At 45.8% G+C, this 68922-nt stretch overlaps 4 protein-coding genes and 1 long non-coding RNA gene across 11 annotated transcripts; 2 read left to right on the top strand and 3 right to left on the bottom strand.

Annotated features, from left to right (window-relative positions):
* Positions 1 to 8: 8 nt before the first annotated feature.
* Positions 9 to 26622, bottom strand: LOC138177343 (A-kinase anchor protein 13-like). Of its 3 annotated transcripts, XM_069108502.1 has the most exons (6): positions 24505 to 24913; positions 22048 to 22162; positions 20067 to 20181; positions 19383 to 19422; positions 17986 to 18097; positions 9 to 1477 (listed from the first exon to the last, which is right to left on the bottom strand). In XM_069108502.1, exons 1-6 carry the CDS (start codon positions 24759 to 24761, stop codon positions 1313 to 1315), a joined length of 804 nt encoding a protein of 267 aa, XP_068964603.1. In that variant the 5' UTR covers positions 24762 to 24913; the 3' UTR covers positions 9 to 1312. The 3 variants fall into 3 exon arrangements, 2 of the variants coding, with proteins under 2 accessions (XP_068964603.1, XP_068964602.1); XM_069108501.1 differs by lacking the exon at positions 9 to 1477 and having other exon boundaries at positions 17532 to 18097; positions 24505 to 26622; XR_011172476.1 differs by lacking the exons at positions 9 to 1477; positions 19383 to 19422; positions 20067 to 20181; positions 22048 to 22162; positions 24505 to 24913 and adding an exon at positions 18286 to 18894.
* On the top strand, positions 11189 to 18058 carry LOC138177344 (uncharacterized). Of its 4 annotated transcripts, XR_011172479.1 has the most exons (5): positions 11189 to 11680; positions 15591 to 15641; positions 15749 to 15855; positions 16602 to 16690; positions 17232 to 17431. It is a non-coding gene; the product is annotated as an uncharacterized lncRNA (long non-coding RNA). The 4 variants fall into 4 exon arrangements; XR_011172480.1 differs by lacking the exons at positions 15591 to 15641; positions 15749 to 15855 and adding an exon at positions 17919 to 18058 and having other exon boundaries at positions 11531 to 11680; positions 16605 to 16690; positions 17232 to 17388; XR_011172478.1 differs by lacking the exons at positions 15591 to 15641; positions 15749 to 15855.
* A 7660-nt stretch (positions 26623 to 34282) lies between the features above and the next one.
* SSR2 (signal sequence receptor subunit 2) lies at positions 34283 to 42836 on the bottom strand. Of its 2 annotated transcripts, none has more exons than XM_069108504.1 (6): positions 42679 to 42836; positions 41063 to 41217; positions 39019 to 39117; positions 38145 to 38253; positions 36005 to 36082; positions 34283 to 34828 (listed from the first exon to the last, which is right to left on the bottom strand). In XM_069108504.1, the coding sequence occupies exons 2-6, from the start codon at positions 41215 to 41217 to the stop codon at positions 34718 to 34720; spliced, it is 552 nt and encodes a 183-aa protein (XP_068964605.1). In that variant the 5' UTR covers positions 42679 to 42836; the 3' UTR covers positions 34283 to 34717. The 2 variants fall into 2 exon arrangements, with proteins under 2 accessions (XP_068964605.1, XP_068964606.1); XM_069108505.1 differs by lacking the exon at positions 42679 to 42836 and adding an exon at positions 42480 to 42635.
* Positions 42837 to 50171: 7335 nt separating this feature from the next.
* UBQLN4 (ubiquilin 4) lies at positions 50172 to 63243 on the bottom strand. Its single transcript, XM_069108506.1, has 11 exons — positions 63072 to 63243; positions 62001 to 62152; positions 58131 to 58384; positions 57056 to 57318; positions 55851 to 56009; positions 55134 to 55356; positions 54130 to 54269; positions 53876 to 53959; positions 53275 to 53390; positions 52507 to 52690; positions 50172 to 52096 (listed from the first exon to the last, which is right to left on the bottom strand). Exons 1-11 carry the CDS (start codon positions 63207 to 63209, stop codon positions 51944 to 51946), a joined length of 1866 nt encoding a protein of 621 aa, XP_068964607.1. The 5' UTR covers positions 63210 to 63243; the 3' UTR covers positions 50172 to 51943.
* A 1567-nt stretch (positions 63244 to 64810) lies between these two features.
* LAMTOR2 (late endosomal/lysosomal adaptor, MAPK and MTOR activator 2) lies at positions 64811 to 67557 on the top strand. The gene is made up of 4 exons (XM_069108509.1): positions 64811 to 65008; positions 65584 to 65746; positions 66942 to 67031; positions 67360 to 67557. The coding sequence occupies exons 1-4, from the start codon at positions 64941 to 64943 to the stop codon at positions 67414 to 67416; spliced, it is 378 nt and encodes a 125-aa protein (XP_068964610.1). The 5' UTR covers positions 64811 to 64940; the 3' UTR covers positions 67417 to 67557.
* The last annotated feature ends 1365 nt before the right edge of the window (positions 67558 to 68922 follow it).

The raw sequence follows: 68922 nt of genomic DNA on the forward strand, positions 1-68922 counted from the left end.
TTGACCAGCCCTCTCCTCCACCATACACTCCGCCTCCTCCAGCTTCCCCTTCCCCACCCCAACCCACTGCATCAACACCGGAAACTCTGCTAACTCCTTCAGACAATACCCAGAACCCTGTTCACTTCCACAAATACAAGTCAAACAGGGTGGGTCCAAGGGGGCAGGGGAAAATTGGTGCTGAGGGAGTTTCATCCCCTCCAGAAAGTCTTATTCCAACCCCCACCCCTTGGTGTCTCTGGATCGAACCTCCGCATTCCACCTGCTCCTAAAATAGCGCCACCCGCCTCCCTCTGTTCCCGTGGTAACAGGCTTCCGGATTGGGAATTTTCTCAGGATCTCTGGAGGGATCTAGATTGGGGATCCCTTCTCACCTCCACATCCCTCTGCCACCCCCCACTTGAACTAAAGAAGAGGTTAGGGAGGTCTCATAAGCGCTACTTACAGTGTCCCTTCCCCAAGCTCCATGGGCATTTGAGAATTAGGGATGAAGGTTCCCTCTACTGCCAGATTGAAAACCTTTTTCAGTGCATTTCCAATTCAGTCCTTAAAACCATTACTTTGGCTCCCCATATTTTTTGGGAGGCAAGGTTAAATGGCTCTCTTCTAAGGCCTTTCTAGAGGTCTCAGGGAGAGAGGGAACCCTCTGGATCTCATCCCAGTCTACTAGATTTGGATCAACTTCACGGTTTAGGAGGAGGCCAAAAACAATCACATCATAAACCTGATGTGCCCTCCCTCTATCACAATGGACCTGGACTAGAAATTGGGGAAAATCAGAACCCATAATCCCATCCTTTTCTCTAGATAGAGATCTCAAGCTCTGTTCCCAGTTTAAATAAATAGGAAGGAAGGGGGAAATGGATCCTACAGTCCTGACTCTCAGTCCTTTCCAAAGGGACTGACAGGGTCAGCTGCAAAGTTGGCAGTTTCCTAATTCCACCCCCTACTGCCCCACATTCCTTATCTTCCTTCATCCTATTACCCCCACCCTTCCAGCTGTTCCTGGGACAGATGTTACAGAATTGAGAGCCTGAGGAGGAGGAAAGTCACTGGGGGGGATGCCAGAAGAACAGCTGCAGGGTAGATACCCCACCACATGTTTCCTTTCCTTTCCCCATCTCCCTCTGACATTCTCTTTGGACATATTCCCACAGCTACCCACTCCTCAGAATAAGAGAGGGAAGCCACAAGATATAAGCATCTGACCCTAATAGTCAGAGTTTATAGAAGCAGGGAATCTTTAAGGTTCAAAGAAGGAAAGGAGGAACAAAGACACAAGGGCCAGATAAGGGCAAGCTGGTAGCAAACATCAGGGTCCAGGTAACTTACTTGGGCAGATAAGGGCTTCCTTGGCCGTGATGCTTTTGTTACAAGCATAGCACATCGTCATGCCTGATACAGAGATGGTGGTGAAAAGGTGCCCATTGGTATAGCGGGCATCCTTGGCTTCTTTCATCTTCTCTTTTTCCCGGTTCTGTAAGGAAGATGAAAAAATGGAATCAAGCTAGAGAAGACCTGGGCAGAATTCCAGAGGGTCTAGAGAGATAGTTAGATAGACAGAGCATGGTTACTGGTGATCAGAAGGTCCTGCCTGGGGAATGCCAGAAAGAGAGCAATTTGGAGCAGTGATTCCTACCCAAGGATGCTAAGGAAATAGCTAGCTGCCCAGAAGGGCCCACCATTTATCTTCCAACCATCAGGGACTTGATCTCAAAGGAGTCACCTAAGTCCCCCTACCCACCTGGCCCCGACGGCTTGGCTGCCTCCGATTGCCACTCATCTTTTCTGCTTTGGTCTTCAGAATCCTCACCCACAGCCTACCCTCACCCCCAAGGCCTGGGCTCTCCTTGTCCCCTTGAGCTTCTGTGTTCCCTCTGATGGGAGAAGATGCGCAGAGAGGAGGGTAGTGCAGGCAAGGCAGAGGATGCCAGCTCACCAACTCTGGGAGTTAGCTCCTCTTATAACCATGACAACCAGTGTCAGAGCCGCCGTCACTGTGGCAGCCACAGCAGGGGGAGCAAGGAGATTCCCCTGATCAGACTGGGTGGGGGTGGAGTCCTACCCCCAAGACCAGAAGTCACAATCTCCAAGCTTTGACCCCACCCCATTAGAGCTAGACTTTCCCCTTCACTTTATCCTAAACAGATAAGGATTTTTCCTGGGGCATGGGGGTGGGGTCATTATGTCTATCCCCCTTTCTCTAGGCAAGATGAACCTTTTTTCAGACTGAACCAATCTGGGGCACTCTTTCTTTTAGATCTAGATCTAGGAAAGGAAATTCTAAAGTCTCCCTTGCTTCTGTCATAAAGTCTGTTCTAGAGTCTAACTCTGATGACTTTTATCAAATTAACTCCTTCCCTTTCACTTTGCCCTTTTCAGAGAGATGAACCTTTTTTTTCATTTTTAAGTTTTTTAAGCTCAGAAATACCCTTCTGTTGTCTGACCTAAATCCCTTCTCCATGACAGTATTAGTTTTAACTTCATGGATATAGAAGAAAATGCAATTTCTCCCTACGTATATACATACCAACCTGAGAAATTTATCAAGTCTCAGATGCTATATACTGTCAACCCTTCTTTTAGCCTTCTTACGTTCCAGTAGAGATTAAAAGTTTACAAAGTAATTTCATCGCTCAGACTTTATAAGATAGATATCATAGGTATCATCTCCATTTTTAAAGATGAGGAAATTGAGGTTCACAGTAAAGTAATTTGCTCAGGATCACACAGCTCATGGAGTTCAAATGTGAACTCAAATCTCTCCGGACACTAGAAGTGCTGTTCCACTATGGCACACTGCCTTGTCCGTTTTCCAAACCCCTGATTAATTCAGACAATTTCCTAGTTCTGAGGCACTCTCCTCTGAACTTTCATCTATCAATCTCCAGCACCCTAATCTTCCCCAAGAACCAGTGAAGATAGAGAGATGAAAGTACCATCATCTCTCTATGTCCATATACTCTACAACCCTCCAAAGTGGCTTCCTGAATCTGATCCTTGGATCTTTCCTTTAGACTTGAAGGAAAAGGACAAAGGGGAATAGAAAATTCCAGTCCCTTGAGAGGCATTATGATATGGAAGTAAAAACACTGACTGGACTTGAGGGGAAAAACCTGGACTCGACCTTCACCTCTGACATTTACTAGCTAAGTGACTACTGGTCAAGTGATGTAACATCAGGCTTATTTGCTTATCTGTAAAATGGGCATGGTAATATTTATAAACCATATAATTTTGTGATGCTTAAACCCTAAAGTATTATATAAATGTTAGCTATTCTTCCCCCCAACCTCAAAAACAGAGACTGGAGATACAGTCCTGAGTCTTCCTTAGCACAGATATGGCCACAAAAGGTCCTTTGCTCCAAGATCTTCAGTGGCTCCCTACATACCCAGGCAAGTTCAAACTCCTTTGTCTATCTTTCCAGCCCCTAGACTGTAGGAAGGCCTCCAGGGATGTTATTTCCTTTATTCCTCACAGCTAACATTTGGAAATAGGTTTCAGATTTCACATTTCCCTTCTTATTCTGATTTTTCAAATGAGGAAACTGAGACTTCCAAAGGTTAAGTTACTCCCCCACATCCCAGAGCAAGTAACAGCAGAAGGCATTAAGGATGCTAAGTCCACCAGGCCACAAAACCACATTCCCCCTTAAGCATTCTATACTCTGGCCAAACTAAAAGAGCTTCTCTCCTAAACCTTAACTTTGCTCAACTCCTGTACTTCTGCCCAAATTATTTTCCATGCTCAAAATGTTCTCCTTGCCTCCTTCATCCAGTGAATTCCTCACCATCCTTTAAAGTTTAATTCAAATGCTCCCTCTTCCTCATTTAGCCTTCCCTAAAATCCCTTGTTGAAAGTGACTCTTCCATGGAATTTTGGCCTTGGTACTAATCCAATCCTTTTCTTACAGATGAGGAAACTGAGGCCCAGAAAGGCTAAGTTACTTGTTCAAGGTCACAGGAAGTAGTACATGCAAAGCTGAGATTCAAATCCAGGTTTTCTGACAACAAATTCTGCATGCCTTCTCCCTCAGACCTCACATCATTTTTATATTTTCCTAATGTACTTCATATGTATATTGTAGATAACAGTAATCATCCTACCTTATCTTCCTACTAGACTATAAGCTCCATGAAGGCAGGGCTATATCTTATACTAAAATGGTATCCCTCTTATATCATGGCACTAAAATACCCAAGATACTACATACATGTACACACACACCAGGAAAAAAAAACCCTTTAATATTCCATGTTAGAAAGGCTTGAGGAAGAGGCACTTTATTATATTGCTGGTTGGACTATACATCGGTACAAACTTTTTGGACAGCAATATGGTCATATATAATGAGTCACAAAACTGATCATACCTACTCTTTGACAGTTAAGACTTCATCCTAAAAATACCATATAAAGAAAAAAAAAAAGAACCTGTTTTGATCAACTTCTTATCTTCCCTAGCATCTAGCACAGAGCTCCATACCCAATAGCGCTACAAACTCTAGATGAGTGCCAGGTATAATGAAGGACTAGGAATTCTAGAGGACTCAAACCCAGATTCTGGGAATTTCATTTAGAGGGATTATATAGTCCTGGTTTCCAGTCTGAATCACCCTAACACAGAGAGGGTTAAAAGTGGGGCAAGGGTTGCCATGGTGCCTGGGGTCAAAAAGAGGAAGTAATGGAAGGCTGAGTCAGAAGCAGGGGCTGTACAAGGGCACAAGACCTGGAAGGGGGGAGTTCCACTGAGCATTCCTGGGATACCCTTCTTTGCTCTGAAGGGTCTCCCATATGTGGCCAAAAATAAGCAAAGCCAGTGGTCCCTTACTCCGTCCCCACTTCTTGCCTCTTTTCCAAACCTCATTGTCTCTTCCTGCTCCATTTTTTCACCCCGTTCTACTCTTCCTATCTCCCTCTTTTTCTTTATTCCTTTCTTCCCCCTCCTCCTCAGTTCCCATCTACTTTTATTTTTTTAAACTCTACCTACTCCTCTGGTCCTCCCCATATCACAATCTTCATCTCCTGTATCCCTTCCTTTGCCTCCATGCAGATTAACTTCTATCTACTACTACTTTCATGATAATTGAAAATCCACCTTCCACTCCCCGACTCTGAAACCTCCTACCCCACCTGAAAATCCTTCCTCAGCAATTTAGCCTCCCTTCAGCTTGATCTAACAGCTTCTCTTGGGTATTATAGGTCCTCCCATAACCTTTCAAACCCTTAAAGATTCCCTCCAAAAAATTTCATCCTTACCTTTCCTTCACCCCCCTTTACCTGGATCAGGGTCAGCTAGTTTTGCTAACCTAATAGCATGGTGCCCCAGATTGGCCCCACACCCTGGCACCCATTTCTGTTTTTTCATATTCTTTCCTCAAATCACAATTTTTCGAATCCCCAACTCCATCTTCAGACTTCCAATAATTTCACTTGTCTAGATACCTCTTGTTGTCTCCTACATTCCAAATTTTGGAGGTAAATAATCCATGGAATTGGGAGAAGGATATAGACAAAATCAAGGAAGCAAGAGGCTTAGGGGCAGACCTAGAAAAGGGGACATGGGATAGATCCCTTCCTTCCTCAGATATATGGCCTTGATTCCACTGGAAGCCTTGAGTGGCCAAGTCCACCGGCACACTGGCGCTTGAGACCCTACCCAACTCAATGTCCAGGAACTTACCCTCTCCTGAAGTGATCCCCTCTCTGGCCTGGTAAATAGTGGGCAGCAGCAACAGCACATAGCGGCTTGGATGCTGCCAAGAAGGGAGCTGGCCCCTGGCACTGCCTAGTGCTATTGTAGGAGGTAGTTTGTGCCAGCCCTAGTGTTCTGGGTCAGAGGGGATGAACCAGACTGCCAAAGGAGACTCTAGGGTAAGCTGGATAGTTTTATTATTATATTTTACAAAGCCCTTCTGGTATTATCACTCTTTCAATAAGATGGGACTTCTTCCAACCACTTCCCTCTCTTCCAAGACCTTCAGGAAAGGGAATGCTATTCTTTAATCCAGGGTCTCCCAGCTCCAATCATCAGAAAACCTTTCATGCTAATTTCCATCTTTATTAATGCAACTTTCAGTCCTTTCTGCCTAGTTTATTGCCTATGGAGTTTAAAATACATCAAGGTCTCTCCCTCTCATTTCTGATTTCACTCCCCAAGCTGCCTTCCTTGTTGACTTCTCTTCTGTTGCTATAATGCCAGCCCCTTCCAGACCACAGAATCATAAATTTAAAGCTGAGATTTACAAGGCACCTAGGTCCAACTCTTTCATTGTATTTCTTATTTTTCCTTGCACAGGTCAGCCTTTATCTCACACCACAAAAGACTCATTAAACATGATACAAAAGACTTACAGTAGTCCATAGAGCAATATAATTATCTCCAGTGAGGTCCATCTTTCAGAAACTGTACAGTCCCCCAGATCCTACCAATACCCTGTGCACCAAGATTCCCCTTGAAAGGAAACCAGTTTGGGTTTGCTAGGAAGGAAAGCCCCCAACATTCTAGTGAGTCCCATTTACCACCCAAGACCATGAACCCCAGAAAAGGAACTACAATTGATGCTGCTAGAGTCAGACTCCCTTTCAGCTGGACCTGATGGCCAATTAGCAAAGGGCAAATCCTAAGTCTTTCACTGCTCCATGTCATCCCTTCAACTTCCTAGCTGTTTTTCCAGTTTCAAACACCATGTTCTTAATCCTCTCCTCTAACAAGCCAGTGCTAACCAAGAACTTGCCTTTCTTTTGAAGATTAGATTCCAGAACTCTTGAACTGGGAGCATCTAGAGAGGCAACCACAAGACTGACACTAGAATTCAGGAAATTTCCTTAGGAGACTAGAATTCAGGAACTCTTCTTTCGTTTTCCTTTTGGTCATTTTGTTCCCCCTTCTCCCAAGGTTGATATTTATTGGACTGAGAACTTGGAGCCCAGGAACTCTAGCCACACTTTCATTTTACAAATTTGTAAAGTGAGAGCTGGAAAGGCGAAATGACTTCTCTGTAAGTGGAAGAGCTGGGGTTTGAGTCTCTGAGGGGACCAGAATAGACCCCTTGCTCTAGAGCAGGGGTCCATTAACTTTTTATGTGTCATGGACCCCGCTCTGGCAGCCTGGTGAAGCCTATAGACCTGATCTCAGAATGTTTATAAATTCACAAATTAAAAGATTTATTATTATGAAATAAACCAACTGTATTGAAATAGTTATTTTTTTAGTTCCCCACTCCAGGTTAAGAACCCCAGATACAGGATATCTTCCTTCAGGGTCTTAGAGTGCAAAATAATATTCGTCCTTTGCCTCCAAGTCCCTGAGCTTTCTCTCCCACTCACAGGTCCTTTTGTCCTTCCTTGCTCCTGGCCCTTTCCTGCTCCTTATTGCCCTCCTAACCAAAGCCTCCTTCCAGAGATCTTCATCTTGGGGAAGGGTGAATGAAAGGGAGAGGGAATTGTGGGTTATGGCCAAAATGTTTTCTCTTATCTCCTGCCATTCTCCCTTCATGTTGTCTCTTAGAATGGGAGATGAGGGGACAGCTAGGTGATGCAGTGAATAGAGTACCGGCCCTGGTGTCAGGAGGACCTGAGTTCAAATCCAACCTCAACACAAAAAACTAGCCGTGTGACCTCAGGCAAATCACTTAACCCTAATTGCCCTGCCTTCCCCCTCCAAAAAAAAAACAAAAACAAAAAAAAAAAACCGGGAGATGAAGAAAAGGATGACCCACAGGAAGGGAAAAGCAATGCCAAAGCTCAGACCTTGGCTTCCTGCTCTCTACTAGCAAGCAGCTGGAGGCCTGTGAAGCCTAGCCTGGGATGTTTGGAGATAAGAGATAGTAACGGCCCCAGTCCCCAGCCTCTCATTTTTCCAACCTCCCACCCCAGCCATTGGGAGATTTACCAAGAGGTCTACTTTACCTCTCTATTGCTGCCCCCTCACATCAGACAATAGCCCTCAAGTGTTTTCAGGAGAGACCCTGCTTTGTAAGAAAGGACTCAGGAGTCCTGGCTTCTACTGGGGGGCTCTACTAAGGTCTGTAGTCACCTGTGGCTCTGCCCTATGACCATAGGACTGGGGTCATTCATTGGGAAGACAAAGGATCTCTAACTGAAAGGATTTTGAGGGAAGACATAAGATGATCCCAGCAAGGCCTTACCCTCATAACATTCTAGAAATCTGATCTCCTCACTACAGGAGATTATTTGGAGAAGGGGACAAAAGCAGAACTAAGGCATTTGTTTCAGAGTAACAGAAAATCCCAGAGAAAATGCTGGGCTCAAAACAAGACTTCATAAATGTTTGGTGGATGAAGGAAGTAGAGGTCACTGGAGCAGAGAGACAACGGTGGAGAGGGGACTTTGAAGCACAGGGGCAAAATGAGGTAGAAGGGGATGGAGTACAGGGGTCCTAAAGAGAATGAAGATATAAGACTGGGATAGAGACAGGTAGAAGAGTCATTGAAAAATCTGCTTCAAGGCCCAGACATTCTGGCCCCTAGTCATTCTTCAATCCAGCTGCACCTGTCAGGCCAGGAGAGAAGGCTGAGCAGAGGGGTGAGGGGGAAGAAAAGCAAACAGACAGGCATTTGTGCAGATGAACAATGGCTGTGCCAGTGCTCCCTGCCCTCCTGGCACAGGGCAGGCCTGCTGGGCTACAGGAAGGGGGGGGCAGCTGCTGTCTGCAGCCTATGCTCTTGTCCCCCCATTCTCCTGCAACAAACCCAGCAGGGCCTGAACACCCAAAAGCCAGCTCACTCTAACTGAAGGAAGAAATGGGCTACTTTACTTCTCTCCATATCTCCTATGACTCTGTCCCTGCAGAGTCCAAACAATTCCATTTACTTTACTCTAACTTGTGGGAAATACTGTGGCCTAAGGACTGAAAATAAGGTTGTGTGTATTCACAAATTATCTTCCATACATAAGACTCCAGAGTTTCTACCTTCACCTCCTCCCAAACAGAATGCCTTCAATCTGGTTGCTCCCCGATCCGTTCCCCCACTCCCCCACTGAAACCATGGAATCAAAAGACACAGAAAATGAAATACACACAGGTAAATAAACACACAAACACACACACACACATCCTAGAGGGGGCTCTAGCCAGCCCCTTCACTCCTTTTCTTGAACATTAATCCTAACAATGTTTCTTAAAAAGCTGGGCTCTGAGCTTCTCATTTTAAATTCCCTCAACCTATAAAGATTCCTCCCCAACACACCTTAATTCCTCTTTCTCCAGTTGATTCTCTAGTCTGTTTTCCTTCCTTTCTCCAGGCTCCATAACTCCCTAGATTGTTCAGTGTTTTCCTAGCTCCCAGAGTGTCAGCCTCCCCTGGGGAACCCCAATTTCCTCAGCCTTCCCTCCAGGACTTCCGGCCTCTTAGTCCCCTCCCCAGCTTTCCCAGCCCTCCCCCTAGCTTCGCTCAAGTCCCTATACACAAAGCCAGCCACCTCTCTCCACTACTCAGAACAAAGAAACCTTCTCTCTCCTCTTTCCTCACACCCTCAGTTCAGCTTCACACCCAGATGCCTGGATCCTAGAAATCCTAAGAAGATCTCCAACTCCCCAGCGCCATCCTTTGCATCCTGTCTCCTGGCCCCTGACCTTTCCTGGTCAGAAAAGGAGCCTTTGTTCCTGGAAAAAAAATCAGTCTCAGGGTTTGGGGGGTAGGGGAGAGGTGGGAAGAGAAAGAAGCTTATGGGAATTGGGGAAATTTGTGGAACAGGGGGATGTTGGAAGCAAAAAAGTTGGTGATGTTATGAAAGAAGAGAAATAAGGAGTTAAAGTACTAAAAGTGCTACAGAAGAGAAAAAGGACAGTTGAAGAGCCAGATGGGAGTAGCAGAAGAGGAAGATAAAAGCAGAGTTTTCCTCTCATGGGTGACCACAAAAGATGGGTAAAGATCTAGATAAAACTAAAGACCTAGGTCCAAAGCACCATATGCCCCAATCTAGTGATCTTTCCATCTCCCCCCACTTCCTATCATGTATAAAATGAAAAAAGAAGGCAGCTAGACTGGAGGGAGAGAGGGAGACAAAATATACTGATGAAAGGGGATCCCCTTCTGTAACCAGTTCTCTCATGGCCCTCCCCTTCCAACAAGCCCAAGACCACAATACTTTCTAAAGGTGCCCACTTTTTTTTGGCCCCAGTGGGTTTTAGCCTCCAGGTCTCAATTTTCAATAATGAGGAAGAGACTGGTGAATTCAGCCTCCCAGTTATCATCCTGAAATGGGGACTGCAGAAGGGGTGGAAGGTGGTGTGAATATAGACAATCCAGGTGACTGACTTCTTAGATACTATGGCATCTGACCTCCAAGTTCCCAAATCTCACACCCTCCCCCACCCCCTCAAAGAAGCCCAAGTAATTCTGCCTACTCAGAACCCCTTCACGCTTGCCTAAGCCCTTTCCTCCCACCCTCTGGTCTTCCCCACCCCCCCTTCCTTTTTAGGGTGGAACCCAATTTCCGTGGTTTCAAAAAGCCTCTCCGCCCCCCCTGGCCTCACTCCAGGGTCTCAACTCTAACGGCCAAAAAAATAAACAGACTTCTGGAGCTTAAATAAGACTGGCCGGAGTGGTAGCAGAAGGGCTCAGGGAAAGCCTGCTGCTCCCTCCTCTCCCTGTGCTAGTTTTTCCCCCCAGGTTGTCCCAACCTAGCCCTCTATTGATCAGGACTCTAACTGAAACCTCAAGTTCTTTGCAGGACACCAGATCTTCAGCCCAAGCCTTACCAGTCAGGCTGTCCCCTCAACCCTCAGGCTAGCCAAATACAAATCACATCAGATTTGGCCTTCAGACTTGGGAGCCCAGGTGTCCTACTGTCTAGGGGCAGGGAAGGAAATATAAAAGGAGGGTTTTCCACCACCTTTGGGGGTTTTCAGAGGTCATAGCATCCAAGCTTCTAAGTGATCTTGCTAAGCACCTGGGCCCACCAGGGCAGCATGGTGTGGAGGAGAATAAGTCAGAGATTAAACCAATTCTGAAATTTTAGTCTTGGGCCCAGATCACAATGAGGCCAGTGTGAGTGAGGAATGGTGTCAGTCTACTGTAGAGGTGGGAGGATTGTCTAATCTAGGCATGGGTCTTCCACAAGCTCTTTTCCAGGATCCCACTTAGTCACGGTAGAGTCATCCCCATAATTTCCTAGAGTCTAAGGAATTGGAGGGATCATTGCTCTTGGGGTGTGGGTCAAAGGTCCCACAAGTGAGAATTAAATTTACAGCTAGAAAAGGGGTTTCTTGGGGAGACAGGTACCTGGGTTGAGGAAGAAAGGATAAAAGGTGAGAGGTGGAGGGCCTAAGTCTGGAACTTGGGCAATGAAGGGAGAGCATGGGGTCCCGGAGGAGGGGGAGAGGGGAGCACACTGAGTTGGCAAGTAGGGTACAGCTCCCCAGAGGGTTCACAGCTGGCTCAGTAGACGGAAGAATACCCACACAAAAGACATTAACTCCCTTCCTCAGCCACGTTGGGGGTGGGGAATAATGGAAAGGAGATGAACAAGGGTTTGTCTTCCCCCACCCCGGCCCAGACCGAATGTGAATGTGAGTGACTCTATGTGTAGGGGGGGAGGTTAGAGAGGGTGAATCACAGCTGGAAAGTCCATTTGTGGCCGAGCCGTGTGCAGTTTGGTCCCGGGGAAAGATCGCGCAGGGAAAGCCCCCTCCACCACCGGCAGGGACAAAGGTGGGAGCACGGAGGTGGCGCCTGCCGGACGTAGAGGCGGGGGGGGCGGTGGCCCCCCCCGGTGGTGGTGGGGCGAACGGTGCAGTGGTGGGACGGGGAAGGGAGCTGCGGGGAGACCCCCCTCCCCCCCAGCGCTTTACCCCCTTCCCTGCCCGGCTCAACTTTCCAGGAGCCCCGAGCCCTGGCTCCCGACTCCCGTCCACACCCCCCCCACCCCCCGTTTCCCTCTCTTCCTGTCCCGGGCCGCTGTTAACGGCTCCGCCCAAGTTCAGCGCCCCAAACCGGGAGGAGAGGGGGCGCCGCAGGCCAGCCCACCTTGATCGCCTGCTCTCGGCTCCGGTCGATCCGCGCCCGAGTGAGGGATTCGATCCGAGACATAATCCGGGGGGGAGGGGGCCGGAGCGGGCGGGGGCCGCCCAGGGGAAGCCGGGACTCGGCCGCGGACCCAGGCGTCCAGCTATTGTCCGCGGGTCAGGATGGGGGGGCAGGGGGAGGGGTCCGCCCAGCACGCGTCTGTCTCGGGGACAGGAAGTCTGACTCCCCCAGCTCAGCACCCAGCATCAGTTCCTCAAACCTAGTCTCCACCCCCGCCGAAGCTTGGGAGGGAGGAGAGAGGGGGGAGGAGCGGAGGGGGGGAGGCGGGCGAGGGGAAGGGGCAGCCGCGCACCCGCCGAATGGGGGGCGCCCCTTGGCCCGACTCTCTCCCTCCCACCCTCGGAGCCCGGAGCGCTCTCCTCGACTCCTCCTCTAATCTCCTCCAAACTCGTCCGATTCCCCCCACCCCCTTCTCCCTAGCCCCCTTACCTTTAACTTCAGGCTTTTAGAACTAGGGGGTGAGGTACCTAGGGCCCACCCCTCCCCCCAAGCACTCAGGTAAAGCTGGGCTTTAGGAGACAGGGGGAGGGGGAGGAAGGGAGGGGAAAGGGATCCAAAAAGCTAAATATTCAGTGTTAAAGGAATGCAGCCAAAGGGTCAAGTGTGAAGCACCCAGTAAACGTGGTCCCTTCTTTTTTATAGGGTGGCAGAGAATCCCTTGCCCCGTCACTGGGGGCAGCGCTCCAGGGCAGCCCTCTTGGTTGGGGCAGCCGGACTTCTCTTTCCCCGTCCCAGCAGAGGAAGAGTCCCTGAGCTCTTCTGAAGGTTAACATCCGTTCTGCTAAGGAAGTCTCTTTATATTTAAGTCCCACCGCTCCTGCTGTAGTTTAATTAAGTCTTATGTTTAAAACTACGAGCAAAGACTGCTCTCTTCTCATCACTTTTTCCTTCACAAGCAGGCCCAGGAATGGAAGGATTTTTTTTGTTCTTTTTTTTTTCTTTCTTTATATCCTCAGCGTTTAGCACAGTACCAGGCCCATAGTAAACACTTAAATTTATTCTTTGTGGCTGAATAATCGTCACCTTTGAGAGATTATTCCTGAGGAATTCTTTTGCTTTTAGGAAAACTCCTCCTTGAATCTAACCTCAATCCCTCACCTTTCAACCTGTGACTGCTTCTCAGCAGGTCCCTTTTCTGGAGAAGGGAACAGAAGGCAATTGTATACCATCTGTGCTGGGAATTGGCCTGGTTCTGGTCCATGAAGGTGTGGCATGTGTTAAAGGGGGACAACCTGGCCCAACAGCTAGCTGCTCTCTTTTCCTTTCTCCAGTCCAACTCAGCATTCTTCTAGGTACCAGTTTTAGCTCCTGCCACTATTTTGGGAACCTTCATCTTTTCATTGGCTGGGTTTGGCTTGGCCTCCCCCCACACCATCAGTGTATTTTCTCTTCCCTAGCAACCACTTTCCCAGGGTCACTAATTATCTCTTTCCAAATCCAAGGGCCTTTTCTCAGTCCTTACCCTTCTTGACCTCCACCAAGCCTTTGACACTACTGCCCACTCCCCCCTCCAAGGTTTTTGCTCTTTCCTGGTTCCACTTCTCTCTGTAATAATGGTTCCTTCTGAGCACCTTAGCAGGATCATTTATCCAAGCCCCACCCACTATGTTTGGTTGTGGAGCTCTTATAGATTCAGTTATTATCCTTATAGAGATGACACTCAGACCCACATTATCCCTTCCTTCTCTCTCCCTTGAGCTCTAGGCCCACACCCCCTGTATGACCTGTAGATATTGCAAACTCAACCTGTCCAACATTGAATTCACCTTATTCCACACCTAAATCAACCCCTAATGTCTCTTTCTGCCAAGGGCACAGTTCTCAACTCTTTACCCTCTCAACTCCTGATAACCAGTCACAGTTGTCAAGCCTTGTTGATTCTGCCTCAGTAACCTCCCTCACACCTGTCCCCTCCTGTCTATTCACACAGCCAACACTCATTCAGGCTCTCCCTGCCTTCACAGTGGACCTGGCAAAAGCTCCCTAATTGCCACCCCACCATTTTGTCTCTGAGCTTTCTCTGCAGCCAGCCATGCCCTCTCTGCATCCTCTGCACAGTTGCCCAGTCTTACCCACGTCAATTTTCTACTCAAGACAGGCCCTACCTGTCTTGCCTCTAGGATAAAATACAGACTGCTTGGTTTGGTATTTAAAACCCTTCATCTCATTCTGGAGCTCAGCTCAAGTACCTCCTCCTACCAAAGGCCTTTCCTGACTTCCCCCACTTGTTATTGAGGGGAGAGAATAAGCATTTCTGTGGGGCCTACTAAGTGCCAGGAACTGTGCTAAGTGCTTTCTAGACATCATCTCATTTCATCCTCAAATATCATTACCCCCATTTTATAGATGAAGAAACTAAGACAAACAGGGATTTACTTGCCCAGGGTCACACAGCTGATAAGGCTGCCAACACCAGGCATTTTTTTTTCTTTTTGAAGGGCAATTGGGGTTAAGTGACTTGCCCAAAGTCACATGGCTAGTAAGTGTGTCAAGTGTCTGAGGCTGAATTTGAACTCTGGTCTTCCTGACTCCATGGCTGATGCTCTATTCACTGTGCCACCTGGCTGCCCTAAGAAAGGGTTCTTGAAGAGGGTGGGATTTTAGCTGAGACTTCGAAGGAAGCCAGGGATCAGAGATGAGGCAGGAGAGAGTTCCAGGCACGGAGGAGAGCCAGTGAAAATGCCTGGTGGGGGCGGTTAGGTGTCAAAGTTAGGAGTCAGGAGGACTGGAGTTCAAATTCAGCCTCAGACACTTGACACACTTACTAGCCATGTGACTTTGGGCAAGTCACTTAACCCCAATTGCCCTGCCTTTCCCCTAAAAAAAAAAAGGAAGCCTTTCTTGATCTCCCTTAATGCTAGTGCCTTTCCTCTGTTGATTATCAATATAGTGTCCTGTCTATAACTTGTATGTGCATAGTTATTTGCCTGCTCTCTCCCCGATTAGATTGTGAGCTCCTTGAGAGTAGGGACTGTCTTTTACCTTTCTTTATTTCCCCAGCATTTAGCACAGTGCCTGGTACACAATAGGAACTTAATAAATGCTTGTTGTTGTTTTTTTTCTTTTTTCCTTTCCTGCCCTGAACCTAGAGGAAGGACCAGCAAAAATGGCACAATAACCCTTTACATCAGCTGGACCCTGGCGTCTGGACTCTGTCTCCCCCGAAGGGCAGCCAGGCCTGACGAATGAGCTAAATTTAAAAACAGCCTGAAAGAGGCTGGAGTCAACCAGCCCCTCTTTCCCCTTCCCTGCTCCACCCTCTGAGGGGCCCAGAGGAGGGGACAAGCTATGGCTCTGTGTCTCCTCCACAGAGTTGGGCAGACTCTGAGGCTGCCAGCTACAACTGAAGAATAGATTTACACAGTCTTTCCCAAATGTACCTGAACAGAGATCTGAACCCTAATCCTAAATAAGCCCTAGAAATTAGTAAGTCCCTTCTCACCCTTGGCCTCCAAATTCAGACTAGATATGGGGAAAATGAAAGGCCCTACTCATTTCTATCTCTCACCCTCAAACTCTGTCCCATGCACTGCAGTGTCCATCCATGATGTCTCACGGAGCCCTCACTCAATGAAGACCGAGGAAGGTGAGGCAATCTGCACAAAATCCAAAGGATTTAGCCTTATTAAGAAACCTGTTCTCTGGCCACAAAGATGAGCCATAGATGTTCTGTCTTTACTCTTTCTCCCTCAGTGCCTACCAGCCCATGCTTATCACCTAGGAAATCAATCCCACCACTCCCACCCAGTGACCCACCTCAGATGAAATGAAATGGCTAAAACACCACAGCTCCTAGTCGGGTACAGTGGAAAGAACACTGGTGCTGGAGTCAGAGGACCTCGGGTCATGTCCTGCTTCTAACACTTACTACTTGTGTGATCTTGGCCAACTCCCAGTTCCCTTTTCTATAAAATAGGGGGCTTTAGATCTATTGTCCTACCAGACTTAAAGTAGCCACTACTTTCTGTATCCCATCCAACATGTGAAACATTCCGTTTCTCGATGGAGAATAGGGAAAAGGGGATCTGGATACTCGGCAACAGCTTGTTTTAAGCTAACAGTGGCAGTGTGGATGGCTGGCTCTGTCCCTTTTACATTGACCCTTACTGAGGGATGGAGGAAAGGAGCTAAGGCATGGGTAAGCAGAGAATGTAAGGTATAAATGACCCAGGGGAAAGTAGACAACAGTGCCTCAGATTTCCTCAGTGGAGAAGTTTAGGAGGTGATTAGAGAGCCTTGAGAGAAGAAAAGCTAGCATAAAAGGCAACACAAGGAATGGAGAGACTTCTAACACTCTCCTTTCCAACCTAGCATTGAAACAGGGTGATTTTCTGTCCCACAACATCTCAGGACAAGGTTCAGCAACGAGATGAGAGATCTGGGGGACAGGGCTGGAGCAATAAAGAGGGACATCAGAGGCTCCCCCACCTCCTAGACCTTTGTCTTAGCCCTCGAATATTTAAGGAGGAGGAAAGTATAATTATTGCTACCAGTGCAATTCAGAAACACTTCCATGTGAAAGTCACATCTTTCTCTTTGTGCTTAGTAGGACTTCATCTCCTGGAAGACATAAAAGGCTCTTTCCCTGCCCTATGATCTCCTCCACTGAACAAGAACAGGAAGGGAGAAAAACAGGTAAGATTTGAAAGGGAGGCAAAGTAGATATAGACAAAAGATATATTCAATGAGGAAAGACAGAGAAAGAGAGAATGTAGACAGGAAAAAGATAGAGACAAAGGAGTAAGTCAGAAACAGAACACCCTAGAGGGCAACTGAGAGCTAAAAAAAGTGAATATAGGGAAGGAAATGTTGGGTGGCAAAAATTCCATGACTTATTCTAAAAGCTTTTCTTTTCCAACCTGAACACCAGGGTCCCTAAACACCCTCAGCTTTATCAGGACTAGCCTTTTCATATCCAGTCTGGGTAGGGTCAGCTTCCTTGGTCAAACCCACCTTGTAGGAAGAGAGGAATTCCATTATCTAGAACTTATCTGCCTGTCCCTGAGCTGCCAGGAAGAGGAAACAGGGACCTTAGGACCTTGGGATTCCTTGATTTCATACTTTAGAGGTTTGCATTTCCTAAGAGGAGAGAGAAGACCTCTTCTCTTAAAGGTTTTCATATTCGCCGCTTATTTCTCTTCCTCCCTCTGGCCCTGTGTTTTCTTACCTCTTTCAGCCTCAACCTGCCCATATCTCTCTGGTGAGAAGATGTTAACACAATATCAACAACCTGATGTTGTTGTTTCAACAATATCAACCCCCTTTGATACACAGTTGGGAACTATGTGTCTGAATCTACATTAGCCTGGAAATGGGATTGCAAATAGCCACAAGTATGTGTATATGTACATGTGCATACAAGAAATCATGCCCATGGTCTAGCTTTCTTCTTTCTTTCTTTTTTTTCTTTTTGGTGGGGGGGGGGGAAGGTAGGGCAATTGGGGTTAAATGACTTACCCAAGGTCACAGGCTAAGTGTATATGTGTGTGTGTGTGTGTGTGTGTGTGTGTGTGTGTCTGAAGCCGGATTTGAACTCAGGTCCTCCTGACTGGAGGGTCAGTGTTCTACAAACTAAGCCACCTTAGTGGCCTGCCCCACCCCCACTTCTAGTTGTAGTATCTGCCCCAAAGCAGGGCTTAAGTCCTTTACTGCATGTCTTTCAGCTATATGGGGAAAAGGGGAAGGCAGAAGAGCCATATCAGCGTTAAGCTTATGGAGCTTTGCTTTTCCCTGAATCCAGCTGTCTACAGCTGGCAGCTAAAGCGAATAGTAGACTGGGTGGGAACAGAAGAGGAGTTGTTGGGAAAGGGAGCTTGTCTGGCTGCTTCAAAACTGAACCCAGGTTCAAAATCTCTATTGACAGGGATAGGAATTGAAGGGAGAGGGGAAGAAGAACAAAGATGAAGTTCTGAGTCCCCAGTGGCTCCTACCTTGGCTTTGCCTGTCATGCCCCAAAGGAGGCTAAGGGTCCGTTGAAGGGAGTGGCCGGCCCGTTTTCCTGAGAGCTTTATGTCCAGCTGGCTGCAGCTGCCTCCCCAGATCCTGAAGAAATAAAAAGACAGAGTTGGAGACAGGGACAGGATGGAAGGAACAAAGCCACCCCCAAGAAAGTTAACAGAGAGAGTAGAGACATCATATTGTAAAGAGAGAGAGAAAAAAGAGAAGACACCCAGAAAGTGGGTGAGAAACAGAAGAGTCAGAGAAAAAGCCTCAGAGAGACAGATACCAACCTCTTCCCTCCTCTTCCAGTTGTCTGGACCTCCCAGATCTGGTTTATTTTATCCCTCTATTCCAGAGAGTGGCTCCAAGCTCCTCCCAGTTAACCAGAGACTCCCCTCATCCCCCTGAGAGGTTATGGAGCAGGGCTTGGCTTCTCTTGACATCATGCAGACCCCAAATAGAAGTAGGATGGAGTTTGGGCAACTCAGTGGCCATGTTTTTCCTGTTGCCAACCTCAGTGGTTAGGGAACCCTCGGTGACCTATACCTGCCCCCCCTTTTCTGTTTGAGAATGGTCCCTGGGCTCACTGCCAGTCAGAGCTGAGTTTCCTGGGATTTCATCAGCCCTATCCCATGAGCTAATTCCAAAACCCAGAGCCAGGAGGGGGCTGTGTCAGCTGAAGACTTAAGGGACCCAAAAGCAGAACTTAGTGTTTTAAAGGCCCCTTTACAATGTGTCCTACTAAACAGGCCACAGCTGTGGGATTCAAACAGGTGCTGATTTGCATGCTCATTTACATGATACTTATTGAAATCTTCCAGCACTAGGTTTTCTCACCCAGTGTGGCCTCTAGCCCCCTCCCTGCTCCTCTACTATTCCCTCAGCCCCTATCCAATACTGCGCCTTTCCTGTATCCACTGCCTTCCCAACTCTTGTCCCATGCCACTTGTCAATTATCTGAGTCCCTTAATGTCTGACCAATGCTCCAAGGTCACTGGCTCTATCTACTCTCCCTCCCTAAAAGCTCGCTTTCCCAGCTATTTTCCATCCCCTAGCCTTTTGTTGCTGGTTTTCCCACCTCAGGCCTTATCCCTCTATCTTGGACACCCCCTTCCTCCTGATTTCTCCTCCATGTAGTAGTGACACTGAGAATCTCCTCTCTTCATCTACCACGGTAGAATGGGTCAAATTCCAAACCTTCCAAAGAGAAAGGGGTTTCTCGGGTGCTCAGAGAATTACATGCATTAGAAGTAGAAGGGAGTGTTTGTTGGGAAATAGTGTTTCTGAAAACAAAGTGACCCCTCAAGGTCACAAAATCCACCACCCACAACCCCTTTGGTTGACCTACCTTCAGATTTCTGAGGGGCTTTTTGAGCTCTACACTCACCCGTTGTTGAAGTCAGGACCAGGAGATTGGGGTAAATTCTCTGCTAACACAAAAGGAGACGAGATATGTCTGGCTAAATCGAAACAAAGGCACCTACAGCTACCTCCCTTCCCCCCCTCTACACCTTGGATCAGGTTCCCAGGGCTACAGGTGCCTATGACTCCATCCCCAAGGCGGGCACTGGGGACTTCTTGGAGGGAGGGTGAGGGCGGGGTCTGAGCAAAAAAAAAAGGGGGGGGGGGCTAAAACCTAAATTAGAAATCCCAAGAAAACTAAAAGGAAGCTGGGTAAGTAGGGAAGCTGGGGCATGGATGGATGCTTAGGATCCAAGTCCCCATCTTGGAAAGAAGGGAAAGCAAGGATTGTCCTCTGCCTATGGTGAAGATATAAGCTGGAGCTCCAGATGCTTGTGTCCTGAATTCCTCATTTTTTATGAAAGAAAAATCCAGGAAATGTACACATTCACCCTCATTTTGGACAGAAATTTGGGGAGTCTCCAAAGGGAGCATAGTTAGGCATAGACCAAGTTGTAATGAAGAGCCAGGATATCTCCCTAGTCCTGCCTAGCCCTAGTCCCTGACTCAGATAAAACAGTTCAGTCTGGTTCCATACTTCAGAGAAGATGGGGATACATCCATTGTTCCCTGCCTACCCCCTTCTAGCATCCCCCTCCCTCTTACTCACCATCACCATCTAGATCCAAGTAGCCATCAATACCACTCATGGATACAGATTTGGAGAGGATGCCACAGGCAGGGCCATTCAAGGGACCAGAGGATGGATGGTGGGAACTCTGAGCCTATAATCAGTCCAATACCCCCACCACCCCAAGAGGTTATTGAGTTCACCTTTCTACCAAACTCTCCCCACTTTACATCATTTGATTCCTTTCTAAATGTGGGCCTCCCAGATGGATGCTACTCCTTCCTTGACTACCCACTTGGGGTCTTTCACTTTAGATGGTTGGAAAATTATTATTGCACCCCCTCCTTTCTACCAGATGCAACCTAACTTCAGGCATTCTTAAAGTCGGAGATCTTTAAGAAGAAAATGAATTCTTTTGAATGGCCTAGTCTTGTGTTTCTCAATCTGAACTGGTATATAGACAACTCTGGTAAAGTGAATGATGTTGTGAATTACCCAATCTGACTTGATCACCCAGTCTGATTTGGAGTGGAAGGAGGGAACCTTATTAGAACCAATGAGACAAATGGCACTAATTTAATTAGGTAGAAAAAAGAGGAGAAAAACCGGGGAGAAAATGCAGAAAAGAGGAGATGAGATAGAATGCTTGGAAAGGTAGGATATACCTCCAGAATGACCTGGAGATCGAATCCCGGGCTCAGACATTTAGCACCCACCCAGAACACCTGGCCGTGTAACCTTGAGCAAGTTACTTAACCCCAATTGCTTAGGGGCAGCCAGGTGGCTCAGTGAGTAAGAGCACTGGCTCCAGTGTTGGGATGACCTGGAGATGGAATCCTAGAGAGCACCACACCCAGAAATAACTGGCCGTGTAACCTTGAGCAAGTTACTTAACCCCGATTGCTTAAAAAAAAAAATAATGAAGAAAGATAAATGGGAGATAAATTATGATAAGGCTTTGAAAAGACCCAGATGGGAGAGGAGGGGCAGAAAAGTTAAAAGGATGAGCTGCCTGGGCCCCAGACTGGATAAGGTACCAATGGTTGTAACAATCAAAGATTCTGATGTAGAAAATGCAACTAGGCTTTCCTGAAGCTGGCTACCCTTTCCCTCTTTCCTGATTTAGGTTTCCAACAAATTAAACATCTTGTTTTGATGAGGAGACCCTCAGTGAGCTAGAATGCTTCTCTAATACCCAAACACTGAAGAAGAGCTGAGGTGGGGGAGCACAGAACAGGAGAGGTTGTAGGTACATTGGCCAGACAGAGGTGGCAGAAATGATAGGGACTCCCCTTCCTAATGGACTACAATTGTTTATCAGGGTCCCAAATACCTAGATTTGCCTACATAATAATTATAGAATTAAGAAGAAGTTTGCCTCAAAAATGAGGGGACTTTGGGGTCCACAGTTGAAAGGGCAAAAAAAGGGAGCCTGTTTCATACCTCTGGGAATGAAACCAGTCTATTTTGGAGAAGCTCCTCACCCTTCAAATTGTGGGTAACTTAGGAAGCAAAAGATTAGATCAATCAGTAGATGAAATTAGACAACGATAGAGAGACTCATACACAGACAGGAAACATAGAGGCCCAGAAAGACACAGAGAAAATAAAGAGACACAACAGAGGATACAGAAAAAGGCCGGGATGGGGCGGGGGTGGGAAGTGTAATGGAATGGAAAGAGTGCTGGATTTGGAGTTAGTTCTGATAAGGATCAGAATCCCACCCAGCCCTGCTACTTATTAGATGTGACCTTTTGCAAGTGACTTAACCCTTTTTGGCTTCATCTTATCTATAAAATGAGGGACTAGACCCCAAAACCTCTAATCTACTTTCTAGCCTTACTCAGTCCTTATTAGATGAAGAGATAGAAGGTAGAGGGAGACAAATGGGCACGACATCTGACAAAAGCCCAGAAAGGTATAAGATAAAGTGATTTGAGGAGGGGAGTAGGGAAGAGAGAGACTGTGCCATAGTTTGGGGGGTAAGTAAGTACCCATGAGGAGAGAAATCTATCCATACCAGGTACTGGGGTTGGGCACTCTGGTCCTGCAGCCTCATAAGTGTCTCCAGCTCCTCCTGACTTTGAACTAAGGGAATTCTCCGAGGGTCCCTGGACCCCAGTATTTGCAGGTTCCTGTGGAAACACACATTCACTTTACTAACTATGTCCCTTAGTACCAGCCATACCCAGCATCTGGATGGATATCAACAAGTACCAGATCAATAAACAAGCATTTATTAAGATTTCACTATGTGCTAAGCACTAGGGATACAAATGAAAAAGCCAAAGAGCTTACATTCTAGTGGAGGAGACAAAAACCTATATAGTATATAAAAGATAATCACAGAGTAGATAGAGGAGGGAATAGCCCAGGAAATGTCGACCACAGAAGGTGACTCAAGCTGAATCTTGAAGGAAACCAATGAGGCTAGGGGGAACATTCTAGGCCCAAGGAAGGGGTAAGGGGCAGGTACTACAAGAGCATGCACACAGGAAAGTAAGCATCTTGTGTCAACCAGGAATGCAGGAAAGGGGGTAATGTGTAGGCAGACTGGAAAGACAGGAAGGGGCCAGGCTGTGAACAGCACTGAATGAGTTAATCCCTGGCTAGATTCTTCTGTTTTATGTCCATGGCCAGGGACACAAGCTGGCCTAGACTGGCCTCTCCATGTGGCGCCTCCCAAGCAAATAGCAGACAAGGGCGGCCCCTGCTGGTCAAGAGTGAGCTCTGTCCCAGAAGAAAGTTAGAGATGGGTCAGGGAAGGGAAGGAGGATGGTGCTGGTAACGGGGTCTCCCTACTTCATGCCACTTCCAGTTTTTTTTCTTTCGGCTATTACCTCCAAACCTGCCTCCTTGATTACTTTGCACTCTCTGCCCTATATACAGAAGTAATTTTGGATGAGGCATTGTGATGACTGTAGAGCAAGGAGGGGAATCATCACATCAGCTGGGGAGGTTCCGTGGTCTCAATTCCTAGGTGCTGGAGAGATGCTTCGTCCCCCACATCCTCCACTCCAACCAAGCTTACCACAGGGATACAAATTAGGTATCTGTCTTCTGAAATTCAGCCTAATCTAGCCCTGAACCAACAGGAGATGGGCATACTTACCAAAGCCTAATCAGGGCCTAATCCCAAATGGCAGGTCCTTACATTATCACTTACTCTATTTCAATCTGACCCTGGATCTTTTCCTCCTGACTTCCTCTGACTTTGGAGAAATGGTTGGGAATTTTCTAGGGGAGATGCCTCCATCTGTCTCTCTGTTCCCAGCTCTGGGGGGTGTATATACTATTCCCTTTACCCATATCCAAAGTATCCTAACTCCTTAGAATACCCAAAAAGCTGATAATTTATTCTATTAAAATGCAAGTTTAGCACAGTGAATGGAGCACTGGCCCTGGAGTCAGGAAGACCTGAGTTCAAATCTGGTCTCAGACACCTAACACAAAAACTGGTCTTGTGACCTTGGGCAAGTCACTTAACCTCAGTTGCTCTCCAAAAAGCAAAAAATAATAATAATAAAAAAATATATATATGTATATATCCTGCCTTTTCTTTGGGGTGGCTAGGTGGCGCAGTGAGTACAGCGCTGGACCTGGAGTCAGAAGGACCTGAGTTCAGTTCTGGCCTCAGACACTTAAAACCCACACAAAAAAACTAGCTGTGTAACCTTGGGTAAGTTACTTAACCCCAATTGCCCTCCAATAAGTAAATAAAATACAAGTTTAGTCCACTAAATTTAAAATTATTGAGAAGTTACTTTTCTGCTAGCCTCAGAGTGAAATCAGTGGGCTGAATGTGGGGTAAGAGGTACTATGCTAAACTGCCCCTAGAAATCTCTCAAACAATTTAACTTCTCTCTTCCTTTGTTTTTTTCACCTGAAAAATTAAAGTAGTTAGACTAGATAAACTATAGGGTTTCTCCTGGCATTGTCCATGATTCTATGAAATTCAAGATTAAAGATGTATGTCATGCTCAGGAAGTAAGGGAACCAATAGCAGCTGAAGAGAGGGATGGAACCCAATAATGACAGACAATAGCTAAGAAAGGGAATTCTGTTCTCTTCTCCCTCAGTTTTCTCAATTCTTCAAAAAGCAAGAAAAAAGGATTATTAGAGGAATTTAGGGCTACTAAGATATATCTATATCTATATCTATCTATCTATCTATCTATCTATCTATCTATCTATCTATCTATCTATCTATCTATCTATCTATCTATCTATATCTAAGACCATAGGCAGGAACCCCCAGAGTCCAAAAGAGATTCTGAATTAGATACCTGGGTTTTGTCCATCTAAGTTCCTTAGGTGGTAACTAGAAGTCTCAGACTCTCCTATCATCTTCCAAATCTGAGGGCATCTGTATGCAGGGATTAAAGTGCCAAGACAATTTAATTCTTCTCACTATTCCATCTTCTCCTAAGTCTAGGGATTCCAAAAAGATAGGTACATAGGTCCCTTGGGGGCTTACCCTCCCAATGGATCATTGGCAGCATCCTGGAATACACTACCAGGTTCCCAACTGTGACGCCTGAAAGGGTCACAAATGTAGCTTGGAGCACGATGGGCTTTTGATCTTCGGCAGATCACTGTCTGGAAGCCATCTTCCTTTTCCTCTTCTTCCCGAGACTGCCCACTGGGCTCCACGGCTGACAGGCATCTCCGAGTTCTTCCTTGGGGCACTGGCTCTCCTCCTGCCAGGAAGGCCTCAGGGATTTTGTCATTCATGGAAGTGGTAGATAGGCTGGCCTAGGCAGAAGACAAAGAGAGGTTGGGGGGAGGTAGGCTTGGGTCCTCTCCTTCAAGGGCTTCCTGCACTGGGGGTGAGGAGGAGTAATCCTTATCCTTCCAGACTAGCTTCCTAAATATCTTTCATGTTTTCCTTTTTTTTTTTTTTTTAAAGCCAGGGTTTCCAGTTACACCAACCAACTTTGGTTTCTGCCCCCCTGAGAGAAAGACTTCTCTCACCCTATCAACTGCACCCTTTCTCAAATGAATGAATGAAAAAAGCATTAAGTGCTTACTATGTGCCAGCTATTAGATATAAATACAAACATGTATGTCAATATCTGTCCTCAAGGAGTCTACACTCTAAGTAAGGAGGACAACACATATAGGGGAGTGGTGGCCAGGGAAGTATATTTGGGAAATCAGAGGGGATGGTAATTGAAAACATAGGGAAATGATTGACAATCTTTCCAGGAATGGTATTGTTGATATCAATACTGTTTCCAGAGCTATTGTTCAAGAGGGATGGAGTATAATCCAGGTGATTTGGCATGGAGATGGGTTGCAAAGTGGCAAATAGGCCCATACCACCTTCTTGGAGGCAGGCACTTTGGCACAAGTGCTCAGGCTAGAGTATATCAAAGATCCATGAACTTTCCAAAGACTCTTGACATTGAGGGTGATGAAGTCCAATCCATAAAGTAATTCCAACCAATCTACCAAACCAATGGCCCTTTGCTATGATGGAGATACAGGCATCTGGGCTTCCAGGGACTAATTCTCTAAGGATTATACCTCACTATCCAGTGAGATTTCAGGAGTGGTCGTGAGGAGCTGAAAGGCAAGATGTGTAGGTCATTTCTTCTGCCAGGTCCACCAAGGGAAGGGGTATGAAGATGAACATAAGCATCACTCAAGCCCATTAGTTACCCCAGGGATTTCCTTGAATGTTAAAAAGTTCTTCCTATCATCTATTTTTCCCTCCCTCCCAATCCAATCTGTCCACTATCCCTGGCCACATGTAAAAGTTACAGAAAAGGAGATTTTTGGCTAGTTACCAACCTTGTGACCCTTTACCACCTAAGGCAGACAGGGAGTCAGGGCCTTAGACTTCTGAAGCTGGTAGTCTTAGTTCCTGACCTGTAGTACCCAGGGATGGAAAGGCAAACTGGTACAGCCATTGTGCCCATCCATGCCCTTCCTATGCCAAGGAGGTAGCTAATGTGCAGCCAGCCACCAGAAGGACCTTTCTTCCTCCTCTATACCTAGGCCTGATGCCATCTGTACAAGCTGCTGCCAGATCATGTTGGCAGCCAGGATAGGTATGTTTGAAGGGAGTGGGAAAGATGGTGAATAGCTCTGAGGTCAGGGCAGGATTCTCTGCCAACGAGGCACTTTCTAGGGAAAGGTAGATACAAAATTGTATGGAACTGTGGCTGAGGGAAAAGGAACAGGAACCGGAGAGGAAGTGGAGAGGGGCAAAGGAAGTGAGAACAGGAGCTTTGTTATTTCTATATGCACATGCAAATAAGTATCTCTAGGCCGATAGGAGGTGAAGTAAATAAAGTGCTGGGCCAAGAGTCAGGAAGACTGGAATTCAAATCTGGCCTCAGACACTTACTAGCTGTGTGACCCTGGGCAAGTCATTTAAACCCTGTTTGTCTCAGTTTCCTCACCTATAAAATGAGCTAGAGAATAAAATGGCAAACAATTCCAGTATCTCTATCAAAAAAACCCCAAATGGGGTCATGAAGAATTGAACATAGCTGAACAACAACCACCCCTATCTCTCTCACCTGTTTTCCTCCCCTCCACCCCATAGCTCTGCATCTAGAATTAAAATAGGAAGGGGCAAGGCAAGCAGAAGGAAATGAACTGAAGTCTTTTCCTGTTTTCTCTCCCTTCCTGGAGACAAACCACCTGGTCCCCTCGCTCTCCAGACACAGCCCCTGATCCTGATATCATGGAGTTCCCATCCCCCTTCCTCCCAAAGCCCAGAATTACAGTCAGTCCCCACTTCCCTGGTGCCAGTACCATGCTGGTCCATCCAGTGGAAGGCCTTCCCATTCCCTCTACTAGTGTTGGGATTCATCTCTGAAGATGAAATCCCTACAAGTTCCTCTTCCCTCTCATGACATAGACATAGGATTTAGAACTGGAATGAATCTTAGAGATCATATTGACCAATAGCATCATTTTACAGATGAAGAAACTGAAGCCCAATTAGGCATTTCTCAAGCACCTGTGATGTCAAAGCTTCTTCATTCCACTCCCAGAAAATCCTTTCTTTTGTCTCAGTGCTGTAACATAGGAGCCTTACTCTTTTCTTCAAGGGCCTGGGGTTTGGCTGCCTCCCCCACAATACCAGCTCTTGGTAATTCCTCCTCGGTGTTCCCTTCCCCAAACCCTGGCCTCCTAGCTGTATTTCCTTTTCTGTTCCTTGATCTTCCTTCCTTCCTTCCAGAGACTCTCCCCCTCAACCCTTCTTCCCCCACAGGCCTCCTGGGCTTAGGAAATGGAACAAGCGAGTAGTAGCCAGAGCTGGGTCTCACACAATGGTTTTATTTAGCTTCAGAATGAGATCATATCATGTCACATTGCTGTTTCCGCTGAGCATAGATAGATCGTTCTGAAATAGATCTGGGTTGTCAAACACTTTTGGGGGTGGGGAGGGGTGGGGAAGAACATTAGGAAGAGAGTAGGTCACTTCATTCATCCCCCTTAGGTCAGGAAGTTTCTCCAGTCTTGAAGCGTCAACATGTATCTCCATTTTCAAGCACCATCTCTAACTTCAAGGAAGACTTTTGGGTGTCTTAAACTGCATCCCTTCTGCTTCAGTTAACAAGGGAACTAGTCACTCCATCAACATTCTTTGAGCAATAAGCAAAGTACTAGAGAATAGTAGTTGGGTGATAGGACAGTTAAAAAGAAAAGAATGCAGAGCAGGGAGAGGCATTCACTGAACTGAATCCAGGTTGAGAGGAGGGAAAACCTTGTTGCTAAATTGACCATGGGACTCAAAGAGGTTACTACCTGAAATATAAACTTTTTGGGGAGGTGGTAGAGGAGTTGGGAAGCAGGGAGAAAGTGTCAATCCATGTTGCAGTTGGTGAAAGGGAGCCCTGAGGGGCCTGGCCAAGGCAGAGAGAGCCAGAAATGGGGGTCTGAGCATCTTCAGCTATTACCTGAATTACACAGTCTCCATCTTCATAGAGGAAAGAACAGAAGACAAACAGCCTGAAATTAATGCAAAGCAGGTGGGACCCAGTAGAAGAAACTTTCTGATTGACTAAAGTAGACAGAGACTTAGACCACAGAAGGAACAAGAAAATAATAGGTTATATTTATGATTCTTTCCTAGGGTTTTACATACATTATCTCTGTGAGGTAGGTGCTATTATTATCCCCATTTTAAAGATGAGGAAATCAAGACTCAGAGAAATGACTTAATTAGGATCGCACAGCTGGTAAGTGCCTGAGGCTGGATTTGGACCTGGAACTTTTTTTTTTTTTATTAAGCAATCAGGGTTAAGTAACTTGCTCAAGGTTACACAGCCAGTTATTTCTGGGTGTGGTGCTGTGTGTCGAAGCCCAGGATTCGATCTCCAGGTCGTCCCAACACTGGAGCCGGTGCTCTCACTCGCTGAGCCACCTGGCCGCCCCTAAAGACCTGGAACTTCCTGATAGCACTATAGCACTTCCTGTCCAACACACTAACTACTACACTAGGCTGCCCTAGGCACCCTGAACAGAAGACATAATGCTTATCCACAGGAACCCACCACCAATCTGTCAGTCTGGCTTGGAGAAGGTGTCACTGGGTCCAGAGGCAGACACTACCACTGGCCTAGTGTATAGGGAGAGACTTGGGCAGTTGATGAAATTATAAACCTAAGGGAGAGTATGTAGGACCAAAGCATGACCAACTTCCAATGCCAAATTATATAGGTGGAATGAAGTACCATCCCATAACAAACTAGGAGACAAACCCCTAAAGAAACCAAGCACATCCTAAAAGAAATCAGGTAGAGACAGCCCCTCCACTCCCCAAATCTGAACCTTTTTTTCCCTGCTTATTCCATCAGTTTCCCTGAAAAGCTGCGTGGGAGAGCTGTGTTCCAGAAGAGTGAGAGAGAAAGACAGAGAGAGACAGAGACAGAGAGTGTGAGAGTGTTCGTGTGTGTGTATGTGTGTGTGAGAGACAGAGAGAAAGAGAGAGAGAGAGAAAGAAAGAGAGAGAGAGAGAGAGAGAGAAAAGAAGAAGAAGAAGAAGAAGAAGAAGAAGGGTGAGAAAGGAGAGAGGGAAACACAGGAGAGTAGAAAAATGATTTTGTCAAACTAATAACCAAGAATTGTCCAACTGGGGGCAACTTTGATCTTTTCTCAGGCCTAGGAGGCTCCTAGGAGCTGAACTTTAGGTTCTTAAATCTCTTCAAAGGAACTTAAAAAAAAACAACTCCCTCCTCTCGCCAGAATCCCCTCCCCCTTCTAGAAGAAGGAGGGGCTGGATGCTATGGTTTAGTGGCTTCTCTACAGACCTAATAGCACTGGGGAGTCAGAGCCACAGAAAGTCCTTTGATGGTTCAAAATTTAACTATTCCTCCTCTTCTTTTTGGGTAAACCATTAATCCAAGTCCTAGTGTGAGGGCTAAAACATGCATACTTAGACTCTCTCCCAAGACATTTAGTAAGAGAGGTCCCAGGAGATCCTGTATTATCTCCCCCACCTATAGCACCTGGTTACCCTCCTAGCCTAGGGCTGATCCCAGGAATCCAGGGCTCCAGTATTTCCTCATCACTCTGGCAATTTTGCATCCTGAGATTATTAGAACACTGGGCTTTGTGTGTTCAGGTCAGAACCCCCATCTCTAAGGACCTGAGAAGAATTTCTGACAAATCTTAGCTCTCTACTCAGGGTATCCTGGCACCTAATTAAGCACTTAACCCAAACCTCTCTAACACTGAAAACAAATGTAGACCCAGTTCTGAGGTAGGAGAAGGAAATCGATGTGACTAGGATCCCTAAATACAGAAACCCAGACACCTCCTGACCCACAAAGCCAAAAACTCTGGAAGGCAGCAAGGCTGGGGATATAGTAAGCACCCCTGGATATGCCCATGCCAGTTTCCAGGCTTGCTTCCTGCCAGCCACACCCTCATATACTCTAGGGCCAGAATGAAGAGTCAGTCTACCAGCTCTCCAGCAATGATCCCCAGAAATTCAGTTCTATTAGGAAGTGACTACAACATCCCTAGACTCCTAAGACTAACCACACACATTCTCTTGCTGTAACAGATCAGAAACCAAGGCATCTCAGCTTCTTCCCCTCCACTGTAAGCAGCAGTTTGACATGGTAAAAATGGTGCTGGGCTTGGCTTCAGGAAAACCTGCTATGTTCAAATCCCATCTCTACCAATTGCTAGCTGAGTGACTGGGGTAAATTACTTAATCTAAGCCTGTTTCCTCAGATATAAAATGAGGAATAGTAATTATAGTACCTACCTCACCAGGATGTTGTGAGGCCCAAATGAGACAATGTAAACTTTTAAGCACTGTTGATATCAGTTTTCTTGTGATCATTAACCATGACTATTCCCAGCACTCCAGAGCAACCTTTACCTTGAGAGAGCAATTCCCCTATAAGGAGCTAAGAGACAAGTATGGAGGTGTTCATAGACTAGCATATTACGTTGGGGGTAGAGGGGAAAACGCCTAGTCCTCCTTCATCTAAGGCTGGTTTCTTGTCATTGATTCCATGTACAGTGGTAAGTAGGTAGGGCAACCTGAGGTTTAGTAGGACACACATGAAGGAAGAGACTTTGGCCAGGGAATGGCTACCCTAGAATAGAATTTCCACCACTCCCACCAAAAAATGTCTGAAAAATACCTAGAAACAGGGCTCGGGTCCCCACGTCATAGGGGCATAATGACAAGGGAGCTGAAAAGCCAGGGTCGCTGTGGCCTTCCTCACTTATATCCTGGGAGGAGAGACAGACAGTATTTTCGTGGGGGGAGGGGAAAGTGGCTTGATGGCTGATTGAGAAGCTCCAACAAGAAAACATACATCACATACTCCCATGGACATGATTGAACATTAGAGTTGGGTGAAAACCAACAAGGAGACAAAAAGGTTCAGTGATTTACCCAGGGGGCTAAAGAGACTTCCTAAAGGCCACCACTTCTCTGGTTTACCCCTGTTTTTGGACCAGGAGCCTAGCTTGGAGGAAAGGGAGGAACAAACTCACCTTGTTGGGGAACCTACTCCAGGCCCCTGCTGATGAGCTCCTTCAGGAAGGAATTCTCTCTCCAGGTGGCCGCAGTAGGTTTCTGTCCAATTCGGTACCTCAACTGGGGATCTTTCTCTCGAGCATAGTAAGAGGGTCTCTCATGGTCCAAAAAATTGTCCAGAATAAGGGCAGAGAGGTGGGAGACTTGCTTGAGTCCAAACTGAGTGCTCAACTCCTCCTGCCCTTACAAACACCAGACAGTACTGTGCCTGACTCCTTTAACCCCTTGGATTCCACCACTACACTAAGAACTCTGGAGTTCACTGTCCTGGGCACTCCCTGGGCAAAGGGCAGCCCAAGGAGCCTGCCTGGGGCAGGCTATACATAAAGGCAAGAAAAGTTTACCTGGGGTGGTGAGTGGATAAGAGATTGCCCATGGGACTCACTCTCCTGGGGAAAGAGGTGGAGCTTGTAAAGGGGAGGCTGAAGATGGGTGGGAGTAGAAGTGGTGACCTCAGGGAAGGGAGACACATCTATATCTCACTGCTCAACTACAGGCAAGACTTCAATATAGTAGAGATGCATACCTCTGGCCCTACCTCATTTGGTTTAGAAGCCCCTGTCCCTTTAAGAGAGAGATTATGACTGGTGGAGGGGAAAGATTGTGCTTTCATCACTTAAAAAAAATACAGGGAGGAGCAGTAACTGGGGCTGCTGCATCTGGGCAGGGCCCTAGTTCCAGCCAACAGGAATTAGGATTGACCTACTGTATGGTCACTTAGCTTGTTGTGGATACCATTGGGAGGATGTTTGACTAGCTCCCCTCCCTGATAACAGCCTTTCCAAGGGGCTGACTCACCCCCCATCCCCACCCCAGGCACATTTTGGACAAGTTTTGGGGGAAGGGAAGTCGATGCCTGACATGGAGTCCTCTTGCTTCTCTACAGGCCTAATAGCAGTAGTGGCTGATTCTCAGGCTACAACCACAAAGGAAAGCTCCTGCTACATCTTACTGACCTGGACCTATGTATGAGAAGGAAAGGGCAGGTGGACAGAATTGCAGTGTTCAGGGTGGAGACCTTAAACGCCAGCTAGTCCATCATTCTCATTTGGTAGACGAGGAAACTCCAGCACAGGGAAGCTAAATGCCTTGTCTGAGATCACAGTTGGGGGAGTTAGGACTAAACTCCAATCTTCCAGGTCTGGTATTTTTTATACTCTACTGGTTGGTGTCCATCACCACTTTAAGTTCACCTCCCCAGCACTACCAGTTCCTTGTAAAGTTTTGTCCATACTTTCCTTTTACCCCCAATTAGGCATGGCTCCAAAACCCAGTAAACAAAGAGGGTGGAGGTCCTTGGACCTCTCTCCTCCTGATACCAGCATTGGTATGTGGGTGAGGAGATGCCAACTGAAAGGATGGATGATGTATTAGTGAGGATGGGGCCCCAGGCTGACTTGCAGGGGACAAAAGGGGTTGGGGAAATGCTAGAGATGGGCTGCTTGCTGCATTGCCTTTTTAAGGAGGGGCTCTTTAGCTATGGCCCCCATCTTCTACAAAGGTTAACAACCTTCCCTCCTCTCCAAGCTCCCAAAAAATCAGGATTCAAATTTCACCAGGATGACTCTGGGTGTGAATAAGAGTTGCTTCCTGCCTCCCTCCACCTCAAACAATCTCAAGTAGTTTTGAGCACTCAGACCAAAAGCCAAGAATTATAGCTAAGTTGTTCTGTCTATAGATTTTAGAGACTCTTAGGTGTTCCACCTCACCACTCAAGGGAGTTTTAAATTCCACTCTGGCTCTGAGGAAGCCGACTTTTCCAAGAGATGAAGTCTTACTATGACACTGAATGCCGACGACTTTGCCCCCTCTGAATGCCACCCTGGTCATATGCCTTCAATTCACTTATCATTTTTTTTTGTCCAGGAAGAGTTAAGTTACAAAAGTACTTTGAGCTTTTCAAGGAAAGGTACTTATGAAAGCCTCCCTTGGTTTTTAGGCAAGAAAGTACATCTAATTCAGACTAATTCAACATTAGAAATGTTTCATTGCACCAAGAAACCTGTTCTAATGTCTAACCAGAATTCTTCCTTCTGTAAGGATGCCTCTCACGCCCTCTGTGAAGATGGCAAACAGCAGATTGCTCCTTCCCCTTTCAGACCTAGAGATCATGACATTTCCTTCCTCATTGCTTATTGAGACCCCAGATTTGCTCTTCTTCTCTCCCTCTCCATTGGACTAAACTCACTTTTTGTCATTCTCCTCTAACCCTCTCCCCACCCTCTCCTCCTTCCTTCTGGGAAGCCCCAGCACCATTTGAAGTCCTTCTTTGCTGGTTAATTGAAGAACCAAGATAACAACTGCCAAAACCAAATCCATGCTCCACACCCCCTCTGACCTGGCCATTCCTAGGGTGTCCAAGCTGCAACCCCCTGAAGAGTGAGGTGAGCTGGTGGAGAGCTATTCCATTCCTGGCCTCCCGTTGCCTCCATGTCCTTTTCATCCTTCTTGGGTCTCAGAGTTGAGAGACTCTCTGGTTGCTGGGTGAGTGAAAGGTTAAACCGGTTGAGCAGGGGAGAGGTGGAGCAGAATCTAAACTGGGAAACTCAGTGGCGGGAACAATGCGGGTTTTTGTTGGGTTTCCCTCCCGCCTGGGAGGTTGTTCTCGGACCACGGCATTCCTGGGTTGGACAGAATCAAGCTGGGGTGGCTTCTCCCCACTTTGCTGCTACAGCAAAAACCAGCTTCTCTGTCACTCTTTTACCCTAGGCTGAAGTTAACAACATGCTAAACCAGGGGCTTTAGCACTTTTCCCTGGCCCTGGCTCAGAGAAGTAAGGCATTACAAATAAATCACAACTCAGGGAAGATCAAGCTTTGGACAAGGGGATCTAGAAACAGCTGGGAAAATGGGAAAAAAAGCTACCATCCCCTTTTAAATTTTCACTGAGCAGGCAATCAGTTAAAATCAAATCACATCTGAGAGAACAAAGCTCGGCATCTGGGTTAATGAAGCTGGCTGATATCTGGACCATCACAGCCCTTACTCACTTCTCTGGCTAAGAGGAGGGACACTAATGGCAAAGAAAGAAAAACAGGAGCAAGTGACATGAGAGAACGACAGGGAAGTAAAAGCTGATGGAGGGTTCTGGGGAGGAAAAATCTCCTTGGGATGAGGATCCACAGCTCCAGGCACCAGGCAGCTCAGCTTGGCCAGCAGCATGGTTCTTAGGGCCTGGGGCTACAATGGCAGCTGAGACACCAAGCTGGGGGAAGGAAGGGAAGACACACAATTGAGGTGGAGTTTATTTTTATTAGAAAACTCATTTCAGTAAGCGCTTGCCTGCCCCCAAGCCTGGGGGCCTCTAAGAGACTTGTGGTTCTGATTTCCTCTTTCCAGAGGTGGTCAGGCAGCCCCTGGAGTTTCCCCTTCTGTACCCCTGAGAAAGTCCTCATTGCCAGCTTTGCACTGAGCAGCCCCAAAGCGAGGTGAAGGCCACTTGGGCTCAAGGTCAATGCTGGGGTGTTTCTGTTAATATAAAAACCCAACGGATGGCTTCAAAACTGCACCAAGGAGGCTCTCTTGGGCCCCTAGGCCTGTTCCTTTGCTCTGTGTGAGAGCACGGCCATGGAGAAGGTGGTGAAGGACTAAGGGAAGAGATTGCATTTTGAGACATCCTTTAGAGTCTGGAAAGCACCTGGATTTCTTGCAAGGGGAGGGTGCACATTCAGTTCTTCTTGGTCTTAGGGGTGTCATACTTTCTCTTGCTTGAGTACCACAGGAGCAGGGGAATCCCAATGGAAGGAAGGGTCATCACACCGAATGCTGCCCAGTCCAGCTGTAGAAGAAAACAGAAGTCTCAGAGCCTGAATTAAGAGAAGATGAACCTAATAGGAATAGAGCAGACTAATCCAACTATTAAACCAGTCCTGGGCAGAAAGCTTCTCAGACTATTCCAGCTAGGGTCTCAGGTTGGAGGACATCTGTCCTCTATATCTGTTGGACTACATCTAATACAACCTTGGTTAGTGGAGAAATTGTGGATCTTCTAAGAAACCTCTGAAGAAGTGATGCCACCACTATCTCCTGATTCCTTAGTCACTCATCTAATAGGTGATTTTCTGATTTCTAACTTCCACCTCTCCTCAATAGAAACCTTTCCTATAGTCAATCATCAAGCACTTATTAAATGCCTACTATATGTTAGGCAACATGCTATGTGCTAAGGATATAAAGAAACATAAAAAACAATTTTTGCCATAAAGGAGCTTGCATGATTGCCCCCAGTGCTCCTCTCTCTAGTCTCCACATCAGCTTTCTTCCTTCTATAGCTTTTGAACACAGCTACCACTCTCTCTCTAAATTTTTTAATCTTTCTGTCTCAATGCTTCTAGAATCTATGATTTACCAAGTGTGGGTACCAATCGTGCAGGCTGCAAACCCTACACACCTTAGTACCCTTCATGCATTATTATGGCCAAAAACATATCACCCTCTGGACAGTGTTTTGATAACAAAGTCTTGGATGAACTGGTCCTTGAGACCCAGTCCACTTAAGCCTCACTGCAAAACTTTACTAGCCTGATGGAAACTATACTGCACTGGCAGAGGCTTGGAGAACTCAGGGTCACTACCATGCCACAATGAGGCCTTGAAAACAAACTCTAAGGAACGAGATATCATTCTCCATCTTCCATATGGCATTAAATCTCAAATGAGATCCAGGATTCTAAAACCACAGACTGTTCAATGAAGAAGAAAAGGCCAGCTTCTTGGTTCTTGGGGTTAAATTCCAATTTTTGAAATTTCCAAGCACAATAAAGCCTGTAACAGCCTTGGTGGTTATATTACATCAGAGACCAATCATGGGTAGATACAATAAGAATCAATCCAAGAGAGGAATTCTAATAATGAGTTTTGGGAACTACAGTATTGGGGAACCCAAAGCCAAGGTTGAATTTCTTCTCATGCCAGAGTAAAGACAAAGTGTGGAAACGGTCATTGTGAAACTTACAAAATGGGGAGAGAATCTCCTATCAAATTCTCGCTGTGCCAGAATTCCTCCCTGCCCAGGGGCACTGGTGAAGCCAACCTGAAAACATGAACATCAAGACATCATAGCATACCTCTGAACTCACTTTTTCTAAAAAGGACGTTCCCAACCAACCTAGTTTTCTGGCACTGGGTACTCATCTTCCATAGGTATTGACTCTATCAAAGGGATGTTACTGGCAGGGGTCCAGGGAGACAAACATATGGTGAAGAACTTGATTTAGGCCTGGAAAGGAGTTGGGAGGAAGAATAATGAACTGGAAGTCTGTTTTAGGGCTCCAGTTCCAGCTCTGCTACTGCCCTTTAAGCTCAGCATCTAAAAATACTACTTTTAAAGGAAAACACGGTTGAAAAATGGTTGGGCAGATCTTATTAGGGCCCTATCGATCCACTGAGAGATCGTAAAAAGGATCATCACCAGTGACCTGAAGCTGTGTGATCTTGGGCAAGTCACTTGATCTCTGTTGGCCTTAATTTCCTCTTCTGACAAGTGAGGATAATAATCTCCGAACTACTTGCCCTGTTTCACAGGACTTTTATATAGTTCAAATGAGAAAATGAACGTGAACTCACTTTAAAAATATAAATCAATGTACAAATGTAAGCTGCTAAAGAAAAGGCAAGACCTAATTCACATTCCATTCTCCTTGAGAAAAGGCAAAGTTTGGAGCACACTGCAAACAAATTTGCTAAAGGGGCAGCACTTGAGACTTTATTTTGGCTCTGAAGACAACTGTTAAGAGTCTAGTCAACTAACTCACTATCTGGAAGAACTGAAATATAAAATATATTTGGAAACTGTACTACAAACAGTATTCCTGGGTTTTATCTAATTTTCTGGGTGGCTCTAGGCAAATCCTTGCCCCACTCTGCACTCACCAAGTTGGCCAAGATCCTACTTTTCTTTTTTTGCCTTTTGGAGGGCAACTGGGGTTAAGTGACTTGCCCAAGGTCACACGGCTAGTTTTTGTGTGTGTTAAGTGTCTGAGGCCGGATTTGAACTCAGGTCCTTCTGACTCCAGGGCCAGTGCTCTATTCACTGTGCCACCTAGCTGCCCCTAAGATCCCATTTTTCAATTACGTCAGTTTGCTTTGAACATCAATCAATAATTATTAAGTATATACTATGTGCCCTTTAATATGAGAGATACAGGGGGCGGCCAGGTAGCTCAGTGAGTAAGAACACGGCTCCAGTGTCGGGATGACATGTGGGTTGAATCCAGGCTCAGACACTTAGCACCCACCCAGAAACACCTGGCCGTGTAATCTTGAGCAAGTTACTTAACCCCAATTGCTTAGGGTCGGCCAGGTTGCTCAGCAAGTAAGAGTACCAGCTCCAGTATCAGGATGATCTGGGGATCAAATCCGGGCTCAAATACTTAGCACCACACCCAGAAATAACTGGCCATGTAACCTTGAGCAAGTTACTTAACCCCAATTGTTAAAAAAAAAATATGAGATATAAGAGAAATACAAAAACTATACACTTTCTGCTGTCAAAGGAATTTAGATGAAGGACATAAGGCTGGAGCGCTAAGGTCAGAATTGGACTATGAAGGCCTTTGGAATGACAGGCAAATTTTAATTTGATATAACAAGCAACAGGGAGTCATACATTCTTAAGCAGGGAACAATCATGATAAAATTGGGCATTAAGCCAATTTATCAGTGAATGGAAATAACTGGAAGGGAAGGAAAAACTGAAAAAGCAGGGGATTATTCACTAAGATGCTATTTCACTAATCCAGGTACCAGGTGATAAGGGCCTGAACTAAGGTGGCAGAAGTAGGAATCAAGAGGAAGAACAGTATATCCTCCTTCTATGACTTTAGAATGTTCTCTTCTGAGCCTTCAGAATCTAAAACATTCTTTGAATCAAGGCCTCCAAACCCCTTTCACATCACTTCTACTTTCCCTCAAAATTTATATACTCTCAGCAATATGAAGTCAGAAGCATAAATAAATGTTACTTTTAAGGGACAGCTTATAAAATTTGGATGGGTCAATGAAATTTTGGAGATCAGAGCCACATTGGTTCATCTTATTATGCACTTGCCCACTTCCCACTCCCCCCCCCCCAAAAAAAAGTCAAAACAACTTACCACCACTGGCCCTTCTTCCTGGGCAAGATATGTGATGGTTGCAGAGGTAAAGTTAAAATAGCCAGCCTTGAGGGGCCGAAGGACCACAGTGTGGGACACATTGCTGGCACTGGCCCAAAAGTCAAGGAGACAAATGGAATGGATTCTATAGCCCAGACTTCAATAACTCTAGTTCACCCTCCTGCTTAATTCATTGCTTATCACAAAATGTACCTGTAAGATTTCACACCTCTAACAACTAATGAATGAAAAAATAAGTATTGTTCTCTGTTCAATGAAGAGGTCTGGTTCCTATAGTCAAAGCCTAAAGGATTCATGTATACCCAGCCTAAGTTTGGAAGTAAACTTATAGAACAGGAACTATTTTAGGGGTGATATGTTGTAAGGGAGAGGTATTCACTTATAATGTTATGACTTCTTCTGTGTATTCCCTTTTATATTTTGGAGAGGGGGACAGAGAAGACATCCAATTAAAATCCAATTAATGAAGCATCAGTCAGAATCAGATTAATAGATCTCAAAAGGTAACTGATTTTCCCCACTCATTTTCAAGTGGATAGTATCTAAAACAATCGCAGACACCCCTATCTTAGGCATAAAAAGCATTAGAAGAGTTTGTACGTAATTTGTATTAAGATCTTACATCCCAGACACAGAATCCTTCCTAATATTTAACCTAAATTACCCTCACTGCAATTTCAATTCATCCCTTATCCTGTCCTATCCTTATTTAGTAAGGCAAGGAGAATAGCTGTTAACTACTATAAAATGATGTAAGATTGCATTACTCCCATTATTGCCATCTTTCTCCTTTCCCCTTATTCCGTGCACCAATCTTTATTTGAGTAAAATAAAATAAACACCAACAGGATATGGAGCAATTCGGTCCCATTTGACATTTAGCATTCCTGAAACAATACCAAAGTCTTCTGGGGGAAAAGAGTCATCAGATAATTCCACATCCAGGGCTGCACTAAAAAAGAGAAGACATTACAGAAAGGATTAAGGAACAACAAAGTTAAGGCAACTGAAAAAACTTCAATGCTGCTCCCCTTGAATTAAAAATCTTCTGTAGGGTAGATACAACAATGTGGCTCAGGAACCAATACCATGCTAAAACTCCTAGAACAGAACAGAGATGCTTAACGTGTGTGTGTGTGTGTGTGTGTGTGTGTGTGTGTGTGTGTGTGTGCGCGCGCGCGCATGCTCTAGAGCTGCATACCTTCTCAGAATCATGTTTTTAAATTCAAGAAATAAAATACACTGGAATGTACAAAGGAAATCAATTACATGTATTGAAAGTTATCAAAATATTTTTAAAAACAAAGTAAAAAATATGTTTCATATGAATGTATGTGTAGAGTCTGTATGAGATTGCCTGCTGTCTTCGGAAGAGAAGGGGGAGGAAGGGGAGAAAATTTAAAACTCAAGAGTTTATGGAAGTGAATGTTGAAAACTAAAAATAAAATAAATTCATTAATAACATCAACAACAACAACAACAAAAAGCAAAGTCAAAGACCCCTGGTTAAGAAACATCTATTCTAGAAGAAAGAAGACCTAGATTTCTTCTGATTTCTATTTTTCCTCTGTAAAGAATATATATGTGAAGGAGAAATATGACATATAAATAACAGAAGAGATCCTACAAAACTCCAGCAAGGAAGAAGACACCTCATTCTTAAAAGTGTATAAATGTGGAATGACCCTTAGAAGTCATTTATATGATTCAAACCTCTTATTTAACAAATGAGGGAAGAGATACAAGTGTAACCATCCAAGATCACACTACTAGTTAACAACAGCAAGAACTAGAGCCTAAGTATTCTAATCAATTAATCAAAAAGTATACAATTGCTTCCATGTGCCAGGAATTGTGCTTAGCATTGAGGGGATGAGGGATGGGTGGGGAGGAGATGATACAAAGAAAGGTAAAAACAGTCCCAATTCTCAATGGGGGAACAATATACAGATTACAAATAGTTACAAAAAGATAATATACAGAATACTTGGGAGGTTGTCTCAGAGGACAGGCATGGAAAGGAGGATTTAAAGTAAATGAGATTTGAAGGAAGCCATTTAAACTAAGAGGTAGAGGTGAGGAGGAAGACTTCCAGACATAGGAGACAGATAGTAAAGCTGGATGATACATAAAGTATAAGAAAACTAGAAAGGTACAAAGAAGCCAGGTTATGAAGAACTTCAGATGCCAAATAGGCAATAGGGAGCAACTGGATCTCATTTTGTGTGTGTATGTGTGTGTGTGTGTTAATACAGGAAGACTTGAAGGAAAATCACTTTGGTAGCTGAGTGGAAGATAGATTGGAGTAGAGAGACACCTGAATTGGGGAGACCAATTAGAAGGTTATTAGAAGGACAGTGGTCCAGGTACAAGATGATAAGGGCTTTAACTTGTGTGGTGCTTGCATGAGTGGGGAGAAGGGGGCATGTAGGAAAGGTGTTGTGAAGCTAGAAACAACAGGATTTAGAAATGAAGTGAATGTGTGGGGAGAGTGAGCAGCTGAGAATTACTGAGGCTGCAAGACTAGATGAATAATTATACCATGTTTCCTCATCCTCTCTTTTCAGAATTCATAAAAATAGAAGATGACCCTTAATTTACTTTCTTTCAGTAGAGGAGGAACTAGTTTTCACTTTGTATTACTAGGGGCTAGTACAATAACTTGCAGATAGTATATGTTTAATAAATGTTCATTAATCTGAAGTGAATTCTATACGTTAGAGTAAGATTTTTAACTCCTAGCTGGGGGAGTCTTAATGTGTTCTCTTACATACGTGGTGTTAGAGTCCTACACCACACCTTTAAGATATCATTTCTCTATACCTTCTCTGAATGTCTACTGTAACCAACTAGAGATCTGAAGATCCAGAAAACTCTTCTGGGATCTAATTTATTACCTTGAGCCGACATTGTAGATGTTGTATTGCAAGGTCAGGTCCTTTCCTTCCACAGCATATCTATTCAGCAGTGACTTAGAAGCCAAAAGCCTGGCCCCTTCTTCACTTTGCGCAGCAGAGAACAGACACAACACCGAAAACACCAACAGCCTCATCTTTGGAGTGAGACAGGACCATTAGCTACTTAGACTGAATTGAGGGATCAAGATCCAATCACCAGACTTCCAGAGCCAGAGTCACCCTCCTCAGCCTGCCTCCAAAAAAGTTCTACAGCCATATCTCTTTGCATTCACCAAAGCATTGTGGCATAGTGGAAAGAGAACTGATTCCAGAGCCAGAGGATGCATTCACATTTTATCTCTGATGTTTACTACCTGTGTGATCTTGGGCAAAATTCTTAACCTCCCTGGGCCACAGACTGCTCATCTGTAAAAGGAAGGTGCTGGCCTAGATGGACTCTGAGGTTCCTTCTATCTCTACATTTATAATCCTAAACCCCAGCACCTTTTACCATATAATTTCTAATGTACCACATCTGGGATACTTAGGGGATTATTCTATCAACTACACTTGATAACAAGTAAAGTCAAGGCTTTCCCCCAACCAACCATTGCTTTTCTAAATTCCTGAAACAGGCTGGAACAAGCTCTGTTCAACTAACTTTTTGACTGAGGGATGGATGAAGGGGAGACAGCCTGCAAGTGGCCAGAATGGAGGGCTCTCTAAGGTAAGTGAATGCCGTTACAATCCAGTTTCTAGAATATCTGACCTTAAGACTTTTAGAACATCTGGGGTGAGTCCCAGTTCTGGCATCTCCTACATTTGTGACTATGGTAAAATCACATAACCTTTTTGAACTAGTTTCCTCATCTGTAAAATGGAGACAGTATGTTAAGGCAGCTCTGACTAACTCAAGGCCCCGTTAGGAAGAAAGCATTTGGCAAACCTCAAACCACTATGTAAATATAAGTTACACTACCTCAGGAGAGAAGCCTCAGCACCTTAATGCCTGTAGCAATCGAAAGTAAGGGAGGCCAAGGATAAGCATGCCACAGGATGGGTAGTTAAGGCCGAGTTGCTCTCTACACTTTTTAGGGGAGGACAGCCACACCCAACAGCTCTGGGACATATTCTGGAAGTTTGAGAATTGCAGTTCCCACGAATGATTGATTATTAAGGTTCCCATCACAAAGTACATCTCTAGCCTCCCTGGTTTCAATACTACAGCCGAGACCTCTCCCTGCCGTACCCCTCCCCGGCCTCCTAGGACCACTTCTCATATTCCCATGACTCTTTCCCCCGGACCCTCCCTGTATCACCTTCACCTCCCCCACAGTTCCCATGCCACCCCGCCCCCGACTCCCAGAGCTCGTCCCAGCCGCTGACTCCTCGCAGTCGCCCTCCTCTTCCCTCTCACCGCGGCTCCCGAGTCCCACTGCCTTCGTGGCTCCAGAAGCAGTCAGGTTGACGTGTCTCCTCCCCCTCCCCCAGCCCCCCGCAGACGGCAGCAGCTGAGCAGGATCGAGGAATGAGAAAGACGGAGACACACCGCCCACCCCACGCCTACCCCTACCCCACTCTATCCCTCCCGTCTCCTCCCGAGGATCAGGTCTCACCGCGTGTAAACTAGACCCACTTCAGCGCCACCAAAACCGGAAGACAGAGTCAGCGCCGGGAAGACCGCAAAACCAACTTCCGCCGGAAGTAGTTGGGTGGAAGGAAGTCCTCCCCTGCGATGTTTTGTGGGGATTGTAGTTCTACTGTCGGCCCCATCTTAGCTGAGGGCTACCCTCACCTTACAGAAAAATTCCTGTTTCGGGTGTGTCCGCCTCTGGGCGTTTTCGTCCCGATACCCTCAGCCGAAGTTCTTGCTTTTTGTTGTGTGTCACCAGTCTTAGAATCTAGGGTAATCTTCCCTTCTCTACCAATCCAAATACTACTCGCCATGGAAAGAACACTGACTTCAGAGCTAGAGACTTGGGTTCAAATTAAGCCAAACAAAGCACTTCCTGGGCTTCCGTTTTGTTTTCCCCCAAACAAAACTAAAATATATGCACGGATTTGTGGATCCTTGAAGACAAATAAAAAACACATCTTCTTTTGCTTCCTTTTCAGAGCCGCCTTAACACATGCAAGACGCCCCCCCCCCCAAAAAAAAAAAAACCCACTTATTTTGATTGGATCCAAGGTGTCGGTCGCGTTTATTTCTTCCATTAACGAGCCATAGAGCTACAGAATTTCAGAACTGAAGGGCCTTCACAACATACATACACACATGCATCCATCCATACTTGCGGAAGAATCCTCACCACATGTGGTTATCCAGTCTTTGCTTGAAGATTTCTAAGGAGGGAAAACATTCTGATTTTTGTATAGCTTTGTTAAATTTGTTCTGTTAACAATCCTGTATTTGCTTCTCTGCTTTCTATCAGTTGCTCCACTTCTGCCCTCTTGAGCCATAAGGAACAAATCACATCTTATATGTGGCAGTGCTTCACTTGAGGCTATCTTTCATGTCTATCCCGAGCGTTCTCTATTCCAGCATACACATTTCTATTTCCTTTAACATCCTAATAAAGCATAGACGTAAAGCCCTTAGCTGCCATTTTGGTGAAGACCTAACAGCTGGTGGGGTCTGACTGCCTCAAGTCAAATCTTTCCCCACTCCAATCCACCCTCAGTTTAGCTATCGAAATGATTTTCATTCACCAGGAAAATCCTTTCACACCACCCCACTACTCAATAAAGTCCAGTGGCTCCCAATTGCTTCCAGGATAAAACAAAATCCTAGCCTCCCAACACTGTTTCAGTCTTCTTATGCTTTACTCCCTATGCCTACTCTTAGATACTCTTAGATATCTGATGCCAAGGACTTTAGCTAGTAAGGGATACAAGATAATATATAACTATATATAACAATAACATAAGTGTTATGTAGGACAATACTATTATTATATATAATAGTAATCGTTCATATTGTATAGCAAGTACTCTAAGGTTCACGAAACCAGTGGTGTGCTGGTAAATGTTTAAAAACCAGCTCTCTGAAAACACACTAACCATTTTTAAGTTTAATATACATTATTAACATTTTCTTCATCTTAAGACAATCAAAAAAATAAAAAATCAAGTCCTGATTTATACCATTTGCCTATTTCCACTGTGTAAATGAAAATTTAACAATCAGAGTATGAGGTGGCTTCCATACACCTCTGCCAAGTGCTTTCCTCTCAGTGACCTTGTGAGCTTAGGCAATGAAATTATTATTCATCCCATTCTATGTGTAAAGAAAACTGAAGCTCTGAAAAATTAAATAACTTGTCTAGGGTAACCAAGCCAGTTTCAGAGATGACATGCAAATCCAGATTTCTTATAGCTTTTTCCATTATGGTGTTATAAATGGCATGAGAGGTAGAAAGTACCATGGCATCCAGAGTAAAAATGAGGCCTCATCTGTGGAAATAAGAGAATATTTCAAGGAAGTATCACATGAACTGTGTTAGATTTTGATAAGCAGAGATGGGGGTGAAGGATGAAGGCAGACACTTGTAGAATTATAGGATTTTTGAGTTGGGGGTGGGACTTTTAGAGGTCATCTCATAGTATCATATATCTATAGCTGGAAGGGTCTTTAGAAGCCATCTGGTTTAGTCCCCTCATTTGGCTGACAAAGAATCTGAAGACTGGAAGGTTAAATGTTTTGTCCAATATGATGCATACAGCAAGCACAACTAGTCTACTACTCTTGAAACATTCCAGGTGGAGAGAACACCTTGAAAAGGGAGGAGTGTACAAGCAGAAGTTTTGAGAAGACTGAGTAGTTTATGTTGGCTGATTTGTTTAAGGCAACAGCTGAAGATAGAGAGTTAGAGGTGAGCTGAGACAAAGTTTCATGTAGGGCTTTGTATGCCAGGCTTAGGAACATGGGCACTATTTGGTAGGCAGTGAAAAGGTTTTTCACAGGAGAGTGATGGTAGTTTAGAGATAGTTATCTTTAGAGATAGTTATCTAGAGGACTGGTGTTGTGGGATGGATTAGAGGGAAATTGGAGGCAGGGAGACCTGTCAGGAGGCTGTTCCAATCTTTCAGACAAGAAGAAATGAGGATGTAAAAAAGGATGCCAGTCATGGGAACTGAATGGAGGAGATAGCTGGGAAACACTGGAAAGGAGAACTGAGAGACAGCCAGCATAGTACAATAGAAAGGGCACTATCTCTGGAGCCAGAAGGTATGGATTCAAATCTTACCTCTACTATTTGAGTGACCCTGGGCAAGTTTGCCTGATCCTCAATTTCCTCATCTGTTAAATGAGAGAAGACTGGAGGTCCCTTCCAGCTCTAAATCTAAGACTACAGGTAGCCATCTGGATAGGTATGGCAAAAGGAAGTTAAAGAGGATTAAAATGTTAAGGTGTAGTTGGCAGCACCCTAATCAGAGAGAGGAGGAACAGCTGTGCTTGGTGTGTGTGTGTGTGTGTGTGTGTGGGGGGGGGATTTAAGTTCATTTTGGACCTGTTAAGTTTGAGGCTCTGGTGGGACATCCAAATGGTGGACATTCAGGACTTCGTGTCTAGAAGGTGGAAAAGGAGAAGGTAGGGAATAGAGAGAAAAATAAATTTGAGGCATCTGTACCTCCACCTCTACATCTATACCTACCAGGTTGGAGCAGGTTATGAACTGCCAGGGATGGATGATATAGGAAGACAAAAGGGACGGTGAAGAAAGAGCCTAGCATAGACATTTTGTGAAAAAGACAGTCAGAAATCAAATTTTAGCAGCACGTCAAGTCAAGGATACTTTCCAAATCATTGCATTGCTTGAGAGCCTAAAAAGAAGGATCCTCCTGGATCCCTTTTTAAATCCACTACTCAAATCTTTGGGGTCTACTGCCTGCTTAGCTTCTTTCAAAGGATTATCCTGAGGAAACTATCTTGAAAACCACAAGGAGCCACATAAATTTGAGTTCTCATGGCTTGGGCTCTGGACTACTTCCTTGTGATTTTCCAGGAAGTTTGCTTGGCCAGGAGAGAGAAGGGAAAGGGTGAAAGCCCCAAAAGACAGGGCTCATTAAGCTTTGGAATCTGCCCCCTCTTGAGAGAAGATTCCTTGAGACCCCACTCTCATTGTCATGACAACTGCTTCTGTGAGGCCATGAAGAACTTTAAGTGTGGGGGATCATAGGGAAAGGAGGGGTACCATGTCTGGGCCTCATTGTTTCCAATAATGATTGTTCTTGAGACTTGAATGAAGAAGACAAATAGTTTGATCTTTCTGTCAAAGCAACCCAAAGTGAGATCAAGATTTGGGAATGGGGCAGTGATTGGTAACATGGGCAAGGAGCTAGAAGCCAGGCCTCTGGTTGAACTGAGAAGGCTTTCCTCAACCATTCTTCTCTATCCTCTCCCTTAAGGGCCCAAGGAGGCATGGGGAGATCTAGATACAAAATCATATCTCTTGGACAACTTTGCTACATCAAGGACTTCCATCTACAACTTTGGCAAAAATCCAGGCTATGTTGGCAGTCAAGACAAGACCACTGTAAGAAACTTTTTCACTCACCTACTCTCCCCTTCCCCAGTGTTTTCTGTCAATCACAGTGTTTCTTCTCCCTTCAAGAACCAACATCAATGACTATTACCCCCAACCTCCATTTTGAGCTTCTCTACCCAACTTTCAAAGTCCTTTGGCCAGCCAACTCTATTGGGTCACCCTCATTTCATTTCCTGAGGTCAATTTGCTGACCAACTCCCCATCTATCCTCCCCTTCCCTAAACCTGGTGACCAATAACCAGCTCCAAGCTTTTCCACAAGCCATTCCCCTGCCTAGATGACCTTCACTTCATGTCCTTAGTGCTCCTTGCAAGCCTTGTTCAAAATGTTCTTCCTCCAGGAAATCTGGCTTCCTTTTGCTCTGATCACACCTTTATAGTATGTCCTAGCACTTAATTTATATAAGTTATGTCCCACTCTTTAAGCAAACAGTAAATGAACAACCCATATTTAGAAAACTCATCAAATAAAGGGGTGACTATTTTACAAAAAGGGAATCAGTTTTGGTCCTGATTCTGCTACTGTATACTTGTATGACCTTCAGCAATGACTCAATAAGCATTTATTAAGTGCCTACTATATGACATATACTGGGGTAGCTCTAGTTGGGCATATACAAAGGCAATAAATGCTGCAATCTCTACTCACCTCCTAATGAGAGTAAATCACTTCCTTTCTGAGCCTTAATTTATACATTTGTAAAGGGCTTGAATAAGAAGATTCTTCCCAGTCTGAACATTCTGTGGTTCTAGAAGTTTTTACTTAACAAAAGGATTTACCATGGGATCCACCTAAACAGTGGATTCCTCTAGTCACCAGAGTCCAGTGCATTTAAAATTATCTATTTTTCAGAAACCCATCTATTACATGAAGGAAGTTACACCTATATGTTCATCTAAACTGTTTTTAAGATTCTTCAGCCATTACACGTAGCTGTATTGTTCCCCTAAATAAATGACAAACACCACAAGGGCAACCATTATTATTATTTTTCTCATGACCCTTTCATGTATCCTTTCCATTGTACCTATGGCAGGAAGGTAGTGTGATCTTAAGTTTCCAGTGATCTCAGGTTTCTTCTAATGCTACTTCGGCCTTCTCATATTTAGGATTAATAGATGTATCAGACCTGGAAGAGACTTTAGAGTTCATCTAACCCAACTCCCTAATTTTGCAAATGAGGAAACTGGCCTTTAAAGATGGGAAATGACTTGCCCCAAGTCATCTATATATTAAGTAAGAGTTGAGATTTGAAGCCAGGTTACCCTGACCTCCAGTTTACTAAATCCTGATCCCCCAGTCTACATTTCTTTCCACTGCCATGCCACCTTAACTTAAAAGAAGGCATATTTAAGTATGGTGGCTGGACAGGGTGAGGCCTCATCCCTCACTCTTAGATTACCCCCAGGAGGAAGATTTCATCCCACCCCTTCCTCCTGTGCCACGGAAACGAAAGAGGAACAAGATTGCCAAGACTCAGGTGTCAAGGATGAATGATGATAGTAATTCTGAATGCCAAATGAACTTCCAGACCTTCAGGCCACATAGACCATCCATGGCTCAGAGATCATATACAACCCAGCAGAATTCTATGTTCTTCTGGAGTAAGAAAATGAATATATGGGTTCACAAGGAGCAGAGGCATCCTGGCAGGTCATCCAATCGCCTCTGGAAAATGACTTCATTTTTGAGATCCATCTGCAGGTGTGGCCATACTAGTGAGAATCCAAAGGAAAAAAAAAAAGCATTCAAAGGCAAGAAGTTCCAAGCTAGGGTGCATTACCATGAGACCTGGCCAAGGGCCAGAATAGGAGCCAAAGATGATGATGCCTTAAGGCCAGCTGGGGCTGCCTAAGAACTCCTAGGGAAGAGACATTTGGAGGTTGGAAATGACACTTCTCCTGGTTGGGAATAAAAGCAAATTTTACTTTTGCCATTGGTACTTCTTTGGGGCCTACTAATTCTACTTTTTAAAAACATTTGCTTTCTTCTTTTTCTCTTATCTCCATCTCACCTGTTGTCATTTCTTTACCATCCTTGTGTCTCTGTACTTCTTTTTTTGTCTCTATGTCTTTCTAACTGTTCCTACTTATTCTTTGAGAAAGAAGCATTCAAGGCTTTTTACTAATGCATAGGGCGGGGCAGGGCGGTGAAAAGAAAGACATTCAACTTTTACAAGTGAGGCACTGAAAGCCCATGAGGCTGTTTTTATTCCTTTCTCCCCAACTCCTTTGTCACCCATGGGGAGGTAGAAGGATCCCTAATACTATGTGCACATCCCTTAAAGTGAGGAAGGATGCTCAAGGGAAGCTCGCAAAGGATCAGAGCTACTTCTCCCAATAGTTATTTAGATTCTTAGAATGTTAGAGCTAGCTGGAAGGGAGAAAACATCTAGCCTAACCTCTTTCTTTACAGATCAGGAAAATGAAGACCCACAGATAAGAGTCTTGTCCAAGGTCTGGGAATCTTAGATTTAGGTGGATGGAAGATAAAATGTTGTTTAGTTCTACCTGTATTTGAGCAGGACTCCTTTAATCCTGATCTCCAAGCAGTCATCCAGCCTGTCCTTGAACACCTCCAGAAAAAGGGAACCCCTCAAAGTAGCTCATTTCACTTCTGTATAGCTTTAACTGCCAGGAAGTTTCCCCCTCAAATTAGGCCTAAATCTAAATGTATTTCTGCACCTTTAGGCCATTACTTCCCTTTGGGACCAACTAATCCATCTTCCACATAAACCTTCAAATATTTGATGACAGCTATTATGTCTGCTCTGGGTCTTCATTCTTCCAGGTTAAAATCTCTGAAGTACCGTCAATCAATCTTTGTATAATATAATCTCCAGACTACCCCATCCTCAGGGTTAGGAAACCTGTGGCCTTAAGGCCACTTGTGACCCTCTAGGTCCTCAAGTGAGGCCCTTTTACTGAATCCAAACTTCACAGAACAAATCCCCTTAATAAAAGGATTTGTTCTATAAAATTTGGACTTGGTCAAAAGATCACACCCAAGGACCCAGATGGCTATATGTTGCCTTGAGGCCACAGATTCCCCACATCAGCTCTGGACTCATTCCTGTCTGTCAAAATTCCCCTCTAAGACATGGAGTCCCAAATTGGACCCAATATAACACTAGTCCAAAGAGCTGTCATTAGAATCTAGATCTGACTAATCACTGCATTAGGTCCCCAAAGGCTGCGGTTGTGATATGAACAAGCAAACTTCCTGGCTGAGACAAGAAAAGGGGAACGTAATAGATACAATGACTTTGTTGTTTTTTCCAGGCTTTCCTTCATTCTTACCCTGGCCAGAGCTATAAGGAAAAGTACTTCTACAAGGATGACCTCTCAGTTTTAAATTTCTCCTAAGACACTGTGACAACCAGAGTCCTTTCTGTTGTCTAACATTCACTTATGGTATTATTGCAATATAAGCCTCTTCTTCCTCTACCTTTTGAAGGGACAAATCCCAGTTTTCCTGCCATAGAATCTCCTTCAAAGCTTCAAACCACAGATTGGCTTCTGACAGTTTTCTCTTTCCCAGAAAACAACACCAATACACCCTCACGACAAAGATCACGCCATTTATTTACACGGGGTTGGGGGAACAGGGTAGGGATGAGGCATCTGTTCTCTACTATCTTGGTCTCCAACCCCACATCAAAAAAAAAAAAAATGACTTCGTCACCACTTTCTCCTTCAAATAGGGTTTTCCGGAATAGAAGACAAAAGGAAGAACTTGGAGGGGGGAATGAGCACAGAGGTAAGAAAGGCATAGGCTCAGGATACAGAGGCTTGAGGGCCCCCATCCCTCTTCTATCCTATGATCTTAAAGCACTTACCAGTATTCAGAGGTTGGGGTGACTATGTACATGTGTATGTATATGTGCATGTGTATGTGTGTGTGGAAGGGGAGGGATGGTTGGGTGATATCCCTACCCCTTTTCAAAGGGGCATGCTCATCCTTTATTCAGCATCAAGACTTCTGCATACCAGCTATTCCCATCCCACCCCCAGACTGGCAAACCCTCATTTCTCTTTGGGGGTGATGGTTCTACAACTAGAACATAGGACCCTCCCTTCTGCAACATCCCTGAGGGGCAGGGAAAAAAATTTCAGCCCCTTCTGGGACAAACCCTAATTCCCAGGGGAGGGCCAAAGGCACTGGTCACTTCAGACCTGGACAAGCCCCTGGTGGTCTTGAGCACATGGAGAATGTGTTTGTGTCTGTGTTGGGGGGACGGTGAAAGGGAAGGGTTTAACAACATTCTGTGCTTAGGGGTTATGTAGTCAACAGGGACCATTGTGTGTATTGAGAATTACCCCCTCTCCCTTCTAATTCCAATCCCTAATTAAGACTTATAAGTCCCTTCTCCTAGATTCATTCTCCACCCCCAGTCTAGCAAGCCACAATTTTCCCTTAGGGTTGCTGGCTTTTTCTAGTTTCTGACTCTCTACCCATTCTGACCTACTCCAACAACTGGGACATCCACTCTCTCCTCCAGGAAGCTTCACTGTGCCCCACTCCATATCTGCAGCACTGATGTCAAGATCCCTAGCCGGCAGGATCTTCCCACCTTGTTTCTATATCCTGAAAGAGTGATCCATCTCCCATCCCAATAGGGAAACAATTTCTCCTTTCCTCTTTCAAAGAAGAACCCATAAAAGAGCTGTGCACCTAAACAGTGTTCAGAATAGGAATATATAGTGGGGGAATGGAAAGGGGGGTGTCTTAGATTAACTGCCTGCTCTACCTGCCCTCTCCCATTTGGTAGCAAAACTCACAACCCTTCATTGGGGGGGTGGTTAAGTTTGGAGATAGGACTGGTGGGAAGTGTCGTGGGAAGAAAGCTGGGGTATGGCCAGAATTAGACACAAAAAGATTCCATAATCAACTAGGAGGGGCAGCCCAATATCCCCTAAAAGACTAAGGCGATCAATCAGGACATCCTATGACTCAGTTCCATTAATGATAAATTATGGAGAATATGGGGGGCAGTAAGGGATGTAGTTGGGAAACCTCCCCAAAAAGTCAAAATTGCTTAAATATCTCTTGCCAAAAGTCAGGCAGGGTCAGAATGGAGGAAAGATGTACAAATAGAACCAAGAGACTCAAGATAGAGCTATGGGATTGGGTTGCCATGCCCCAAATGCCTCTCCCCTTACTGTCCAAAGAGGCTTGAAGACCAAGAGACAGAGGGTGAAGTCATAGGAGATGAGGTTATGGATTTGGAAAGGTTGGGGAGCTGTCAAAGGAACCAAACGATGTAGGGAAGGTCAGTGTTTAGGTGTGCATATGTGGATGGGGGGTAGGGTGGAGGGGATGGACTCAGGGATTAGGAGGGCTGAGAGCCCAGCAGTCTCTCAATGGCTGCATTAATATCCCCACCCGTAGCAATCAGGGCCTGCAGGTTAGCCTCTCGGTTGATGAAGCCCATGGCGTTGAGTTGCTCCAGCTGTTGCTGAAATCGAATCTCTGGTGTCTGAACCTGGAGGGAAGATACCCTGATGGTAGGATTCATCCTGCAAGTATATGTTCTTGGGGACTGCTGGCCAAAGAAAGTGGCTGGATGAGACTCAACTCCCCTTGAAAGGAAAACAGTTTGCCCAACAATAGAGAATACTGCTCTCCCAATCTTGCCTTAGTTTTCTGAATCCAGTGGGTTTAAAAATTAAATGGAGCCTCTGTTGGGATCTCAAAGAACTGTCTGGATTCATGGACTCAAGAATTGGAAAGGACCTCAGAGAATGAACACCCAGTCCAACCTTGGCCTCACAAAGCCCTCTTCTCTGAGATAAGGAGAAGCGAAGCCTATAGCCCCACAACCAACATCCCTTGACTCCCTTTAAGCACTTCCCCTAATACAGATACATGAAACCCAGCCCAGCAAATACACACCTGGGAATTTCCTCCTCCAGCCAAAAGCTGAATCATTTGTTGCATCAGCTGCTGCTGGGGGCTGGTGGTGCCCCCTCCAGGAGAGGCACTAGCTGGCGTGGATGGGGAAGTGATGGGGGGCTCTGGGCCACTGCTACCTCCTGCAGGGGGAGGTGGGATCCGGGGTGCCCCAAAGTTGCCAAGGCTGTAGGCAAGAAGAGATGTGAATCATCAGTCCATGGTATGCTGAGAGATGGAAAGACACCAAAGACACATGGATGGAGCTAGAATGAAAGTAAGACAGAGAAATAGAAAAGAGACACAAAGAAAACACAAGAGTTCGATGGAGACAGACACAGAAGTCCAGCGGAACAGGACAGAGTACAAGATTTGGAGACAGGAAGACATGGGTTCAAGAACTGCTGCAGAAACCAACTATGGGATCTTGAGTGAGTCTCTTAATGTCTCTGGGCCTGTTTTCTGATCTGCAAAATGGGGATAATAACAGTACCTACCTCACCTGGTTGTTGTGGGGCTCAAAATGAGATAAATACACAAAGTGCTTTGTAAACTTTAAAGTGCTACATGACTAGCAGTCATCATGGCATGAAAGAGTAGAGAGCCCTCCTTGATCGATCATTAATCTTCTAAACGAGTTTGGACAAGTTACTCTGGTCCTCATCTGCAAAACAGAGCTCGTGAGGTAGGAGTGGCCTCTGAGTCTTCATCTCCTAGCTCTAATGCCTGACGCTGAGGAGAGGGGCTCTGAAGGCTGCACAGTTGCCTCACCTGGGCACCAGCCCTGGGGCCTCCGTCTGCAGCGTCTGCAGCCCCTGTTGAATCTGTAGCAGGGCCTGCATGGCCCGGGGATTGGTGAGAATGGACAGCGAGTCTGGGTTCTGCATCTGGTGGTGGGAAAAAAAAAAAAAGAGGAGCTTGGGCAAACCACCCCCCCCTCCGCAGAAAGAAAGGGAGAGGAAGGGAGAGAGGAAGAAGGAGGACTCAGAGCAGCCCTAAGCCTTACACCTTAGGGCAAGTGTCAAATTCCTTGCCTCAAAACTCCCCAGGAGTTTATTTACATTAAAATGTAATTGGGAAATGTTTAACAAAATAAATAAAAATACAACACAACAGACAACATTAATTTGTGGTTTCCTAAGTCAACATGCTGTCCCAGGGATCTATTTCTATCTGAACTTGACAACATTGTCCTAGGAGACACCTTACCTCTGCCATGCCACAAGGTGCCTGCTCCCCCACATACTCACATCTATATAGATACTTCCTCTAGGTCCTCTGCCCATATAACTGGAATTCCTCCCCCTAGTAATCTAAGTCTTTCCCTTTAGGGATTCAAACACCACCCCTTCCTTAGAGTCTCAGATCTCACCTGCTGTAGAAAGACAGGGAGCTGGAGCCTGAGCTGCTCCTGCAGCTGGGGGTTTCCAGCAAACAATGGGACATTCACCATCATCTGCAGAGATGAGAAACCTATTAGTTGGGAGCCCAGGCATTTGAGTTCTACACAAGCACCAAGCAGGGAACCAGGAACCAAGATCTTGGAGGAAGCTTGGATGACGAGTCCTTTTCAGCTCAGGGATGAGCTCTTCCTCCAACAAAGCTCCCTCTCACCCAGTTCAATACCTGAGCAGCAAAGTCGGGGTTCTGGGCAAGCGTCTGCATCATACTTCGCATGTATGGGGCAGAGATCATGTTTTGCATTAGCTGAGGATTCTCTGAAATTTGCTGGAGAAGACCTTGCATCTCAGGGCTATTAAACATCCCTAGAAAGGGGAGAAACCACAGAAGTGGAGAGAATTTAGACGTGAATCAGAAGTCATATTTCATTCATTTCTCATCATACTTCTAGGTGCACAGCTCAAAAAAACCAATAAGGTAACACTCACTTGGAGGGTTTTCCTTCCTCCCTATCCCCATTCAGAGCTAGAACATTTCCCTGCCATTTCACTAAGGAAAGATCAGTATTCCCAAGGGATCTGAGTCTGCTCCACTCCCCGGTAGCAGAGAAAAAGGAGGGTCAAATGTAAACTGAACACATCTTCCTGTCCAGCTGTATAAGGTTGCAGTTACTGTCTGAACATAAGCTCCTTGAAGGCAGGGCCAGAGCCACCATCGTTTTGGTGTTTAGCATAGTATATGGTACATAATAAGCACTTAATAAATGCTTAGTGAATGACTGATCTGGGAGAGGATGGGCATGTCAGGTGTTTAGGGTTTCTCTTCCCTTGGAATAATTCCAGGAGATTCCCAACCCCTTTAACATAGCCAAGGGAAGGAAACCCACTGGATTAGATTCCCCCCAGTGGAATGTAAGTTCCTTGACCATGCGGATAGTTTTCTGTTCTGGTTTCCCCAGAGTATTTGAGTTCTACAGTTCCTTGTACATATTAGGTGCTAAATACTTGCTGCATTGGATTGTTTGATTAGAGTGAGAGAAACCAGGACGGGATTAGAACCAGCTGCTTTCTAACTCCTGTCTCTACTCCACCCTGCAGGGACCTCATGTCACAAGGCTGATTATCCAACTTCAGATGTGAATATCCTTCGAAGGGGTGAACAAAGTTCTGTTCCTGGGTGGGGGATGCTGTGTTGACCCCTCTAAACTCCCCCCACCCCCCACAACATACCTGACCCCAGGCTAGCTGCATTGATCCCAAAGGGGTTGGAGACTGTTGGGTGCACCTGGCTGGTCCCTGAGCCTCCGGTGCCCTCCCCAGCGGGCCCTGTGGCCTGGGAGGTGGGGGCTGAGGGGCTCCAGGGGTTAGGGAGGGGCTCCCGGTTCTCAGTCCTGAGAGGTTGGGAGGAGGAGCTGTCAGAATTCCCCGCCATTGAGAAGGGATTGTTGCCGAACTGGGAGGAGGGAAAAGTTTCATATTAAGGAGTGAAAACAAACCTCTCCCTAAAGCTTCCCCCACCCCATGGAGAAAGAAGAGAGATGGAAATCTATTGAGTTAATTGTACAGACAAGCTAATAAGGGCCTGCAGATAATCTGGAATCATTTGTTTCTATGACTGGCATCAACATTTCTGCTCTTCTTATTTCTCTTGCTCAGCCACCATCACGGTCTCTAAATTCTGTCTCTAGCACCTGGCATAACACTCAGGACATGGGATGATGATACATCTTCTCATCGACTGTGTAACTTTTGGCCTGGTACATACCATACCCACATACCCTTATTGGGACCATCTCCTGGCTGAGTATTGGGGTATGAGGGATAAGAAGAGACAATCACCCCAATCGTCCCAGCTTCACATCTGAAAGGTCTTTGATCATTAACCACCCCCTCCCTCTAAGACACGAGGTCGTGGAGCCCCTCAGCCCACAGGTCACTGGCTCCCACCTGTTCCCGAGCGGCACTGAACATGGGTTCCTGGATATCTGTGTACATGCGCCGCAAGGCATTGTATCCCCCAGGGATGCTCTCTAGGTTGCTCAGGGCCCGGTCCTGGTTGCGCATCATCTCTTGCATCATGGCAGGGTTTCGAGCCAGTTCCATGGTCTGGCAGAAGGAAAAAGATAGGATGAGACCTGAGACCAGAGGGGGGCTGAGGATGGGGCAAATCCAGCTCCCCATCCCATCCTGCCTTTCAGGGGAGGAACACTAGCAGATTAGGAAGTAAGGAAAACAGATATCCTCCTCCAGGGCTGGCTATGTCAACATAATATTTAGGGGCAAAGAGAAGACCAAGACATGATGGGACTACAGAAGAGAGCCAGGGTTTTGGAAGGAGCTTGGCCTGAGGTCAAAATGAACTGCCAAGAAAATCCAAGTAAGAAGAGTCCAACTGGTTCTATGTGCCTTCCTTTCACCTCTAGCTAGGAGGATCAGGGATAGGGGCTCCTTTGGAGGCAGATGGCTTCTTCCTCCAGGTAGCCTTCCCAAACTGACCTCAACTTTATCCAACCAATCCCTTCCCATCCTCCCACCATGCATCTTCCACCTTCTGGATTTTTACTCTCACCAAACCCAAGCATCTCAGCATTAATCAGGGAAAGAGGGATTAAACCATGTGCACAGTCTGTGAATAGGCACTCTCCACCCCTCCACATCCAGTCTCCACTCCTCTTATGTACCACATTCCCCCTTCTGAGTAACAGTCCCTCTCCCCACTTCCTTCCCTCCTATCCCTGCCCCAGTAGAATGTAACTTCCTTGAAGGCAAAGACTGCTTTTCATCTTGTCTCCATATTTCCAGTGCCTTATACATAGTAAGCACTTAATGAATACTTGCTGGGTTGGACTGAATTGGATCAGAAGTCTTCCCAGATTTTCCCACCTCAACCCATTTCCACCATGATAATATCTAAAAGTCTGTCCAGCTGGATTGACAGTTTCTGTCTCCATGCTGGCAACTGTGTGTCTTGGGGATGCATGTTTTCCCTATTAGACCTGAAGCTCTCGTAGGGTAGGTCATCCCTCTTTTTGTTCCCATTGAGGGACCAGCATTGAGAGAGAAATAATCTGTCAAGGAAGGGATAGTGACAGAAAGGTTAAGGACAAAAGGTTGAATGGATTCCCACCTGCTTCTTGAAAACACATACTCACCTGCCTCATTAACTCTGGGTTATTGAGCATATGACTGATCTCTGGATTCCTCTCCATGAGTTGCTGCATCTGTGGGTTGGCCATGATCATGTGGCGCATCAGGTCAGGGTTGGACATCATGTCTTGGACAAGGGGGTTCTCCATGATCTGGGAGAGCATCTCAGGGTTGGACATCAGCTGCCTCTGCATCTGCTGTTGTAGCTCCATGAAATTAGCTGAACCAAGGCCTAGGTTGCCCAGTCCTAGGATGCCCCCAAAGCCAGCTGCAGGAAGGGGAGCTGAGTCATGAATACAGCACAGACATGCTGCCATGGATCCCACCTCTCTGTTCCTACCACAACACTAATTCCCTCTAGGTTTGGTTACAGATGTTTGCTCAGAATTGCTCCTTCCCCATTCCTTTTTACAAGGCCCCATTGGTCCCACCCCTACATACATGGGGGGCTTTATCACACTGTTCCTTAGCTTACCCTCGAATCACTTTCCTTAAGAACAACATGTTCTATTTCCTTATCCTGCTCTTTTCCCAAATCATTAGAGCTTCCTTCTTGACAATATCCAAACCTAGCTCAGCAGCCAAGGCCCCCCAGGACTCTCTCTCTTTATTCTGATTCTATCCCAGGCTCCTCCTTCAGGACAGAGACTGCTTTTGCCTTTTTTTGTAGCCCTAGTGTTTAACACAGTGCCCAGCAGATAGAAAGCACTTAGGAAATGTTCACTAACTGATCTCTTAGGTACCCTCAGCCTGGCTCCATCTGGAGCACCTGAATTTCATCACCCCCTTTCCCTGCCATCCAACACTCCCTTTCTAATTATGTTTAACATTTCCCTCTTCCAAAAAGTCTTCCCAAACTGACCCCAACCTTCTCCTCCCTCTCAGCATTCATAAACATGATAAAACTTCGATCCCCAACCTAAGGGTTTATCACATTTCCTTCCCTCAGTACACAACCACAGTGGGAGTTTTTCAAGAGCAGGGGACGCATTTCTGCCTCTGGATTTCTAACACTCCAACCCAAAGTGGAATACCAGCATGTGAGCACTCCCTCCCCAAGTTCCTCCTCAAGTGGCTTACAGAGTATGGATGCAGGCCCACTAGAAGGCCCATCCCCAGCTCCTGGGCTTGGACCACCTCCACTGTTCCTCCGGTTTCCACTAGCAGCATCAGGGACAGAGCTGCTTGAGGTGGATGGCTGAGCAGGGGCAGCAGGTGAAGCTGTCGTGGGGGCAGGAGCAGAAGCAGCATCTGGGGCAGAGGAAGCAGCAGTAGCAGCGGTGGCAGCAGCAGCAGCAGTAGCGGTGGAGGCAGCAGCAGCAGGATCTTGAGCCCTGAGGACAGATGAGGAAAATCCTAAACCCAGAACCCAGGAATCAAAGAATTATGGAAGCATAGAATGTTAGAGCTAGAATCACAACTCCATACCCCTCTCCATCCCTAATTTACAAGGAGGCTCAGATGGGAAAGTAGTGCTAACTTAGAAGGACCAGTCCTGCACCAGAACTGGCCCCCTAACATCCTGCTACATGACTACAGGCAAATCACTCAGTCATTCTGAGCCCCAGGGGGGAGAAGAAGAGAGAAAAAGATGAAGAAAAGGCATTCTGCCCCCCCCCCCCCATTAGAAATGTTTCCTGCCCAGGGTCACATAGCCCCTTGGGGGTAGACCATCTTGCTTTTGTGCTTCTATTCCTAGTCCTTAGCACATAGCAGGGCTGGGGAAAGGCACAGCAAACTGTGATTTCATTGGTATTCTCTAGGGGAAGAAACTTCCTCTACCAAGTTAGAAAACAAATATTTATTAAGCACCTACTCTGTGCAGGGTACTATGCTAAGTGCTTTGCAAATATAGCATCACTTGATCCTCACAATAACCCTGAGTGGTAGGTGCTCTTACTGTCTCCATTTTACAGATGAGGGAACTAAGGTAGACAGAGAGGTTAAGTGACTTGTCCAAAGTCATACAACCAGCAAGTGTCCACCGCACCATCTAGCTGCCTACCAATATAAGTTGACAACTTCTCCGTAACTTAAGAGTTTTAAAGAACTACCTAGAGCAGTGAGAGACTTGCCCAGGGTCATATAGCCAATATGTGTCTGAGGTAAGACTTGAGCCCAGGTCTTCCTGGCCTTCAGGCCAGCTTTCCATTCACTATACTGCATAGTAAGTGTTCATTCCTCCCTCACAACTTCCTGGGGGAAGTTGTACATATAACATTCCCATTTTACAGATGAGAAAACTGAGACTCAAAGAGGTCAATGATTTTGTTGCCCATAGTCACACCGTTAATAAACAGGAGTTCCAACACTTGAACTCAGAGTTTTCAGCTCCAAGTTCGGTGCTCTTTGCCCACCCAATCAGCATACCTAGACTGTCATAGAAGACAATGTTCCCTCTCCCAAGAACCTGTTGTTCTCCAGGTCACTCTCAGGAAGTCCTTTCTTTCTTACTCTAACCTCCAACATCCATGCTGGAATTTAGCTTAAATAAAAAAATGTTCTTTTTTTAACATCCTACTAATTCCTCTAAACTAAGGGTTCCAGAAAAGAGCCAAAAAAAGGGCCAAAAGGTCCAACAGAACTAGAAAAAAGAAGTCTACCAAGATACAGAAGGAACTAAATACATACAGACAGCTAAGGGGAAGATAAGACTCCTGGACCTGGATTCAAAACCTGCCTCAGACGTTTATTAGCTGTGGGACCTTGGGAAGTCATTCAACTTCTCTTGATCTATTTCTTCATTTGTAAAATGGGGATAATGGCAGTATTGACCACCTAAGGTATGGGCACTCATATATTTAAATAGTATTATACATATATGCATATTATAGGAATATAATACATATATACACACACACACAGATATATGTATGTGTATGTGTGTGTGTGTATGAATTAGGGAAAATTCTTAAATATAAAATTAAAAGCCATGGGCAAGCAGTTTCCAAACAAAAACTGCTAACTATTGACAACTACATGAAAAAATGTTCCAACTCACTAATAATAAGAGAAAAGAAAATGAAAAGAACTCTGAGGTTTTACCCTATACCCAGAACATGGGCAAATATGACTAAATGTTAAATGGTAAATGGTAAATGTTAGAAGATATGAGGGAACATAAGCACATTCATGCACTATTGGTAGAGCTATGAACTGGTCCAACTGTTCTAGAAAACAAATTGGAACTGGGCTAGAAAAAGTCACTAAACAATATATATATATATATAGATCAAATGAAGGTAAAATGGCTCATAAAACTTAAAGTGCTGTATACACACATTTTATATATATGTACACACATACATACATATTTTATACTTATGTATATATAAGTACACACACACCTCCCCACCCCCACTCCCACTAATATCAATAATACCAGTATTGGGCCTCCTCATTTTGCACCTGACTACACTACTCTGGGACACCTGTGACTTCACCAGGCCCCAAGAAACTCATTATTGGGAAAATCTCATCATCTTGAAAGATCTTTTCAGCCCTGAGACTTCACTTCTTTACTACCCTCTGCCCTTCTGGCTGAAAGGTGGTACCATGAACATTCAAATCTCTGTTTAAGGGGGGAGCTCAGCTCAGAACATCTCATTTCTCACCTGGCTTCACTCCTCTGGAACTTTTCTGAGTTCTCCACCAGGTTTCTGAATCAGGTACCTATCCTTCCTCCTTCCTTATCTTCCAAAGTTAGATTGGAAACTCCTTGAGGGCAAGGACTTTCTTTCCTTTTTAGCACAATGCCTGACATATAGTATGTACTTAATAAATGTTTATTGACTTAGCAACTGATTTATCGACATATTCTAAGGAGGTCAAGGACAAAGTGAAGGAGTCCACATACACAAAAATATTTATAACAATACTTTCTGAGACAGCAATAAACTGAAAATAAAGAAAGTGCCCATCAATTAGAGCATAGGATCATAGATTTAGAGTTGGGAGTCCATTTTTCATTTTGCAAACAAGGAAACTAAGAACTGGTGAGGTTAAGAGATTTGCTCAAGGTCAAAGAGGTTACAAATGTTAGGCAGGGTTTGAACCAATGTTCTGATTCTAGATCTAATACTCTTCTCAATCGTACCATGAATGTAATGGGATATTGTTGTGCCATAAGAAATAACAAATAAGAAGAGTTCAGGGAAACTTGGGAAGACTTAAATTAACTGATACTGAGCAAAATGAGCAGAACCAGAAGTTTATTATGATAATGTACTCAATGACCACACTAATGTAAAGGAAAACAATTAAAGCCATCAGAACATTAGGTAGCTAGGTAGTACAGTGGGCAGGAGCTCTGTCAGTGTTGAAGTTCAAATGAGGTAAAATGGTTCATAAAACTTAAAAGTGCTGTATAAATGCTAGCCATCATTACCTGATTCCAAGCAGTGACCAATATCAAATTCAAAGGACTGAAAATGGCCAAAAACACTTTCTTCCCCTTGACGGAAAAATGAATGACTATAAATGCAGAATGAGATATCTGGCTGAAATAGTCAATATGACACTTTGTTTTGCTTTACTACAGTTTTCTTTTTTGCTACAAGGAAGAGTATTATTTTGTAGGATTGAGGAGGACAGAATTACTGGAAAGTAACATGGAATGAAAAGTCATCAATAAAATTCTTTTCAAAAGAATTTTTTTTAAAGAAATGGAAGGCTAATAAGGGATCAACCTTCTCAGCAAGGATTTTAAAAGGAAGGCATTAGCCTCCATTTTCCCAGGGAACTAACACTATAGCAGGAGGATGTTAAGTTAAATTTTAAGCACTTAAAATCCCCAAAATGGCAATCAAGACTATAGCATCTCCTTCTCTGACCTATTAACAAGTCCCACTGGGTTAGGATGAGTAAGAAAGCAGAGATATTGACCTTATTGACCAGTAGCCTTTCAAGGACCATTCAAAGGGTAACTCCTATTGGTTATCCCAAACTTACTTCTGTGGGGTCTTGATCACCAAATGGACAGTGAGCCCATCCTTGATCCCATGCTGATTTAATGTGTCTCCATCTTTGAGAATCTTGCCAGCGAAGATCAGGACAAGCTGGTCTTGCTGGGCCTTAAACCTCCGGGAGATCTCCTCTTTGAACTGTGACATCAGGTCAAAAGTCCAGGGTCAGTGTGGCCTGCCCCACAGCAAGACTGTCCAACAGCTCAGATTCTTCTTTAGAATCCTTTTACTCCCTTGCTCCAATTTCCAGCCATCAGAAATCTTTCCTCCAATCTAGCATCTCTATGTCCTGCTGTATACTCTCTGATGAGATGAAGTCCGTGGGGGCTAGTCCTCCCTTGATCACTGGATTCCGAGCTGGAAGGGACCTTATGGATCACTTAGTCCAACCCCAAAAGATGAGTTTAACTGACGGGGTGAAAGGGCTTGTCCAAGATAAGCAAATGAGCTTAAATTCAAACCGGGTTTTTTGGACTGGGACAAAAGACCCACAGCATCTCACACCTCTCAAAAAGTCCTTGCTACTATTAACCTTACTTTCCTCACTTAGATCCAAAGCCCATGTCCCCCCTTCACTGTCCACCTTTAAATATTGGGGGGGGGGGGCCTTATCTTTAAACTCATTCTAGGATGGAAGCAGTGAAGGACCAAGCCAGCCTACAACAAACACCCCATGGGGGCAAGCAAGGCCTTAAAAGGGAAACGTCTGAATGGGGGGCTTGGGGCAGGGGAACATCCTCCCCTCACCCCTCACTGTCAGCTTCTGGCCCCTCCGAGCTCCAGGACTGGAACTGGGGCCACGTCGCCCCCTTACTTTCTCCCCTGCCCGGACCCTCGTGGGTCTGGGTGCCCCCAACCCCATTTCTGCAAACCTCTTCGCTCCGCGCCCCGTCGGTTCCCTCCCCCACACCATGTGCCAGAGGCCCCCTTGCTCCCCTCCCCCAGCCTTGCCTCTCCGCCCCCTCCATCCCTCTCCGCGCGCCCGCGCCCGGCCTGGCCCCCAGCGCGCCGCTCCTCCCGCCTCCGCGGCCCGCAGGATGGACAGCGGCGCCCCTACCTCCTTAACCGAGGCGCGATCGCAGATCACGATCTCCTCCTTGTCCTTGGGGGTCTTGACGGTGACCCGGATCGGGGGCCCTGGCCCCGGCTCGGCCCCGGTTCCGGTCCCGGTCCCGGCCCCGCTCGGCTCCGCCATGCCGCCGCTGCCGCCGCCGCCCGCCCTCCAGCCCGGCCCCGGCTCCTCCTCCCCGCCCGGCCTGGCCCGGCCACGGCGTCCCCAGCCCTCCCCCCCCCACCCCAGCCTCCTGCCCGCCCTCCGGTCCTCCCCCACCCTGCCGCCCGCCCCGCCCCACGGGTCTCCGCTTCCCCTCCTTCTCTGGCTCTCAGCGGCTACAGCGCCCCAAGCGGGCCGGGGGCGTTACGGCAACGCCAGGGACACGGCTGTGCCGGGACGCAGGAAGCTCACTAGACTGGACAGTCATTGATTTTAAAGGGTCCTGAGGGTCCCTGGATGGAAAGGTCGCTTACCACACTGAATGACGAGCTCCCTGGACAAAGGAGAATCAAGAAGACCTGGGTTCAAATATGGCTTCAGATGTTTACTTTGTCAATGGATGGATGGATGAAAAAAATTAAGCTTTTACTCTCTGCAAAACCCCGCCCCTGCCACCTAGTACGTGCAGAATATTTATTGACTGACTTACTATTACGTCCTGGGGAAAAAGTAAAGTAAGAAAAGTCCCTGATCTCAAGGAGCTCAGGTTCTATTGGGGGAGACAACACACAAGGAAGAAAAAAGAGAAATAAGAAAGTGGTCAGTGCCATGGCTACTCTTCCTGGGAAAGACCTGGCCCAGAACAATGGTTTTTCTGTCTCTAGGCCTTATCAGCTTCTCTCCTTCCGATAACATTATCTTTCCTCTGAGGGTCATTCCTCCTCCCCTAGTTTAGGGGTCTTGCTTCCTCTTCAGAAGCAAATAGCCTCAAAACCCTCCATCTTTTTTGGAATCCTGTGTAAAGTATCTCCTAGTCACTAGAGTCTAGAAGATCTTGTACTAAATAGGAATATGTCTGGGTCCCTGTGATTTCTTTGGTGCAGAGAACTCCCGGGTGAGGACATTCCTTTTACCAATGCAGCTCAGCACCTTCTCTGCAATTTATACCCTTAGTTGCCTACAGAAAAGAGGTTAAGTGACTTTCTCACATTTACCCAGTCAAGGTTATGGCAGGGGCAGGACTTGAACCTGGGTATTTTTGGCTAAATAAATGCTTGTTGATTGATTGGAATCTAACAGCTGATGCCTTATGCTGAATTCTCTCTTCTTCTAACCCCTTCCCTTAAATAAAGCAGAATGCTGTAGTGAAAAGAGTACTAGACAGGGAAATAATAGCTCACATAGGAGCTAGCTGTGTGACCGTGGGCAAGCCACAACTTTTCATCTTCATCTATATAAAATGGAGATTAATAATAACTTGTCCTTTCTATCCCACATGGTTGTTATGGGCAACTTAGGTTTAGCACAGCGCCTAGCACATAATAAACGCTTAATAAGTGCTAGTTGATTTATATGAAAGTGCTTTGCAAAGTGCAAAGATTTGCGCACACACAAAAATTAAATGCATGACTTATTACATACGAACCACACTATTCCCCTTTCCCAGAACGGGTTGAATGTCCTCTGGATTCTTTACTACTCACAAGTTTGACTACGGCTCCCAAGATGCCTCGCGAGCTGAGGAAGAACTACAATTTCCAGGGCGCCCTGCAGCGGAGGCCTGCAAGGATCATTCCTCATGGAGACTACAACTCCCAATGTGCCCCAGGGGAAGCGGCCAGACTACGGGAAGCGTCCCGCAGAGCCCTAGCCGGGGGAGGACCCTAAGGATCCGGGAGGGAGACCCGGTTGCAGGGATTCGGAGCCGTAGTCATGCTTCGCCCCAAGGCCCTAACCCAGGTACTAAGTCAAGCCAACACCGGAGGCGTCCAGAGCACACTGTAAGTGTTGGGATGGGGGCGGGGGTCCCCTGGGGAGAGGGGAGCAGTAAGCAGTGCTTCTAGCTGGGATTGGGGCAGCCTTTTAGCCCGGCCTGGGAGTGGGGATGGGGAGTGGGAGCTCGGCGTACACCAGGAAAGGGGGGAATGACTCCAGGAACAATAAGGTGTAGGAAGAGAAGGGGCACGCTATCATTCAATCCATCATTCAGCCAAGCAGCATCGATTAAGGCATCCCTACTAGGTGCCAGACATTGGGCGGGGATCTGGGGGATTAAAAGACAAAAATGAAACAAACTTTGCCTTCCTAGAGTTTGAGCTATTAGGGAAATGAAACATGGATGAAAAGTGGGTGGGGGGGAGGGAGGGAGGAAGAGAAATTTGAGTTGGGGGGGAGGCAGGGGAAGGGAGGAGAAGAAGGTTGTAGTTTTCAGAAAGTGTGGTGGGGAAGGCTGATAGCTTTTAGCCTGGGGCCCCACCCCCCTGGGAAATCTAGGAGAGGGAACTCAGGCTTCTCACCCCTGGCACATTCATAGAACTCTTCTGTCAGTCATTTTAACCATTTCCCCTCTCATCAGGTTGCTGAATAATGAGGGTTCCCTGCTGGCCTACTCTGGTTATGGGGACACCGACGCTAGGGTCACTGCCGCTATCGCTAGTAACATCTGGGCTGCCTATGACCGGAATGGGAACCAAGCCTTTAACGAAGACAATCTCAAATTCATCCTAATGGACTGCATGGTATGAAGGGAAAGAGTGAAGCTCCTGGAGGGGTGGATTTAGACTAGATTCCCCTTGGTGGGTAGCTTCTTAAGGTCATTGATTTAGGGCTAGAAGAGAACATAGAGATACTTTAATCCAATCCCCTTATGTTTTATGGATAAAAAAAACCTGAGTGCTAAATGATATGCCCAGGTCACAAACATAGCAGAAGCCCAGATTAAACTATGTTAATAATGGGATGAGTGCTGGAATTAGATTCAGAGAACCCGGGTTCAAATATTGTCTATGTTACTTAAATGTCTGGTTTTCTCAGGCCTTCCTTTCTTAGCCTCTCAGAGCCTCAGTTTCCTTATCTGTAAAATGGGAAGTTTGGATTTATTGATCTTCAAGGTAGCTTGCACCTTGAAATTCTTTGTTTTTTTTTTTTTGGAGGGCAGTTGGGGTTAAGTGACTTGCCTAAAGTCATATGGCTAGTAAGTGTGTCAAGTGTTTGAGGCCGGATTTGAACTCAGGTCCTTCTGACTCCAGGGCCGGTGCTCTATTCACTGAGTCCCCTAGCCACCCCTGCATCTTGAAATTCAATTCAATTTGACAATCATTAAGCCCCAGACCCTGTGCTAAGAACTGAAGGTTCTAGGACAAGGCATAAAACAATCCCTGTTCTCTGTGAGTTTATGATCTTCTGGGTCTTTAGTCCTCTGACTTCAAATTCAGTGTTATTTCCACTGCATTCTGATTACTTTAATTCAGTGGATAGACCTGGAGCAGATCCTGGATGGTTGAAGGGAGGAGACAGAAGCTCCCAAGTGCATCATCCGGGTGGGATCCCCACAACATTCTTAGGGTAGAATTTCAAGTAGACCTGAAAGCAAGGATTTAATTTTGCATTGCATCCAGAGAGACAATTTCATGTGCCTGGGGCTCTGCCCTGACAGCTTATAGGTTTTCTGAGAATGAAATACTTCAAAATGAGGACAATACATGAGAGTATATGACTATATATGATCCTAAAAAAAGATCACAGAATCCTAGATTTCAAGCTGGAAGACACTTCAGAAGTTGTATTCCAACTCCCTAAGGAAATTGGAGCCCAGGGAGTTTACCTAAAATTGCACAAGTATTATATTATTCCAGAAAATGGATTCTAGGAACCATGATTGGGGTCGACTGGGGCCAAATAAGCAGTCATCTGTCACATTTCCCACCCCTGCAGGAGGGCCGGGTAGCGATCACTCGGGTGGCAAACCTGTTGCTGTGTATGTACGCCAAAGAGACTGTGGGCTTTGGAATGCTGAAGGCCAAGGTGATCCCTCATCCCATCTCCTTTCTTAAAAAACCTCTCCTGTTCTTGCCATGCTGTAGAGTTACCTTTTCTCCTTTAGACTCCCACCCCCTTCATGCCCTCATCTTGGTAGTTCTGAGCTCTCTTCCCTATTCCCAACCTTTCTCTAGAGTGGGTAGAAATGAGGAGCTCAGACATCTCAGTCTTATTCCCTGGGAAAAAGAGTATATGGGGCTTAAAAGCTTATGATGATGGGGGTGGAGGGAGTGGAACTGGGAGTCTGGATGTCCCAGTACCTGACTCTGTCAGGCATTGTTTTTGTGGCTAAATCAACCTAACCCTCTTACAGGCCCAGGCCCTGGTCCAGTACCTGGAGGATCCCCTCACTCAAGTGGCAGCGTCATAGCAGTCGGGGTATAATGGGCTTGAGAGTGGAGATGAGGGTGGAGGGCTAACCCTTTGATGGGGGCAGGACCCCCAGGAAACCTTTCCTGAGGTATGAAGGGAAAGTTTTCCAATCTCATTGAATAAAATATTTAACACCTGTCTTATGTCTTAGATTCTTTCTTGATGGGCATGTTTTTGGGGGGAGGTACAAAGGATTAGGTTTGTTCTGTTTGGCCTCATTGGGAAGTGAATGAAAGTTTCAGAGAGGCAGATTTAGGCTCCCACAGGTCAGGAAAAACAATTAGAGCTGGCCAAAAGTAAACTGGGCTTCCTTGAGAGGGGGTGGGCTCACCCCTCCTTCAAGGTCTCAAAGCAGAGGAAAGATGACCACTTGTGGGGTATGTTAATGATGAGGATTTCTTTCCTGTATGTATGGATTGAACTAGAGAGCTGCTGAAGGCCCTTCCAACTCCCAGATTTTGAGACGGATAAGGGATCACTCCCAGGGTGAATTTTTAGTAAATTCTTTCCCCTCTCATCAGGAGCCAAATGGTTTTTGGCTTTGGTTTCCCACCTATCATCCATAATCTGCAGTATGCCTGGATGGATGCCTGAGTTTAGGGTCACATTTTCTACATGGGGAGCTCAGTGCCCCAACTTCCATTCCAGGAGGGTCATGTGACCATTTTACTTCCTTCCCCCAACCTTTAGGCATGCCCATTTTGAATCTGTTTCTTAGTTTGGAAGATGAGTAAGAGCTACCAGGGACATTTGGCTTCCTTCAAGGGTTTAACTGCCTTCCCACCCCCAACACATACAAAGATGAACACAATCTTAACTTGGAATCTGAAAGTTCTTTTCATATGTGTCGGCAGGAGTATGGGGCTGGGAAGGAAGCCCCAGGCCAGAGAAGGGGGAAGGCTGGAGTCCAGGCAACCTAACTGCCTGGCCAAAGGTTGATCAGAGACTTCAGGTTATGCTGCCCCGGCTCCAGATCTTCCCCTAACTCACAGGTGTGTGCACATACACACACACACACACACACATACTTCACAGGACCTATTTCTTTTCTAGCCACCTTAGTCCCTCCCTTTCTCTACCTTGCTCTTCCCCTTTCCCCATGGTCCTCCGTTTCTTGCTACTTAACTCAGAGCTCTCAATTGGCCTTCCAGAGACCCCACCCCCCAAACAATCAGTCCCCATGCCACCAATCTTGCTGTAAATTACTCAGTTTCCCAAAGCTGACACAGCCCTAAATTCCAGCCTCACTTCCTGGGGGGGGGGGGGGGAAAATACAAAAAAAAAAAACCCCAAAAAAAAAAAAAAAAAAAAAAAGGAAAGGCTGCCCAGCCTACTGCTCTGGGCTACCTGGGAGGGGGTGTAACCATAGCAACTATACCTAGCTAACTTGCTGCTTCTCCCCAGCAAGTGTTACTAGATTGTAAACTTCCAGCCGCACTCACAGCCCTTCCTTGTTGGGAATGCTCTCTAAACCGCTTAGCTTGCCTGCTCTGGCTACTTCTGC

Source organism: Petaurus breviceps, unplaced genomic scaffold (assembly GCF_028583685.1).
Source record: "Petaurus breviceps papuanus isolate PSGF00001 unplaced genomic scaffold, PetGlider_PUasm1.0 90388, whole genome shotgun sequence".
NCBI lineage: Eukaryota > Metazoa > Chordata > Mammalia > Diprotodontia > Petauridae > Petaurus > Petaurus breviceps.

Excerpts from the sequence above, each read along its gene's own strand:
- UBQLN4 (XM_069108506.1), bottom strand. The coding sequence starts at position 63,209 with ATGGCGGAGCCGAGCGGGGCCGGGACCGGGACCGGAACCGGGGCCGAG. Across the intron at positions 54,270-55,133 it reads TGCAGCTAGCCTGGGGTCAG|GGATGTTTAATAGCCCTGAG; the intron begins GTATGTTGTGGG and ends TCCCCTTTCTAG. Across the intron at positions 53,391-53,875 it reads TCCCTGTCTTTCTACAGCAG|ATGCAGAACCCAGACTCGCT; the intron begins GTGAGATCTGAG and ends TCCCACCACCAG.
- LOC138177343 (XM_069108501.1), bottom strand. The coding sequence starts at position 24,761 with ATGAATGACAAAATCCCTGAGGCCTTCCTGGCAGGAGGAGAGCCAGTG. Across the intron at positions 20,182-22,047 it reads GTGCCCAACCCCAGTACCTG|GCTCAGAGTTCCCACCATCC; the intron begins GTATGGATAGAT and ends GACTGATTATAG. Across the intron at positions 18,098-19,382 it reads GGTCCTGACTTCAACAACGG|GATCTGGGGAGGCAGCTGCA; the intron begins GTGAGTGTAGAG and ends TTATTTCTTCAG.
- SSR2 (XM_069108504.1), bottom strand. The coding sequence starts at position 41,217 with ATGAGGCTGTTGGTGTTTTCGGTGTTGTGTCTGTTCTCTGCTGCGCAA. Across the intron at positions 39,118-41,062 it reads ATCTACAATGTCGGCTCAAG|TGCAGCCCTGGATGTGGAAT; the intron begins GTAATAAATTAG and ends TCTCTTTTTTAG. Across the intron at positions 36,083-38,144 it reads AGGAAGAAGGGCCAGTGGTG|GTTGGCTTCACCAGTGCCCC; the intron begins GTAAGTTGTTTT and ends TCATGTTTTCAG.
- LAMTOR2 (XM_069108509.1), top strand. The coding sequence starts at position 64,941 with ATGCTTCGCCCCAAGGCCCTAACCCAGGTACTAAGTCAAGCCAACACC. Across the intron at positions 65,009-65,583 it reads GGAGGCGTCCAGAGCACACT|GTTGCTGAATAATGAGGGTT; the intron begins GTAAGTGTTGGG and ends CCCTCTCATCAG. Across the intron at positions 67,032-67,359 it reads TTGGAATGCTGAAGGCCAAG|GCCCAGGCCCTGGTCCAGTA; the intron begins GTGATCCCTCAT and ends ACCCTCTTACAG.